The sequence below is a fragment of the Scylla paramamosain genome, chromosome 20, assembly GCF_035594125.1.
Source record: "Scylla paramamosain isolate STU-SP2022 chromosome 20, ASM3559412v1, whole genome shotgun sequence".
In the NCBI taxonomy this organism is placed as follows: Eukaryota; Metazoa; Arthropoda; class Malacostraca; order Decapoda; family Portunidae; genus Scylla; species Scylla paramamosain.
In genome coordinates, this window is record NC_087170.1 from 5,561,284 (window position 1) to 5,633,372 (window position 72,089).

The 72,089-nt window shown below is 40.4% G+C and overlaps 3 protein-coding genes and 1 long non-coding RNA gene across 6 annotated transcripts in view; 2 read left to right on the plus strand and 2 right to left on the minus strand.

Annotated features, from left to right (window-relative positions):
* Window positions 1-5,872: 5,872 nt before the first annotated feature.
* LOC135110192 (keratin-associated protein 19-2-like) lies at window positions 5,873-9,664 on the minus strand. Its single transcript, XM_064022223.1, has 3 exons — window positions 9,425-9,664; window positions 7,578-7,797; window positions 5,873-6,209 (listed from the first exon to the last, which is right to left on the minus strand). The coding sequence occupies exons 1-3, from the start codon at window positions 9,443-9,445 to the stop codon at window positions 6,202-6,204; spliced, it is 249 nt and encodes an 82-aa protein (XP_063878293.1). The 5' UTR covers window positions 9,446-9,664; the 3' UTR covers window positions 5,873-6,201.
* Window positions 9,665-26,251: 16,587 nt separating this feature from the next.
* On the plus strand, window positions 26,252-30,953 carry LOC135110193 (uncharacterized). Of its 2 annotated transcripts, none has more exons than XM_064022226.1 (4): window positions 26,252-26,565; window positions 28,006-28,085; window positions 28,288-28,466; window positions 30,161-30,953. In XM_064022226.1, the coding sequence occupies exons 1-4, from the start codon at window positions 26,549-26,551 to the stop codon at window positions 30,356-30,358; spliced, it is 474 nt and encodes a 157-aa protein (XP_063878296.1). In that variant the 5' UTR covers window positions 26,252-26,548; the 3' UTR covers window positions 30,359-30,953. The 2 variants fall into 2 exon arrangements, with proteins under 2 accessions (XP_063878296.1, XP_063878294.1); XM_064022224.1 differs by having other exon boundaries at window positions 26,254-26,565; window positions 27,985-28,085.
* Window positions 30,954-35,962: 5,009 nt separating this feature from the next.
* LOC135110194 (uncharacterized) lies at window positions 35,963-37,444 on the minus strand. The gene is made up of 2 exons (XR_010273147.1): window positions 36,233-37,444; window positions 35,963-36,064 (listed from the first exon to the last, which is right to left on the minus strand). It is a non-coding gene; the product is annotated as an uncharacterized LOC135110194 (long non-coding RNA).
* Window positions 37,445-48,473: 11,029 nt separating this feature from the next.
* LOC135110195 (regucalcin-like) overlaps window positions 48,474-72,089 on the plus strand; it is a 48,047-nt gene continuing 24,431 nt past the window's right edge. Inside the window, exons 1-3 of one of the 2 annotated variants that reach the window (XM_064022227.1) lie at window positions 48,474-48,606; window positions 50,504-50,688; window positions 51,253-51,468. In XM_064022227.1, the coding sequence (XP_063878297.1) occupies window positions 50,532-50,688; window positions 51,253-51,468 (373 nt within the window). In that variant the 5' untranslated portion in view covers window positions 48,474-48,606; window positions 50,504-50,531. The remainder of the gene's footprint in view (window positions 48,607-50,503; window positions 50,689-51,252; window positions 51,469-72,089) is intronic. The other variant, XM_064022228.1, reaches the window with a different exon arrangement.

Genomic DNA, 72,089 nt, shown 5'->3' on the forward strand with positions numbered 1-72,089 from the left:
TATCTGATCGCCAGTATGGGTTCCGTCTAGGCCGCTCTACTGGTGATGTTCTGGCTTTCCTTACTGAGTCTTAGTCATCCTCTTTTAGAGATTTTGGTGAAACTTTTGCTGTTGCCTTGAACATACCAAAAGCTTTTGATAGAGTCTGGCACAAAGCTTTGATTTCCAAACTACCCTCCTACGGTTTCTATTCTTCTCTCTGTAACTTCATCTCAAGTTTCCTTTCTGACCGTTCTATTGCTGCTGTGGTAGACGGTCACTGTTCTTCTCCTAAATCTATTAACAGTGGTATTCCTCAGGGTTCTATCCTGTCACCCACTCTCTTCTTATTATTCATTAATGATCTTCTAAACCAAACTTCTTGTCCTATCTACTCCTACGCTGATGATACCACCCTGCACTTTTCCACGTCTTTTCATAGACGTCCAACCCTTCAGGAGGTAAACATATCACGCAGGAAAGCCACAGAACGCTTGACTTCTGATCTTTCTAAAATTTCTGATTGGGGCAGAGCAAACTTGGTATTGTTCAATGCCTCAAAAACTCAATTCCTCCATCTTTCAACTCGACACAACCTTCGAGACAACTATCCCCTCTTCTTCAATGACACTCAACTGTCCCCCTCTTCTACACTGAACATCCTCGGTCTGTCCTTTACTTATAATCTGAACTAGAAACTTCACATCTCATCTCTAGCTAAAACAACTTCTATGAAGTTAGGCGTTATGAGACGTCTCCGCCAGTTTTTCTCACCCACCCAGCTGCTAATTCTGTACAAGGGCCTTATCCGTCCATGTATGGAGTATGCTTCACATGTCTGAGGGGTTCCACTCATACTGCTCTTCTAGACAGGGTGGAATCAAAAGCTTTTCGTCTCCTCAACTCCTCTCCTTTAACTCACTGTCTTCAGCCTCTCTCTCACCGCCGCAATGTTGCATATCTAGCTGTCTTCTACCGCTATTTTCATGCTAACTGCTCTTCTGATCTTGCTAACTGCATGCCCCCCTCCTTCCGCGGCCTCGCTGCACAAGACTTTCTTCTTTCTCTCACACTTCTCTAACGTAAGAGTTAACCTGTATTCTCAATCATTCATCCCTTTCACTGGTAAACTCTGGAACTCCCTGCCTGCTTCTGTATTTCCACCTTCCTATGACTTGAATTCCTTCAAGAGGGAGGTTTCAAGACACTTATTCATCAATTTTTGACCACTGCTTTGACCCTTTTATGGGACTGGCATTTCAGTTACTGACTGGCATTTATTAGTTTTTTTGTTGCTCCTGGCCTACATAAAAGAAAAATAGAGAGAGAGAGAGAGAGAGAGAGAGAGAGAGAGAGAGAGAGAGAGAGAGAGAGAGAGAGAGAGAGAGAGAGATTTTCTAGCGAATTTTGTGATGATACTATTTCTTAAATGCGTATATTAAGTATTATGATATTTTAGTGTAATATAGGATAAATGAGCATAGTTATGTAGTATTTTCTCAGCTGGTAACATGCTATTGTAGACAATGCTAGTACAGCACCTCATTACTCAGCGAGCGTGAACATGTTTATTCCTTTCAAGCTAGAATGAAATAAAAGTAGAATTTCCATTTCCTTTTCTATGTCAAATCTCCCTTTTAGCAGTGTACTCAATGTGTGTATGCGAAAACTACTAACTTTCGTGGTTTACGAATCTGTGACAGGAATTTCTTTTATTACATAAATGTGCTTAAGTACAATGCCATGTAATTGGACCTTGACTTAATTACATAGCAAAGTGTCTGTACTTGTACTTGTAAAATATCGAGGTACTTGGACGTAGGTGCAGTCACTTGTACTTGTACCCAACTCTGATTCTAAGAAATATTCGATACTCCATCGACTATTTATGATGCAATTTATGTACATATTATTTCTGCCATATAGAAAAAATTGTTGGTAGTGGACAGAACTATGAAGATTGAGGGAAACTATTGGATGAAAGTACACACTACATGCTTACCTGGCCATAAAGTTGCAGGTGTTATTCTATAAAAAAAAAATTAAGGCAAAAATCTATAAAACATGACATACTTTTCTTTATGGATTTGTGTGTATCTTGGTTAGGTTAGCTAGTGCAGGGTTAGAATTAAAGTCCCCTATGATTAGAATAGTATCTTACAAGGTTGTGGGGCTATCACTGTACGGTTAAATGTTAATTTTGATAATAGATAATTATCAATGCTTGTACATATATATATATATATATATATATATATATATATATATATATATATATATATATATATATATATATATATATATATATATATATATATATATATATATATATATATATATATATATATATATATATATATATATATATATATATATATATATATATATATATATATATATATATATATATTTTTATATCTCACAGTTTAGGCATTCATATCATAGTTTAGGCGTTCAGCACTGCATATCATACGTCACCATCTTCCGTGTGGTTTACACACAAAGAAAAAAAATATTGCAGAAATCATTCCTGAGCCATGCAGCCAACATCACTTTGGCAACAGTCTTTGGAAAAAAAAAAATGATACTTATTATTTCATATTCGGGTGTATTTTGTATAACTACATCTAACAATGCCCTCCCACCCATATATATATATATAGAGAGAGAGAGAGAGAGAGAGAGAGAGAGAGAGAGAGAGAGAGAGAGAGAGAGAGAGAGAGAGAGAGAGAGAGAGAGTTGGCCGTAATAAATAAGTGAATGGCAGCTGGAGTACTTCAAGCAGACCCGGGCAGCTTGTATACATGGGCGATGAGTAATGCAGGAACAGTTAAGTCTTTAGCAAAGTGGGAAAAAAAAAGTTTCCCGCATGGCATGAAATCTAGCATAATGTCTTCATTTTTTTTTTACAATTCTTATGTCCAATTATCAATATATTAACATGAAAATAACTATGTAATGAAGCACAAAATAAACGAAAACGCTGGGGAAGAGGCGGTGCTGGCCCGCTCTTCGTGAAGGAGCGCCATTAGTTCGTTTTTCTGCTGCTCGACCTCTTCAAGCGCTGTTCGATGAGCCTTCTTGTGACTGAATATTATAGCCCGGTCCCACAGAACTATAGATGAAATACGAATGAATCGAGGATGCCAATTTTGCTGGGTTCCAGCCGTCCGCAGGCATCCGGAGCAAAAATTGCAAACTTACATAGACACAACAAAAGCAATCATAGTTGCCGCAACTGTCTTGCACAACAAAGCTATTAATTAAGACTAACTTACACATGCAAGAGGAACTCATTGATATAAATAGAGACATAGGTGATGATTTTTTTTTTTTAATGATAACGGCTTGGTAGGCAGGACAATGCAGCTCTGCAGGGTCGCCTCAAGGCAACCGGCACAGATCATTAGAGAATACTTTAAAAAAAAACTGGCTATGGTAGGAATGACCAATCCTGAAATCTTCTCTTTTCAATTTATATTATGTGTATTATTTGTAGTAAAATAAAGGAAAAGAAAGTAACCTAACTCATTATCCTGTTGCCCACACTCATCAGTTGTAGACAAAAAAAAGAACACCCCGGTGGTAAGCAGTGCCGACCCTACAGCCACTAACAGCACCAGTTACTTGGGGCATATTCCAGATCCTCTATAGAAGGTACACTGTACTAGACAATAACTTGCTGCAACACTTATGTCAAAAAATATGTTGTTTTATTAATAAATTTTTATCATGGTAAGGAAATTTCTTACTCTGAATGTTACTACCCACCTTTGGTTGGTAGGCAAGGAAATTTTACTCGTGCCTACCGGTTTTGCCTTTGTATAGTGGAAATATACATGCTCACTCTAATGGTACCATATTTGTCTGAACACACATTTCACCATATATGACTCACCCCGACTACCTTCAACATAACATGAACATACCTGTTGCTTTTTTTTTCATTTTTCGCCTCCCTTATGGACGCCTGCACCTTCTACTGCATTATACTTATCATTTGACTCCCCTAATATATTTTACCAGGAATGTAATGTCGGATGAGGTTAGAAGAGGAAAGGTGGTGTTCTACATATTGAAAATTAGATCTAATCCTGCAAATGTTGCATAAATTAATGAAGAAAAAGTTGAAGGTGGTGTCAAGACACTTAAGAAGATTAGTCCGACCTGGGGACATTCGTGGTTCCCTCCCCAGATGGAGACTTCGAGGCTGGTGTAGGAGTCGCCATGATAATTTAGAATTTTGATTGAAGGGTGTGTGTGTAATTAGGTGTCTGTAGTTTTGTATGAAGGAAGAGAGTTGTCTTTAGAGGGCAGGCTGTGACTGCCCCTTGTGTTGTGAGACACAAACGGAAACATTCAGTAAGATCACAGTTGGGTTAAATGATAAGTTCACAGCACCCCCTGATCCTCACTGGGAGTAATTATCGTTTCGGCCAAGTGCTTATTTGCCTCCTCCTCCTTCTGTGGGAGTTTACTTTTTTTTTTTTTTTTGGTGGGGTTCATTTTTTTTTTGTTTATTCCTCGTATTTATATGTGAATCAGTTTAAATAAGCAGTTAAAAAATAATCTAGAGTGAAATAAAAGGTTTGAAACAGACAATCGTTTAGGTCATGTTGATATAGACTGGTCCGGTTGGACAAAGCCTGTGTTAACTTGTGCTGTACAGGAAATGAACGGGTCAGGTTTGACTACTTTTACATTTTTTTTTTTTTTTTTTTTATGTTTAGGTAAAGGCTGCTTCCTGCTTGATGAAGCAGCCTTCCTACCCTTATTTTTAGCTAAAGCCACATGTCAACTCAAGGCGTTTTGGTAGGTAAATATCATGGGCGAGAAATCAGTTAAGCAACACCTACTTTCAACCCCACTCCATATCTGCCTCCCCATCCCCACTCCCTCCTAGTTCCTACATTTCTCATACACCCATCCCATTCTCCTCCATCTAAACTGTATGTATGTATGAACGAGGTATGATAAGTATGGGGGTGGAGAGAGGAATGCCCATATATATATATATATATATATATATATATATATATATATATATATATATATATATATATATATATATATATATATATATATATATATATATATATATATATATATTGTTGTTTTTTTACCACAAAAACCCGTTTTTTTTCTTATTGGGTGTTTTTTTTTTTAATGCCATCACTGCGATTAACCGGATTTTATAAAGTATGTGTGTGTGTGTGTGTGTGTGTGTGTGTGTGTGTGTGTGTGTGTGTGTGTGTGTGTGTGTGTGTGTGTGTGTGTGTGTGTGTGTGTGTGTGTGTGTGTATACTGTTGAATATTCAGTTTGCCATTTAGATGTCCGTTAATCCCTCTCCCACAGCCTCTCTCTCTCTCTCTCTCTCTCTCTCTCTCTCTCTCTCTCTCTCTCTCTCTCTCTCTCTCTCTCTCTCAAAGTGCATTTATGTATGTATGCATGAATGTACGTATCTATTTAACTGTCTATTAATCTATCTGTCTATCTATTCAGCGCGCAGGCGCTCGCATACACACACACACACACACACACACACACACACACACACACACACACACACACACACACACACACACACACACATCGTCCTCATGGTGGCCTGTATAACCGTTCTTTTAACCTTTTGTCTCTCCTTCTCCTCCTACTCCTCCTTCTCCTCTTCCTCTTTATCGCTTCCCTTCCGGGCTTATTTTATCACACTCCCCCGCCTCGCCTGCTACTTAGCCAAGCGTAGCGCATACTTTCTACCCCTTTGGCTTCAACTGCCACACACACACACACACACACACACACACACACACACACACACACACACACACACACACACACACACACATACACACACACACACACACACACACTAGGAGTAGTTAAATGATTGAGTTCTATGTGATTTTTTAATAGTGAATACTTAACATTCTTTTGTTTATGTGGAAGCGGAAAGGTGGAACAGGTATATACGTTTACTGCTTTCAAAGTCTTGCTAACGCTTAACTTACCCACTAGATTACAGCAGGAGAAGGAGAAAAAGAAAAACAAAGAAGACTAAATATAGCATAATTCCATTGATGAAATGATAACTGCCAGCTACGGAAGCCATTACTTTAAATGCAAGAATGGTCATGATTTTGCTCGCTGATCACTGCAGGTACATTTCATTCGAGGAGGCGAAGGACACACTGGTTTCTATATTCCCGAAGGGACGCACTCATTCACCAGTCTGAGGAGGCAAAGAAAATAATGTCACTTTAGAAGAGAAAATGTCAATTTTGCAAAACAGACTGATATAGATTTTTTTTCTTTTTGAGACAGAGAGAGAGAGAGAGAGAGAGAGAGAGAGAGAGAGAGAGAGAGAGAGAGAGAGAGAGAGAGAGAGAGAGAGAGAGAGAATCAAATGGAGGCAAACACATGTTACGGGCTAACCTGTTGAAGAAAGAAAGTGAAAAAAAAGTTCTGCTGTTGTTGCCTCCACCAGCAACAACAAACAATTTCATACAATTACAACTTTCTCAGTAGGATGAGATCTATTAACAATTTCGCTGCGGCATGCAACAGTTCACCACACTGAAAGTAATGCATGGAATTTTTTTAAGTATCATAAAAAAATGGTAAAGAGAGTTTTCAATTCCTGGCAAGAACAATGTCTGGAGGTGGTTGTAGAAAAAGGATAAATGTCTCAGAGTGGCTAATAATAAAGGAAAGATGTACCAAATAGTATTGAAAGGAAGCTATTGTAACAGTGATGAAGGCAAGTAACTGACTGTTCTATTTATTCCTCCAATGAAACCTTTTAGCCTGTGAGGACTAATCTTTGTAGCTCCTGCCTCGTTGTGACTGGCTGAACACGAAGATGGAAGTTGAGAGTAACAAAGAGGAAAGGGATTCGACTTATGAGTGAAGAAGTGTAAGTGATGTGTAAGAAACCATCTCACTCTCTGTCTTCCCCTTGATATTCTTTTGTCAACATGTTGTTTATAATGTGTTTTCGTGCTTTCGCACATCTGTTCCATTCATTCATTCTCTTTCAACATTAGACTGCCACGTTTTTACTTTTTTTTTTTTTTCTTGTTAATTTGTGGTAAATAAACCTATCTATTATGAGTATCTAGCAATCTCCCTAGCCGTCTGTCTATCTTTATGTCTATATGTAGCACACACACACACACACACACACACACACACACACACATCTCCAGTCAGACAGACAATTAACTACAAACAACTGAACTTCGAAACCAGTGAATTATGGAAACCGAAGCAACGAAGCGAACCAAAGTCAAGTCTCAGATGATAACAAAATTACCAATAAGTATTATTTTCTAACTTGAATTTGAATCCAAGTTTCGAACTCAATGAAGTACAACCAGTACCACGAGTATCCATCTATATGTCTATCTGTCTATCAGTCTATCTATCTATATATCAGGCAGGCAATCCCACAGGTGGTGGCTCAGACAAAGCACCACACACTCATACGGTGGTCTCGTGGACCACCTTATAAGGAACTTAGGCTTAGCACAGTTGACCACATACATCCACAGAATCTACACATACACTTACAAATAAACAAAGTACACATAATACATACATCCCCTATATCCATAGCCGCGTCCGTATCCATACCCGCCGAAGCCGCCAAATCCGAAACCTCGGCCGAAACCTCGACCATGTCCGAACCCATGTCCGAACCTATGGCCGAAGCCGCGTCCGAATCCACCTCCATATCCTCCGTATCCGTAACCATAAGAAGGATTTGGGGAGGGCGAGGGGACGGCGAGAGCAGAGACCACCACCAGTGCCACCATCAGCTGCGAAAGGGACGAAGGGGTGAAGGTGAGAGAAAGGAGGGGATGATGAGAAAGGGAAGGGATGAGGTGAGGGTGAGAGAAGGGAAGAAAGGAGGAGAAAGGCAACGGATGAATAATGAAAGTAAGTTGAAGGAAGACATTTGGGACGTAATAGTTGGTTCGTGTGTGTGTGTGTGTGTGTGTGTGTGTGTGTGTGTGTGTGTTTGAGAGAGAGAGAGAGAGAGAGAGAGAGAGAGAGAGAGAGAGAGAGAGAGTAATAGTTATAATAATAATAATAATGATAACAATAATAAAAATAAATGAAGGAAAAGTTTTGAGTATAATCTTGAAACACATCCTTGACTGCAATAAAAGTCATCGAGAAGCCAAGACCTCTTAGTGCCTGTAGTTTTATTCTCACTTAGTAACATCAAAGAGGATTACTGGATACATCAACAGTCTTCTGTACAGCCTCTCCCATGTCCATATGTGGTTGCTGTTCCTCACTAGTCTTTTCCATAACGCTCTGTCTTCTGCCCTTTCTCCCTTCCACCCTCTCTCTCTCTCTCTCTCTCTCTCTCTCTCTCTCTCTCTCTCTCTCTCTCTCTCTCTCTCTCTCTCTCTTTAGTAATCTTATGCAATCCTTCTTTCTCTTCTTCTAGCCTATGCCATAGTCTGTCAGAATGCCATCCACCACCTTCCATCCTTCCGTCACTTCCCAGTCACTTCCCAGTCTATTATCCTCAAACAGTCTAGTTCTCATCCAATAGACTAGTGATTGTTGTTGTTTCGTTGACCTCACCAGGGATTAATAAGGCCAAGAAGAAGAGGAAGAAGAGAATTGTTGTTTGAAATGTGCAGTAATGACTTTTAATTTGCATAACCTTAACTACCTCTGCTTTCTTCAGACCCGAGGAAGCCCTCAACAGACTGGCTTAATTTATCTTAGACCCTAGGAAATCCTCAGTAGACTGGCTTAGATTATGTTAGGCCCCAGAAATCCCTATACGTACCCTAGCTTGGATTATACTAGTCCTTTACAGTGAATTGGGTAGAAGAACCTTAAATGTAATCAGTTTGGTAACGCGCTGCCCTCTCTATCACTGAGTTTAGCATTTCCTCTCATTCTTATTCTAGGAACTAATCAAGGAAGTTGTCAGTGTATGGGGAGGATCTACGATTGCAGGGAATGCACAGTGGTAGTGAATGGTGCAGGATGCTTGTGTTCTGACCACAACTGTACTAGGCTTTTAACTACAAGAGGTCATTACCAGACTCTATTTGTAAATACCTTACGTTTCCACAAAATGATGCCTGTTATTCTCTATTTTATTTATTTTTTTCTGGTCTTTCAGTGTTCTGTCTTTATCCTCCTGTTCCTTTCATTCAGTATTCCGAGTGTATTTTTAAAATAGCCTTACGTTTCTACAAAATTATGCCAGTACTCTATTTTTCTTCTCATTGTTTCTGGTATCTTACTGTGTTCTGTCCCTATCCTTCCTTCCCTTTATTCTGTATACCCTCCCTGGCTCCTTGTTAGCGCCATCTGAATTTGCTACTGCAGTGACAAATATTAATCAGTACACCAGACAGTCAGTCAGTTAATCAGCCAACGCCTCCCCGCACAAGACACCGGCACTATACTCACACAAAGAGCCAAGACTTTCATGGTTGCGGCAGGAGTAAAAACAAGAGTGGGCGGCAAAGGCAGGTGCCGGAGTGGGTGAGAACAGCGGAGAGGAAGAGTGAAGCAGGGAGAGGTAAGTCACTTCACTGCATATACCCGGGCAGTTGTGACTTGTATATATACTAGTAAGCAATCACTTCCCTTCACTTGTGCCCGCGGCCAGGGTGAGTGAGCAGGGGATGATGGGAGGGGGGGGGGGGGCAGAACAAGAAAATTTGGGAGGAAGATCTTACTTCACTTCAAGTAGATAATGTTGATGAAAGTACTGTCTGTTTACCATCACACACACACACACACACACACACACACACACACACACACACACTCAAGCACCAACACATATTTGAAAATACACATATATATTTGGGTGTTCTTTGAAGAATCGCGACTGGAACGGTGCCTCCATACGGGAGACTATCATTTGCCATTTGAGATCTTTCACCCTTTCTAACCTCGACCCATACCTTGGATTCGAACCCGTGCACCTAAGGACACTTTGTCTCCCACTGTACCAAGGCACATGAGAGAGAGAGAGAGAGAGAGAGAGAGAGAGAGAGAGAGAGAGAGAGAGAGAGAGAGAGAGAGAGAGAGGAGAGAGAGAGAGAGAGAGAGAGAGAGAGAGAGAGAGAGAGATGCCGGCCACTTGTCCCTCCCCAGGCGCAGGGAAGAGAAAGGGAACGAACGACAGCAGAGAAATGAGAGGCGAGGAGTGGAGGGAGGAAGGGCCGGGAAACGGCGGGGCCAGGTAGGGCGGGGGCAAGAGTGCGGGATGGCAAAAAAAAAAGAAAATAAATAAATAAAAGGCGAACCGAAATGGCACACACACCAATTGGTCGAGAGAGAGAGAGAGAGAGAGAGAGAGAGAGAGAGAGAGAGAGAGAGAGAGAGAGAGAGAGAGAGAGAGAGTTGTCCCTCCGCGGGCTTGTGTTGACCCGACATTATTAGTTTAATCAGTATATCCTGAGGTTAAGAGGTGTATGTCTGCAGTGTATGTGTGTCTGATGTGTGTGTGTGTGTGTGTGTGTGTGTAATGATAATAATAATAATAACAATAATAATAATAATAATAATAATAATAATAATAATAATAATAATAATAATAATAAACGGTTTATTATTTAGGCAGTTAACAAACTGAAAATGTACATAGGGGGTGGGGAAAAACTTAACATTAATCCTAAAGGTAAGTCTAATCTAGGAGGGAAATACTATCGATTGATGGCTCGCACCATGGTGGGAATCAGACTGAGTCTGTACCGGTCCGTGCGCGGCGTCTTTAGGAGCGTTATCTTGTTGTGGTGCCTGGTGGCACGGACAGGGCGAGGCGTGTCAGGCGGCAGCATGTTTCTGAGACGTGGATGATGCAGTAGTCCCCTTCCAAACTTCTCCAGAGCCTCTCGGTGCCTGGTGGATAGTGTGTGTGTGGTGTGTGTGTGTGTGTGTGTGTGTGTGTGTGTGTGTGTGTGTGTGTGTGTGTGTGTGAAAATTAGATGTGGTGTGTGTGTGTGTGTGTGTGAAAATTAGATGTGGTGTGTGTATGTGTGTGTGTGTGTGAAAATTAGAAAAATTTTGTGCAAGTCATGTGGCAATGAAGGTTTGCTTAAGTTACTTTTCTTCTCGAAATAAATATTCTCTCTCTCTCTCTCTCTCTCTCTCTCTCTCTCTCTCTCTCTCTCTCTCTCTCTCTCTCTCTCTCTCTCTCTCTCTCTGGTTCAAGTTACATTTATCTCAACCTTTTTTATTTAGGGCATTTTTTTTTTTCTGCCTGTGTCGCAATTCACTGCAATTCTAACACTTCACATTAGTACTAACTGACCCACTACACACACTCTCTCTCTCTCTCTCACACACACACACACACACACACACACGAGGTGAACTTGCAAGTAGATGACGTTGATTAGCAGAAAGTAAGAGTGTGGGAGCGGGTGAAGTGGATATCGCATGCATGGTGTGTGGAGAGAACTGCAAAGTGGATAAGAATTGAGGCAATAAAAAGTTCCAGTTCAATTATGATGACGCCATTTTCCTTATACCTACTTTTTACCATCATCATCATCAGTTACGAGTCCACTGCATAACATCCAATCCAAATAACAGATGCAGGGTGAGGTCAGGTCCGGGACGGAGTTGAGAGAGATAAAGCAAGATGAGAGAGGTGAGGTGAGGTGTGAGGGTGTAGAACAAGAGGAGGGAAGATGTGTCTGGAAGGGGCGGAGGAGAGAGGGAGGGGGAGATAGGTGTGAGTATGTTGGAATGTCCGGTCATGCTGAAATGAGAGGTGAGGTCGAGTCGAGTAGATGAGGGAGTGGAGAGGATGGTAGGGGCCGAGATGGGGGGATTAGGTGAAGTAAATGTAGATGAACTGTATAAATATTTCGTAGATAAAGTTCATACAGGTCAGTTAGCAAATATCCCGTATAGGGTAATAAGATCACAGAAAAATTACCCTAAATGATGACAGCTACGTTAAAACATTATATAGGGCGTAAGAGAAGTATATATAAAAGATTAAGGGCAGGTGAAGAAGTTTTAAGGTCACAATATAATGAATTAGTTAGAACAGTCAGGAAGTTAACGAGAAAAGCAAAGGGCAATTATGAATTAAAGGTAGCCAGCCAGGCGAAGACGGACCCCAAGGGATTTTATCAGGTATACAGGACGAAGAATAAGGATACTATAGGTCCATTAAAGGCAGCAGATGGGGAGCTGGTTACTTCTGGGGGGGAGAATAGTAAAATTCTGAATGAGTATTTTTTCAACTGTCTTCACCCAGGAAAACATGCAGGATATGCCAGATAGTGAACAGATGTTTAGAGCAGATGAGAATGAGAAACTGACAGATATTTCCATAACTAGGGAGATAGTGGAACAAGAGATAGATAGGATAAAAAAGTTCAAGACACCAGGACCAGATGAAATACATCCCAGAGTACTTAAGGAATGTAAAGAGATCACTAGTGAGCCGTTAGTTTCTGTCTTTAGGAAATCACTTGAGTCAGGTGAGGTACCAGTAATGTGGAGGCAGGCTAATGTAGTACCATCTTTAAGAAAGGAGATAAAACTTTAGCGTCTAACTATAGACCTGTCAGCTTAACTTCAATTGTAGGTAAAATATTAGAGTCAATAATAGCGAGTAACATTAGGGACCATTTAGACAAACCTAACTTGATAAATCAGTCACAGCATGGCTTCACGAAAGGGAAGTCTTGTCTGACAAACTTGTTAAGTTTTTACAGTAAAGTGTACGAGGCAGTATATAATGGAGTTAATTATGATACCTTATATCTGGACTTTGGTAAATCATTTGACAAGGTATCTCATCAAAGGCTCCTGAGAAAGGTTAGGGCACACGGGATAGATGGGAAGGTGTTAGGCTGGATAGAGTCATGGCTTAGCGACAGGCGACAGAGAGCTGTAATAAACAGCTCGAAATCCGAGTGGGGTCATGTAATTAGTGGGGTGCCACAGGGATCAGTATTAGGGCCATTGTTATTTCTAATATATATCAATGACTTGGATAGTGGAATTAGTAGCGATGTTAGTAAATTTGCGGATGACACAAAGATAGGTAGATTAATTAAGTCAGAATCGGATGCCATCGCCGTGCAGGCAGATTTAGATAGGATGAATGAATGGACGGACAGATGGCAAATGCAATTTAATATCAACAAATGCAAAGTACTTAGCGTAGGTAGAGGAAACCCACACAGTAGGTACACATAAAACAACGAAACTCTGGTAGGTACAGGGTACGAGAAAGATTTAGGAGTCATAGCTCTGAACTCCGTCTAGGAAAACAATGCATAGAGGCCAGAAATGGGGCAAATAGAGTACTAGGATTAATTTTTAGGAGTGTTAAAAGTACAAGGCCGGAAGTAATATTAGTACTTGGCGCTGGTCAGACCTCATCTAGACTACGCTGTGCAGTTCTGGTCCCCACATTACAAGAAGGATATAGGTCTACTAGAATCAGTACAGAGGAGAATGACTAAAAGGATACAGGGGATGAGGAGTATTCCTTACGAGGCGAGATTGAAGTTGTTAAATTTACATTCTTTAGAGAGACGTAGGTTAAGAGGGGACCTGATAGAAGTCTTCAAGTGGTATAAGAGTTATAACAAGAGGGATGTAAGCAAAATTCTTAGGATCACCAACCAGGGTAGAACAAGAAATAACGGGTTCAAGCTTGAAAAATTTAAGTTTAGAGTGGTAGATGAGTGGAACGGACTCAGTAATCACGTTGTTAGTGCTAGAACATTAGAGAGCTTTAAGAGAAGATTAGACAGGTTTATGGATGGGGATAATAGATGGAAATAGGTAGGTATATTTCATACAGGGACTGCCACGTGTAGGCCTGGTCGCTTCTTGCAGCTTCCCTTATTTCTTATGTTCTTATGTTCTTATGTTCGTATGTAAATCTTGCTCCAGCCCTCCACTCTTATATACCAGTCTCAGGTGGCGGGGTGGCATTTATGGGCGTTCAAGGATGAGTGTTTGAAGCTAATACTGTGTCACTGTAGCTTAAAGTGTCAGGACAAGGGACACATTAAGATATGTATTCAGAAAGGCTTTGCTCTCTCATCGCGACCATTTCAAAGGCCACAGAGATGATTACTCGGGTTCTTAATGATAATGTAAAAGTTTTGTTAATCTGTCACTAAAACAGTAAAAACACGCTAAGAAAAAAAATGTAGTTTTAATTAGAGCCTTTCGAAAGTAGTGGAGGTGCGGCGCAGAAGTGTTTCAGAATATGGTGGATCTGTCTTGTATCGTTACACCTGTTCAGTTTGGTTTCATCAGTCACTTGAATAATCAGTTATCTTCACCAGCGCAAGCTTGTGGTCTCAGTAACACATGTTTTTAATTTTCCTTCTTTCATACAGGGTAATTAAAAAAAAAAAAATGTGTGGCAAGGAAGGAAATATGATAACAAAACAGAAGTATCTAAATCTGAATCTAAATCAGAATCTGAGTATGAATATTTGATGCGTAGGACAGCAGAAAATAGGTGCATAACACGCATATTTGAGTTGATTGCTGGTGGAGTGGGTGGAGCACCTGAGTGTGCAAGGGAGGTAAATGAATCAAGTGAGTCGGTTTGTACTGAGGTGTTGTTGTGATAAACGAGTGTGTAATTGTTTGGTAGACAAGTCTATTGTGCTACTGTGTAAAATAGAGTTGAGGAAAACTTCTGTCCCAGTCCCGTATGGTGCATAGAAAGTATGAATGTTTGTATGAGTCAGTATTAGTATGGTGTTCGTATGGTATGCCTGGTTGTGTGATACGAGTACATTGATTGTTCTGTGTAATGATTGTTTGTGACTTTTTTACATAAGCGTAAGTCTGTGTGGTTGTCTGCGTATGTGAAGGGGATCCATGTTTATTTCTAATTTGTTTCTTATAATGTCAGGCGTTCGTGTGTAATTGTATTCTAGTGTTGGTATGGCAAATAAATAGAATGGTACGTGTTTTATGTCCCGTGTTCAGCTGTGTAAGTTTCTTCTCAAGAACCCCGGTGTTCGATCGGCTTCTGAACAGATAAAATTTGTGGGTATTGAATTTTTAGATTGGTGGAGAGATGGATGCCAAGATATTTATGTATCTGAACGGAATCTAACCGTGTGTGTGTGTGTGTCTGTGTGATGGATATGATAGCATAACCGTGTGAAGCGTAACATTTTATAATTTGTCAGGTTGGAAATGTGTTAGACAGGTGCGCTCTGACTGCTAGAGGCAGTCCACTTCCTGCTCAAAAACTCTACAGTCATCACTGGTCTTTATTCCTCTAAACAATAAACTATCGTCTGCAAAGTCCAGAAGAAGAATCAGATGTTAATAATGGAAGTAAGAAAAGAAGGGGATCTAAAATAGTGCCTTGAGGAACACCTTATGAAACAGGAACAACGTCAGTCCAGTAGAAGAACCGTCGAGCAGAACACGTTGACACGTCTATCAAAAATGCAGCGATCCAGTGAAATACCAGGGATACCACAGTACGAGACTTTCTCAGAGGCTTTGGCGAAATCAAACACAACAACGACTATTTGTTCAGTGTCTCGTTCGTCAAGAAATCATGAAATGTAGTAATGAGTTTTGATTCACATAAACGTCTGAGCCGAAAATCGAGATGTATGTCAGTAAGGATGTTGTTTGCGTGCTGGTGATTCATAATATGTTTATGTGGTGTGATAGATTAAAAAAATGTGTATGGAATCGATGTTAGTGAGATGGAGAGATAGCCCGGTCAAAAGTCTCCAATAAAGGAAGGAAGTGTGGATGACTTGGAGGATGTGGGTAAGAATAGGGGAACAGGATTTAAAGATGAAAACTCAAGTGTTGTCAGTGAATTTGGTCGTGTCAAGTCCTTCAACTCTTCAAATTCTAATTCTCACAATCCTTTTGCTTCCTTCATTTCAAACCCTCTGTCCTCCTGCAACATTCCATTCCTTACGTTGCCTTAGGCTCAGGACATCTCGGCATCCTATCAGTATCTGTGTTATTCTCATCGGAAGTAAATTTACGTACATTTGTCAGCCTCGAAAAATTAATCACTATCACTGGTTAAGCTTCCATCACAATGCTATAGTTAGGATCGATGTCAAAATTAAGAATACCATCAAAATTAAGAACAACAACAGCAGTTGAGGTTGCAGAGCTTACTGTCATTTTCATACTTTTTGAACAGTGGTTCCCAAACTCCTTCTGATCGTTACCCACTTTTCATACATAATCTTCGTCCATGGCCCACCGCCAAGCTTACAGTGACTGCCTACTGTCCTACACTCATTAGGTCCACATAAAAACCACTAGCAAATCCTGCAATATTATTGTTATTTTCTTTCTTTCGTTAAATATTACTAAAGAAATTTGTAGTTTGCCTTTGCTGAATTTCATATAATTACTGAAATGGTACTAAAGATGTAACAATACACAAAAAAAATATCCCTATTTATTAAAGAAGTAACATAATGCACATAAAAATGTTCCTACTTAGAGTAAATAAAAAAATGGCATTGTTGCGAAAAGCTGTTTTAACAATAAATAAACAAGGAACAAAATAAAACAAACAAAAAAAAAACACTGGTTTAAAAGAGTATTAATCCCATGCCATATGATCTGATCTTTGAATCTGACAAATATCATGACTTTATAATTTTGAAGTGAAATGCTGTTATAGGGAATCATAATTAAGTGCCACAACCATGGCCTTCAGTAGGCACACACCTACCTCCTCCCAGACCATTTGCTTCTGAACATTCATGCCAGGTTCATGTTTCCTTTACTTAAATCCCCATTCCACTCAATTTGATGGGTGATGATGCAGATTATCATCTACAACAAACTTCTTGATTCATGGTTTTGTTTCATTTAAAACATACCGTAGGTCATACTTCACTTCAAGTCTGTTGCAATATTTCGTTTTAATGTGGAGTAGTTTAAAGAATGCAGGCTCAGAGGATTAAGTTAATGAAAATGGTGGGAGGTACCGAAAAACAATTTTTCTCTATAATATAGTCATTTGTACTGAACCTGTAAGTTCCCTCCATTGGCTGCCTACCCGCTAAACACAGACACACATATTATACATATATATATATATATATATATATATATATATATATATATATATATATATATATATATATATATATATATATATATATATATATATATATATATATATATATATATATATATATATATATATATATATATATATATATATATATATATATATATATATATATGGAGACCGCGAAAACTACCTTTCCACATATATTGCTGACGAAGCTTTTCTTCATAGTTACTCATGTGACATCAGCGAGATACCGTGGTCAAAAGTAACGTACAACCTCTACCATGGAGTCTTATGATGCTACCCAGAAAAAAAAAAAAAAAATGCATCACTACACACTCTGATAACGTTCAGTCTTTGAAGGCTGGCCATTCTAGGCGGGCACTTGCTCTGGCGTTAATGCGGGAGTCATACTGAATCCCAAAGCACTTTCTTTTCAGAACTGTATAACTTGTCACCAGACACACAAACGTACTGTAACCACATATCATTTTAATACTGATTTGTGTACCTAATCCTTCAAAGAGGTGTGCATGTTTCTCCTGTGTTGAAAAGTTTGTATCAACACTCCGGCGGTTAGGATCAGGAAAAACGGCACAGTTTTCTGTAAACTCCACAAAAAGCGTTTCTATACACAGAGCGAACATTAATTATCGCCGTTTTGTGTGCATTCCTTGTGTGTGTGTGTGTGTGTGTGTGTGTGTGTGTGTGTGTGTGTGTGTGTGTGTGTGTGTGTGCTCATTCCACAAAATGCAAGGCAACATTACATTTATTAACAGGAGCAGATGTAGCGTCGACAACTGAAGACAGCTTACATATTGATCAAACACACCATATGATCTTATGGTTCATAACACAAACACAATAAAAATGTCAGCGACCCGGTAATCAGCTCTAACTAGGCCACTATGTCGTCATTCTTAATATTAAATGAACAAAAAGACAGGTCACCACTTCGCCTCGGGTCCTGAGTTCGGCTCCAATTTGGTTTCCTTACAAAAACATGATTTTCTTCCTTGTCTAACACGCTTGCTCCTCCTTGCTAACAGGTCACTTACCTGACCTGTTTGATAATTAATTAACCAGACCAATTTCAATTTCAGAAATACCTAACCAGACTTGTAACAACGCCTACAGTCCGCCCGCAGGCAATTTTCGCTCCTTGTCGCCTCCTTTCACTCGCCAGCACAAATGGTGAATGTGTCAGCGGCGAGGAGAGGGAGGGACTACTGAAGTGCGATGCCAGTTCTGCCTTCTACCTTTTAGGAGCCCTACCTTGTGTAAGAGTCATTATTAAGTTCGGAGAATGAAAAGATTAACAAACTGTAGCTATTTCACTGTTTATTTAAATTTTTATTATTAGAACGAACTAAGTAATGGTGAAATTAAGTAAAATATGTTGATACAAATTAAGTATGTTAATATATTCTTCCTCTATCTGTTCAATTGGACTTTAACAGAAATCTACAGTTTTTTTTTTTTTTTTTTAACCATCACACTTACATTAATGGCAATACTTATATCACAAACGGAATAAAAGTTACCCACATGTTCCCATAGCAATTCGACAACATCGATGAAAGGAAGCATAGAGGCGACAAGAGGCACCACACAAAGCTATTGTAGCAGTGTTGAATGCATGTCTTTCTCCCATAAAGAGAATATTTATGGTCTGTTTCTTCACATAAGCTGCATAACTAAGTAAGGATGGTCTGTTTCTTAACATCAGGTCGCTTTTTTTTTTTTTTTCTTTTCTGTTAAGTTGATAAAGTTGGGGCCTTTCTTTGGAGTAGTGTTTTAAGAAGCAAGTGTCACGGTACCATTAATCTGCAGTAACTAGGAATAAAATAGAAGACAAATATCAGCAACGAGGACCACGTCCTTCATTATTGGGAGGTACACTGATGTTGCAATAGTTAATATTTTTTTTTTTTTATGCAGGAAGGATACCGGCCAAGGGCAGCAAAAATCCAATAAAAAAAATGCCCACTGAAATACCACTCCCATAAAAGGGTCAAAGCAGTAGTCAAAAATTGATGAATAAGTATCTTGAAACCTCCCTCTTGAAGGAATTCAAGTCATAGGAAGGTGGAAATACAGAAGCAGGCAGGGAGTTCCAGAGTTTACCAGAGAAAGGGATGAATGATTGAGAATACTGGTTAACTCTTCCATTCGAGAGGTGGACAGAATAGGGGTGAGAGAAAGAAAAAAGTCTTGTGCAGCGAGGCCGCAGGAGGAGGGGAGGCATGCAGTTAGCAAGATCAGAAGAGCAGTTACCATGAAAATAGCGGTAGAAGACAGCTAGATATGCAACATTGCAGCGGTGAGAAAGAGGCTGAAGACAGTCAGTTAGAGAAGAGGAGTTGATGAGACAAAAAGCTTTTGATTCCACCCAGTCTAGAAGAGCAGTATGGAGTATGTGAAGCATACTCCATACATGGACCGATAAGGCCCTTGTACAGAGTAAGTAGCTGGGGGGGGGGGGTGAGAAAAACTGGCGAAGACGTCTCAGAACACCTAACTTCATGGAAGCTGTTTTAGCTAGAGATGAGATATGAAGTTTCCAGTTCAGATTATAAGTAAAGAACAGACCGAGGATGTTCAGTGTAGAAGACGGGGACAGTTGAGTGTCACTGAAGAAGAGGGGATAGTTGTCTGGAAGGTTGTTGTCGAGTTGATAGATAAAGGAATTGAGTTTTTGAGGCATTGAACAATACCAAGTTTGCTCTGCTACAATCAGGAATTTTAGAAAGATCAGAAGTCAAGCATTCTGTGGCTTCCCTGTGTGAAATGTTTACCTGCTGAAGGGTTGGACGCCTATGAAAAAACGTGGAAAAGTGTAGGGTGGTATCATCAGCGTAGGAGTGGATAGGACAAGAAGTTTGGTTTAGAAGATCATTAATGAATAATAAAAAAGAGAGTGGGTGACAGGACAGAACCCTGAGGAACACCACTGTTAATAGATTAAGGAGAAGAACAGTGACCGTCTACCACAGCAGCAATAGAACGGTCAGAAAGGAAACTTGACATGAAGTTACAGAGAGAAGGATAGAAGCCGCAGGAGTGTAGTTTGGAAATCAAAGCTTTGTGCCAGACTCTATCAAAAGCTTTTGATATCTCCAAGGCATCAGCAAAAATTTCACCAAAATCTCTAAAAGAGGATGACCAAGACTCAGTAAGGAAAGCCAGATGATCACCAGTAGAGCGGCCTTGACGGAACCCATACTGGCAATCAGATAGAAGGTTGTGAAGTGATTGATGTTTAAGAATTTTCCTGTTGAGGATAGATTCAAAAACTTTAGATAGGCAGGAAATTAAAGCAATAAGACGGTAGTTTGAGGGATTAGAACGGGCACCCTTTTCAGGTACAGGTTTAATGTAGGCAAACTTCCAGCAAGAAGGAAAGATAGATGTTGACAGTCAGAGCTGAAAGAGTTTGACTAGGCAAGGAGCAAGCACAGAGGCACAGTTTCGGAGAACAATAGGAGGGACCCCATCAGGTCCCTCCTATTGTTTAGGAGGGTTTAGGCCAGCGAGGGCATGGAAAACATCATTGCGAAGAATTTTGATTGGTAGCATGAAGTAGTCAGAAAGTGGAGGAGAAAGGGGAACAAGCCCAGAATCGTCCAAGGTAGGGTTTTTAGCAAAGGTTTGAGCGAAGAGTTCACCTTTAGAAATAGATGTGATAGCAATGGTGCCATCTGGTTGAAATAAAGGAGGGAAAGAAGAAGAAGCAAAGTTATTTGAGATATTTCTGGCTAGATGCCAGAAGTCACCAGGGGAGTTAGATCTTGAAAGGTTTTGACACTTTCTGTTAATGAAGGAGTTTTTGGCTAGTTGGAGAACAGACTTGGCATGGTTCCGGGCAGAAATATAAAGTGCATGATCTTCTGGTGATGGAAGGCTTAAGTACCTTTTGTGGGCCACCTCTCTATCATATATAGTACGAGAACAAGCTGTGTTAAACCAAGGTTTAGAAGGTTTAGGACGAGAAAAAGAGTGAGGAGCATACGCCTCCATGCCAGACAGTATCACCTCTGTCATGCGCTCAGCACACAAAGACGGGTCTCTGACACGAAAGCAGTAGTCATTCCAAGGAAAATCAGCAAAATACCTTCTCAGGTCCCCCAACTAGCAGAGGCAAAACGCCAGAGGCACCTTCGCTTAGGGGGATCCTGAGGAGGGATTGGAGCGACAGGACAAGATACATATATGAGATTGTGATCAGAGGAGCCCAACGGAGAAAAAAGAGTGACAGAAAACAGAAAGGATTAAACAGAAGGATTAGAGGTCAAGAAAAGATCAAGAATGTTGGGCGTATCTCCAAGACGGTCAGGAATATGAGTAGGTTGTTGCACCAATTGCTCGTGAGGATAGCAAAGTTGGAGGCTAGTTCACCAGGATGGTCAGCGAAGGGGGAGGAAAGCCAAAGCTGGTGGTGAACATTGAAGTCTCCAAGAATGGAGATCTCTGCAAAAGGGAAGAGAGTCAGAATGTTCTCCACTTTGGAAGTTAAGTAGTCAAAGAATTTCTTATAGTCAGAGGAGTTAGGTGAGAGGTATACAGCACAGATAAATTTAGTTTGAGAGTGACTCTGTAGTCGTAGCCAGATGGTGAACAACTCGGAAGATTCAAGAGCGTGGGCACGTGCGCACATAAACTCAACATCCAGCTTTAGATCGAAAATGAGGATAGAGAAAGTAGGAGGGAACAGAAAAGGGGCTACTGTCAGACACCTGAGTTTCAGTGAGGAAAAGAAGATGAGGTTTAGAAGAGGAGAGGTGGTGTTCTACAGATTGAAAATTAGATCTTAGACCACGAATGTTGCAGAAGTTAATGAAGAAAAAGTTGAGGTGAGTGCCAAGACACTTAGGGTCGTCGACAGAAAGGCAGTCCGACATGGGGACATTTATGGTCCCCTCCCCAGATGGGGACTCCGAGGCTGGTGTAGGAGTCGCCATGGTGATTTAAAAATTTTTGAGTAAAGGGTGTGTGTGTTATTAGGTGCTTGTAGTTTTGTGTGTAGGAAGAGAGTTGTCTTTAGAGGGCAGGCTGTGACTGCCCTATAGTGTTGTGAGACACAAAGGGAAACGTTCAATGAGGTCACAGCTGGGTTTAATGATAAGTTCACAGCACCCCCTGAACAGTGCTTTAGACCTCACTGAGAGTAATTATCGTTTCGGCAGATGTCTACTGCCTCCTTCATACAATATAATAATATGTTTCGCCATAAAAGTATCTTGGACTTTTTATATACAAACAATTCCAAAGATGAGCTCATATCACTGGTTGGGTCACCATCCAATCATGAGAGGCAGTGCCAGTGTTACCGGTGAGAATGTCAGTAATTTTTTTTTTTTTTTGTTCTCTCTCTCCGACTCAAATAATACTGAAAAAAATCGCTGAAAAAAAAACTGCTACATGAAAATTTAAACCTTCACTATCGTAACAAGAACTGCAGTACTCGAACACCATCAATACCTTTCAGCTTTAGCCATGTTTTATTTTATTTCTTTTTATTGGGGTAATCAAAATTCACCAATTAATTTATGTATATTAACAAAAAATCACCAAATAGAGCTGCTACATGACAAATGGAGACTTCATTGAACTCTTGGAGACTTCAATGTTCACCACCAGCTTTGGCTTTCCTTTCCCTTCACTGACCATCCTGGTGAACTAGCTTTCAACTTTGTCATCCTCCACGCCCTAGAGCAACTGGTGCAACACCCTACTCGTATTCCTGACCGTCTTGAAGATACGCCCAACATTCTTGACCTTTTCCTGACCTCTAATCCTTCTGCTTATGCTGTCACCCTCTCTTCGCCGTTAGGCTACTCTGATCACAGTCTCATATCTGTATCTTGTCCTATTGCTCCAATCCCTCCTCAGGATCCCCTTAAGCGAAGGTGCCTCTGGAGTTTTACCTCTGCTAGTTGGGGGGATCTGAGGAGGTATTTTGCTGATTTTCCTTGGAATGATTATTGCTTCCGTATCAGAGACCAGTCTTTGTGTGCCGAGCGCATAACAGACATAATAGTGTCTGGCATGGAGGCGTACGTTCCTCACTCTTTTTCTCGACCTAAACCTTCCAAACTTTGGTTTAACACATCTTGTTCTCGTGCTATACATGATAGGGAGGTGGCTCACAAAAGGTACTTAAGCCTTCCATCACCAGAATCTCATGCACTTTATATTTCTGCCCGAAACCATGCTAAGTATGTTCTCCAACTAACCAAACACTCCTTCATTAGTAGAAAGTGTCAAAATCTTTCAAGATCTAACTCCCCTCGTGACTTCTGGCATCTTGCCAAAATATCTCCAATAACTTTGCTTCTTCTTCTTTCTCTCCTTTATTTCAACCAGATGGCATCATTACTATCACATCTATTTCTAAAGCTGAACTCTTCGCTCAAACCTTTCCTAAAAACTTAGGGTTCATTCAGGGTTTGTTCCTCCCTCTCCTCCACCATATGACTACTACATGCTACCTATTAAAATCCTTCGCAATGATGTCTTCCATGCCCTCGTCGGCCTAAACCTTCGGAAGGCTTATGGACCTGATGGGGTCCCTCCTATTGTTCTCCGAATCTGTGCCTCCGTGCTTGCACCTTGCCAGGTCAAACTCTTTCAATGTCTGTCAACATCTACCTTTCCTTCTTGCTGGAAGTTTGGCTACATTCAGCCTGTTCCTAAAAACAGTAACCATTCTAATCCCTCAAACTACCGTCCTATTGCTTTTTATTCCCTGCCTATCTAAGGTTTTCGAATCTATCCTCAACAGGAAGATTCTTAAACATCTATCACTTCACAACTTTCTATCTGATTGCCAGTATGGGTTCCGTCAAGGCCGCTCTACTGGTAATCTTCTGGTTTTCCTTACTGAGTCTTGGTCATCCTTTTTTAGAGATTTTGATGAAACTCTTGTTGTTGTCTTGAATATATCAAAAGCTTTTGATAGAGTCTGGCACAAAGCTTTGATTTCCATACTATCCTCCTACGGCTTCTATCCTTCTCTCTGTAACTTAATCTCAAGTTTCCTTTCTGACCGTTCTATTGCTAGTATGGTAGATGGTCAATGCTCTTCTAAATTTTTTAACAGCGGTTAAAAGGGTTCAGGGTTCTGTCCTGTCACCCACTCTCTTATTATTCATTAATGACCTTCAAAACCAAATTTCTTGTCCTATCCACTCCTACGCTGATACCACCTTGCACTTTTCCACGTCTTTTCATAAACGTCCAACCCTTCAGGAGGTAAACATTTCTCGCAGGGAAGCCACAGAACGCCTGACTTCTGATCTTTCTAAAATTTCTGATTGGAGCAGAGCAAATTTGGTATTGTTCAATGGCTCAAAAGCTCAATTCCTCCATCTATCAACTCGACACAACCTTCCAGACAATTATCCCCTCTTCTTCAGTAACACTTAACTGTTCCCCACTTCTACACTGAACATTCTCGGTCTGTCCTTAACTTATAATCTTAACTGGAAACTTCACATGTCATCTCTAGCTAAAACAACTCCTTTAAAGTTAGGCGTTCTGAGACGTCTCCGCCAGTTTTTCTCACCCTCCCGACTGTTAACACTGTACAAGGGCCTTATCCGTCCTTGTATGGAGTATGCTTCACATGTCGGGTTGGGGTTCCGCTCATACCGCTGTTCTAGACAGAGTGGAATCAAAAGCTTTTCGTCTCATCAACTCCTCTCCTCTAACTGACTGTCTTTAGCCTCTCTCTCATCGCCACAATGTTGCATCTCTAGCTGTCTTCTACCGCTATTTTCATGCTAACCGCTCTTCTGATCTTGCTAACTGCATGCCTCCCTTCCTCACGTGGCCTCGCTGCACAAGACTTTTTTTCTTTCTCTCATCCCTATTCTGTCCAACTCTCTAATGCAACAGTTAACTAGTATTGTCAATCATTCATCCCTTTCTCTGGTAAACTCTGGAACTCCCTGCCAGCTGCTGTATTTCCATCTTCCTATGACTTGAATTCCTTGAAGAGGGAGGTTTCAAGACACTTATCCTTCAATTTTTGACTACCGCATTGGACCCTTTTATGGGACTGGCATCTCACTGGGTTTTTTTTTTTTTCTTTTATTGGATTTTTGTTGCTCTTTGCCAATGTCCTTACATTAAAAAAGAGAGAAAAAAAAAAAAAAAAAAAAAAAATATATATATATATATATATATATATATATATATATATATATATATATATATATATATATATATATATATATATATATATATATATATATATATATATATATATATATATATATATATATATATATATATATATATATATATATATATATATATATATATATATATATATATATATATATATATATATATATATATATATATATATATATATATATATATATATATATATATTACCGTTCACAGGCGTCAGAAAAACTTCGCACAAACCTCATCTCGTATTCAGCTTTCAGTTTTATTCATCAATTTATCTTTTTTTTTATCTTATTTATTTATTTTTTATTTTTTTTCGGCAGTCAAGATAAGCCATCGATGTATTAAGAAACTCGCTTCTCATCACTATTCTGAAAGGCCCGTCACTTCAGACTACCTAATCTTTTACGTCTTCTGTTTCGTACGATCTGCTGCGACAGTAATGACGTTCATCAACATCTTGAGTCTCCCTGGACTTCCTGCTTTAGAGCGTTTCACCTTTCTACATTCTCAGTGAGACCTTTGTGATGTGAAAATTGCTCACGGCCACTCTTCATCCATTCCAGTCACTGTTGATAATGTAAAGGATAAAATTGTGGTTTTCATTTTTCATTTTTTTTTTTTTCATGGTTGTTTCAGAACATCGTGTAATGTCAACAGGATGAGTAAAGATTTCAGATGATCTATGTTAGCTTTACGTTGGACACATATCAAGGAGAGGCAATACATTCCAGATAGATTTTGACAATTTTTTGGTTATTATTGACAGTGTCTCCGAAAATGCGGAGCCATTTAATGAAACCATAGCAGAATTACAATGGAAGAACATTTTATTCAATTAAGGTACTGTTATGTTAATAAGTTTCACTATTAACAAGTTTGTTTTATAGTTACAGTTGGAAAATTCATTTGTTATGGGAAATAAAGTAACGTGATGTTTCAGATTTTTTTTTTTTTTTTCTAAGTGAGGCACTCTGGATCTCTGGTTACTGGAGAGATAATGGAAATATCATTGTGTGTCTGCTTCTCTAGTTACTGGAGAGACGTCAGGAACATCCCATTGTATCTTTTTTTTTTCTTATCAATTAAACAGCGACACCACTGTACTTAGGCGAGTTTTTATCTTCCAAGATCGAGCTTGTCTTCGAAGCGTGATCTTCGGTGAAGTCAGGATAGCACGCTTTTGTCGTTAAGATTTCGGCAGTCTTGCTTCGAAGAGGCCGAGTAGAAACCAAAACCGATTTTTGACGAATCAGTAGCAAGCTCCAGGGGTCTTCGGGCGTTCTTGACAGATAAATAGAAGTAATATGGCGGCCCTCGAAGAGTAAGTACTTATGTTATTAATGAAAATAATTATATTTTTTTTGTTTCCTAAAGGCAATAGATTACATATGCTGTCGAGAAGAGAAAGATAGCGTTATATTCATGGCAATATAAATAATAGATAAGTAGTAGGTAGTCTAGTAAAAGGTAAGTGAGAATAGTATAGGAAGCTAATCTGCAGAGCAAATAAGTTAGACATGAATTTATCTTATAAATGTGAGGTATTTCCTTAGCAAAATAAAGAAAATAGATGATATATAATCTCGAGAAGAGAAAGGTAACGTTATATAGTATAGCAAAAGGTAAATGAGAAAATATAGGAAGCTAAGGTTAAATTTGCAGTTTCAACCACAGTACTCCCCCTTGACCCTCCCCTACTCCCATAAGGTAAATTAACTTACCCAAACATTTTGTAACATAACAAAGGGTCTTCGCCCCAAAGTACACCTCCCACCAATGTAAAATAACCTAACCTAACATTTTGTAACCTAACCGGTGGGCCTTCCCCCATGGAGGCCTCCCCTCATAAGGTAAACTAACCTAACCTAACATTTTATGATCTCATAACCAGGGGAGGCACTTCCCCTGGACCCCCTTATAAGATAAACTTATCATTAATTTCTGACAGGGCAAAATGGAGCTAGAAATATAGTTACTTACATTTTTTGTTAAAACAGCAATAATACTATGCTAAGTCAGCAGAGCAGATAAGAAATTAAACATGAATTATGTTATGAATATGAAGCATTTTTTAAGCACACTTTTGTTGTATAAAGATAATTATATAAAAGTGTGACATAGTCTATCTGACTAAACCCCGCTAGCAGGCCAAAGAATTTGTTAAAAGGTTTGAATAAGAAATTGGGTAATTGTCTAGAGCCCTTTCCCAGAATAACTATTGGTCTATTCTCTTCCATTCTTTTGCATATATCTTTAGATCCACCTAAAGCATAATATAAGGCAGGAGAGAAGTGTCCCTGTCCTTAAGTTGGGTCCATGAGGTCAAAGCTTCTCTGATTATGTTAGCTAATGCAAAGTTGTTAGCTAATGCAAAGGAAATTAGTGCCCTTAAGGGGGTCTATTGGGGATGGAGTCCCCCTCTGGTTAGGGTATGTTATGTTATGTTTGATTGTTATGTTATTAAGTTTGGTTAGGTAAGTTTCCAGATACTTTTATAAAAACGTTACCTACTACTAGGATCAGTTTTGTTAGCTATGTTCCATTATGATAGAAAAAAAAATTAATATACTCAGTGAATCAAGTTTGAAGATTAAAATATTTTGTATATATGATTTAGGTTTTTCTGTCATACTTCAGCATCATTCTAGGATTTTCTAAACCTAAATACACATTACTGTTATTATTTATGCATAAAACTTTTAATATGATTGTAGCCTTATATTACACTGTTCCCCTTCAGTATCAAATGCATTGTCTTCAGAAATGCAGGTGAATCTTGCCACTGTATGGAGAATCTTCCCATGCAACCTGCAAAGCAGGAATCATTGGTGTCTGAAGCAGGTAAAGTATTTACTAAAAAAATGTATGAGTATATAATAATGGTCATATTACTTCTTGAAGAAATTGTTAGGTTGCCTGAGAATGTTCTAATCTTCTTCCTTTTTAAAATGTTAAAAGTGTTTTGACAATTGTTTCAAAAGTTGCAATATGAATAATATACAGGACATACATTTTCAGCTTTTTTTTTCTTCTTTTTTTTCAGCCGCACCAGTCCTTCCCCAGGTGTGGCAGAATGTTAGTTTCAGGAACCAGGAATTGTGGAATGATGAAAACACAGAGGCATTCCTGAAGATGGTGAAGGAAAAATTTCCAGACCTAACTGGGAAGGAAATTACCAGGAGGAAAGTTTGGCAGGAGATTCATAGAAGAATGTTGCCTGTGGTAAGTCAGAACCATCACACTGAAATATATATCTATACCAATTTTATCTTTCAGTTTAAAGATACTTCTGTACTGTTGTGCAATGATCAGTGTACTGATGAGCTCCATTATCATATCAATTATGCAAAAATTTTAACCTGTCTCAGTAGTAACATATTAATAACATGTGCATCTTGTTAAAGATAATCATAGTATAATTGTATTGTTAAGGAATTCCAATGATTTTGGTTTTGTTGCAAGGCAACATTTTTTATCCACAGCTTTACAAGTCATAACTAGAACATGTAAGTATTTTTTTATCATTGTTAATTATTATTAGTCTGGATAAAACACATTAAAAATATTTCAAACTTGTTGTATGAGTGGCTTTGGTGCTTGGCTTATGTTCCCATAGTTATGGTGACCATTCCTTATAAGTCACTCAAAAAGTTGACATTAGCAGATAAGTTTCCCTTGAATCCTGCCAATGCATCCACTCCTTGTATAATGTATTCCCTAAATCTCTTCATGAAGCAAACAGTTCATGCAGGGAAGCCACAGAGCACCTGACTTCTGATCTCTCTAAAATTTCTTATTGGGGCAGAGCAAACTTGGTATTATTCAGTGCCTCAAAAGCTCAATTCCTCCATCTATCAACTCAACACAGCCTTCCAGACAACTATCCCCTCTTCTTCAGTGACACTCAACTGTCTCGCTTTTCTATACTGAACATCCTCAGTTTGGCTTTTTCTTATAATCTAAACTGCAAACTTCACTTCTCATCTCTTGCTAAAACAGCTATGAAGTTAGGCATTCTGAGACATCTCTGTCAGTTTTTCTCACCGCCCCCTCAGCTGCTAACTCTGTACAGGGGCTTTATCTGTCCATGTATGGAGTATGCTTCACATGTCCAGGGGGGGTTTCCACTCATACTGCTCTTCTAGACAGAGTGGAATCAAATCAACTCCACTCCTCTAATTGACTGCCTTCAGCCTCTTGCTCATTGCCGAAATGTTGCATCTCTTGCTATCTTCTACTGCTATTTTCATCCTAACTGCTCTCCTGATCTTGCTAACTGCATGCCTCCCCTCTTACAGCCTCACTGCATAAGACTTTCTTCTTCCCTCACCCCTATTCTGTCCACCTTTCTAATGCAAGAGTTAGCCAGTATTCTCGATCATTCATCGCTTTCTGGTAAACTCTGGAACTCCCTTCCTGCTTCTGTATTTCCATCTTCCAATGACTGGAACTCCTTCAAGAGGGAGGTTTCAAGACACTTACCCTTCAATTTTTTACTATTGCTTCAAACCCTATTTGGGGACCAGAATCTCTGTTTTATATATATATATATATATATATATATATATATATATATATATATATATATATATATATATATATATATATATATATATATATATATATATATATATATATATATTTTTTATTGGATTTTTGTCAGCCTTGGCCAGTGCCACTCCTACATAAAAAAAAAAAAAAGATCCACCTGTATGCTTATGTACTTATCCTCTTCATCAAATCAAGGTCCCATTCTTGATAACTGGTTGAGGTGCCTCAAGGTAGTAGCACTTCACATTATTTCCTTCTGAATGAACCTGCCAAATATCTAAAAGATTTTTCTTGTTCCTTGATATGGTTTGTATATGCTTATTTTGTAAATAAAGTAAATTTACAGTATCATCTCTTTTCCGAAGATGCCATCAGTCTCTGAGGTGCAGCTGAAAAACAAGCTGAGTAACCTCAGGCAAAGCTTCAGAGCTTACCGCAATGCCATGGCTGAATCAAGCAATGCCACTGTATATCAAGCTCCATATTTCAAACTCCTCTGCTCCATTTATGGTGAGAGACCACTAGACAGGACACATTCTGTGTCCTGTGGCCTTCCACCTTGAACACGGGAGCAGCAGGCTGATGCTTCTGGAGAGGCAGCACAAGAAACTGAAGACAAGGGAGCACCTGAGAAGCTGGCTTCACAGCCAACCAAGAGGAGGAAACTGAGGCCTCTCTCTTACTCAGAGAGGATGGAGGTCCTACACAGGGATCTGTTGAGCAAGATGGAAACTCATGGAGAGAGAATTATAAGGAATCAGGAAAAGGCCATAGAAATTTACCAATGTGTTGAAACTGAAAGCCTATTTGTGGCTTGAGAACAAAATGAACTCTAAATATTTAAAAAAAAAAAATTTAGTTTTGAGTAGAATTATTTTTGTTTAACTGATTTGTTTCCCTTTCTTCTTAGTTTCTTTCATCAGTATTACTGTCTTCATTCATTAAGTTGACTATTAATATTAATGTGTATATATTTTGTATTTTTATATTATAGACATTAAGAAGCATAGCATTAAGTATAAACACTTTTCCACTCAGTCTCTTTCATTCAATCAGGAAAAGGCCATAGGAGTTTACCAATATGTTGAAATTGAAAGCCTATTTGTTGTGGCTTGAGAACAAAATGAACTAAAAAATATTTAATGTAAAGTAGAATAATTTTTGTTTAACTGATTTGTTCCCCTTTCTTTTTAGTTTCTTTCATCAGTACTACTGTCTTCATTCATTTGGTTAACTAATGATATTAATGTGTATATATTTTGCATTTTTATATTATATATTTTACATACTTATATACTTTATATATATATATATATATATATATATATATATATATATATATATATATATATATATATATATATATATATATATATATATATATATATATATATATATATATATATATATATATATATATATATATATATATATATTATTTTTTTTTTATTTATTTATTTTTTTTTTTAATTTTATTTTATAGATATTAAGAAGCATAGTATTAAGTATAAACACTTTTCCACTCAGTCTCATTCATCAGTATTACTTTCTTCATTATGACATACTGGCAGGAAGGAATTCCCCATCCCAGCTTTGCCTATGGCAGAGGACATCAGTGAACCACACTTCAGACACAGTGGCTAGTATTATACAGTCCATGTAACAGTAAAGAACAACACACCCTTCTAAACAAGAGTAAGAGTGTGATATGAAGTATTTGCTAAATTACAACATGGATGCAATAAAATCCCTTTTCTGCATCTTTAAAGTTATCATGTTGAACTGGTGGAGGTTAAAAATCATCTGTAATAAGGGATTCTTCTTCTAGATATCTTGATGTGATGTTGTGAAGGACACAAGTAAGAATTATATGAGGGATTCTGTCCAACTTAACATCAAGATACATTAGTCTTGTAAACCTACCTTTTTAATAACCAAAATGCATGTTTGCATTTACAAGACATATCTTGTTTATGAAAGCTTTTTGTTGTACTTGCTCTGAACCATAGTCAGATTACTGTAATCTTTGGTACAAGCAAGTATGGTGTTAACTGAAAACCAGAGTCTCCAAAGATATGATTAAAATTTGTTTGTGTTAGTACTCAAATCCTCATAAAGTTGTGTGTGCTTGAATACTGATGTATCATGTGCAGACCCAGGATATCCAGCATCTATGAAAGTGAATTTCTTTTCACTATCACATACTGCCATTAAATTCATGCTATGTGTAGAAGTTTTATATGAGTATGAGTGGAACACCTCCCAGACAATGTGAAGCATACTCCAAACATGGATGGATAAGGCCCCTGTACAGAGTTAGCAGCTTCTTGTTGTTGAAAGACAGTACCCTCAAGCATCCTAAACTTTCCCCTCCTTAATGATTAGGTGGAGTTCCCTCTCCATCCATAGTCATTCTGTTCTTACAAAGTGGGCCCACCAATTTTTTTAATTATATCCAAGCCTGCTGTCCCAGCCACTATGCTTATTTCTTGGGATGTCTTGTGGAAATTTACTACCCTAATGTAATCTAGCCTTCCCTGATTATCCACATAAAGTTTTATGACATTGGCTAAGATTCAAGATTGTCACTGTACATTTCACATACTAAATGAGCTACTCAGTTGGTAGCTTTGGGCACTTTCTTGTAACAAAAAGAATATCTGGTAGACCTTATGTTAACATTCACTCACCTTTCTGCACTTCCTACAAGGGCATAATAGTTGTGTCCAATACTTCACAAAGTCGTCTTAAAGAACAAGTGTGAACATTTGCAAAAGAAGCATATATATATATATATATATATATATATATATATATATATATATATATATATATATATATATATATATATATATATATATATATATATATATATATATATACTAAACATCCAAAGTGGAGCACATTCTGACTCTCTTTCCTTTCGCAGAGATCTCCATTCTTGGGGACATCAATGTTCACCACCAGCTTTGCCTTTCCTCTCCCTTCACTACCATCCTGGTGAACTAGCCTTCAACTTTGCTATCCTCCATGAACTGGAGCAATTGGTGCAACACCCTACTCGTATTCCTGACCGTCTTGGAGATATGCCCAACATTCTTGACCTTTACCTGACCTCTAATCCTTCTGCTTATGCTGTCACCCTCTCTTCTCCGTTGGGCTCCTCCAATCGCAGTCTCATATCTGTATCTTGTCCTATCGCTTCAGTCCCTTCTCAGGATCCCACAAAGCAAAGGTGCCTCTGGCATTTTGCCTCTGCTAGTTGGAGGGACCTAAGGAGGTGTTTTGCTGATTTTCCTTGGAATGACTACTGCTTCCGTGTCAGAGACTCATCTTTGTGTGCCGAGCGCATAACAGAGTTGATAGTGTCTGGCATGGAGGCGTACATTCATCAATTTTCCTTGACCTGAATCTTACAAACCTTGGTCTAACACAGCTTGTTCTTGTGCCATACATGATAGAGAGGTGGCCCAGAAAGGGCACTTAAGCCTTCCATCACCAGAATCTCATGCACTTTATATTTCTGCCCAGAACTATGACAAATATGTTCTCCAACTAGTCAAAAACTCCTTCATTAATAGAAAGTGTCAGAATCTTTCAAGATTTAACTCCCCTCATGACTTCTGGCATCTAGCCAAAAATATCCCCAATAACTTTGCTTCTTCTTTCCTTCCTTTATTTCAACCAGATGGCATCACTGCTATCACATCTATCTGTAAAGCTGAACTCGTTGCTTAAACCTTTGCTAAAAACTATACCTTGGATGATTCAGGGCTTGTTCCTCTCTCTCCTCCACCCTCTGACTACTTCATGCTACCTATTAAAATTCTTCGCAATGATGTTTTCCATGCCCTCGCTGACCTAAACCCTCGAAAGGCTTATGAGCCTGATGGGATCCCTCCTGTTCTTCTCTGAAACTGTGTTTCTGTGCTTGCACCTTGCATAGTCAAACTCTTTCAACTCTGTCTGTCAACATCTACCTTTCCTTCTTGCTAGAAGTTTGCCTACATTCAGCCTGTCCCTAAATAGGGTGACCGTTCTAATCCCTCAAACTACTGTCCTAATGCCTTAGTTTTCTACCTACCTTAAGTTTTTGAATCTATCACTTCACAACCTTCTATCTGATTGCCAGCATGGGTTTTGTCAAGGCTGCTCTGCTGGTGATCTGGCTTTCCTTACCGAGTCTTGGTAATCCTCTTTTAGAGATTTTGGTGAAACTCTTGCTGTTGCCTTGGATATATCAAAAGGTTTTGACAGAGTCAGACACAAAGCTTTGATTTCCAAACTACCGTCTTACAGCTTCTATCCTTCTTTCTGTAACTTCATCTCAAGTTTTCTTTCTGACCGTTCTATTGCTGCTGTGGTAGACGGTCACTGTTCTTCTCCCAAATCTATTAACAGCAGTGTTCCTCAGGGTTCTGTTCTGTCACTCACTCTTTTCTTATTATTCATCAATGACCTTCTAAACCAAACTTCTTGTCCTATCCACTCCTATAATAATGATACCACCCTGCACTTTTCCATGTCATTTCATTGATGTCCACCACTTAAGGGAGTAAACATATCACGCAGGGAAGCCCCAGAACGCATGACTTATCGTTTTTCTAAAATTTCTGATTGGGGCAGAGCAAACTTGGTATTGTTCAGTGCGTCAAAAACTCAATTTCCCCATCTCTCAACGCGACACAACCTTCCAGACAACTATCCCCTCTTCTTTAATGACACTCAACTGTCCCCCTCTTCTACACTGAACATCCTCGGTCTGTCATCTACTTATAATCTGAACTGGAAACTTCACATCTCATCTAGCTAAACTCCTATGAAGCTAGGTGTTCTGAGACGTCTCTGCCAGTTTTTCTCACCCCCCCCCCGGAACTACTAACTCTGTACAAGAGCCTTACCGTCCATGTATGGAGTATGCTTCACATGTCTGGGGTATTCCACTCATACCGCTGTTCTAGAAAGAGTGGAATCAAAAGCTTTTCGTTTCATCAACTTTTCTCCTCTAACTGACTGTCTTCAGCCTCTCTCATCGCCACAACATTGCATCTTTAGCTGTCTTCTACCGTTATTTTCATGCTAACTGCTCTTCTGATCTTGCTAACTGCATGCTTACCTTCCTCCCGTGTCCTTGCTGCACAAGACTTTCTTCTTTCTCTCATCCCTATTCTGTCTACCTCTCTAATGCAAGAGTTAACCAGTATTCTCAGTCATTCGTCCCTTTCTCTGGTAAATTCTGAACTCCCTACTAGCTTCTGTATTTCCACTTCCTATGACTTGAATTCCTTCAAGAGGGAGGTTTCAAGACACTTATCCTTCAGTTTTTGACTACTGCTTTGGACCTTTTTTCGGGACTGGTATCTCAGTGGACTTTTTTCTTATTGGATTTTTGTTGCCCTTGGCCAGTGTCCCACCTACATAAAAAAATAAAAGGAAGTCTTCCTTGAAGATATGCTCCCTGTTGAAAGGGCTCTGGGAGTTCTGTGGGACCTATAAAGGGATGAGCTATGACGGAGTGGTTCGGATAGCAAGGATGAAGACGAAAGACTCCGTATTGGTACGGCCAGTGACTAAATTGTGCTATCTAGGAGTTGCATAGGATCATCTATCATGCTTTGATCGGTAGCATTCGATTTTCTAACGGAGCTCGAAAGGGGAAATGTTATTGCCGCAGTGAGATGCACACGCGTACCCACACATATGCACGCACTTGAACGTTTAGGGGGATGATATTAAGAGTGTGCTTTTCCACACATACGCACGCACTTGAACGTTTAGGGGGATATTAAGAGAGAGAGAGAGAGAGAGAGAGAGAGAGAGAGAGAGACGTTAAGGAAGGTTGTGGAAGGAGCAGAGGGATGTGGCTTAATGCTGACATAGGTCCCCTCATATCGCATCTTGTAAATACCGTGCATCCTTTCTGCTGACCTATCACACAACCCAGAGGGAGTTGAAGCCCCGAAAAGGCAGAACTCTGTCCGTTCCCTTATTGGCAGGACCTTCGTCTCTCCTCTCTGCCTCTTCACGACGGAGAATACATAAGTGTTATATGTTCCTATACGGTAACATGCTGTTTATTGATTATGATATACTTATTACGACGGAGAATACATAAGTGTTATATGTTCCTATACGGTAACATGCTGTTTATTGATTAGGATATACTTATTATATACTTAAGTAACTGCCGTCTACCTATGACGGGAATGTGGGAGAGGAGGAAGGGTCCAATCCGTCGAGGAGCCCAGCGTTCTCCCCTATATCTCCGTCTGGGGAGGTGCGAGAATACTGTATTATGTGAACCATGTAACTGATAGGGGATATATTTCTAGGTTTCACCTAATAAATTGTAATCGAGTCGACATATGGGTCTGAATTAACATTATTTGACAGCTGCCCCTTCAGGCAGTAACAGTGCTGCTATCCAGAGGGGATACCTCATGAGGTTGTCCTGTGTTGGATGGTTGGGTGCCTGGGCTGGGATGCGTTGTGCTAGAAGGTCTTAACTCTGTTGTGGACAAACTTTCGAATCATGAGGGGCCTCTTTTTTAAAACGAGTGGCCCCCATGGCGACGAGGTACCCCGTTCACGGCTGACAGCGCTCAATCCCTTCGTTGTCCCATTAGGCGGTGTCCCTTGGTTCCTGGAACTAATTATTTTTTTTTATAGTATCCATATGGGTAAATGTAAAAACTCCTCTGGTCCTCGAAGAGCGGTCGATCAGACCCTCGAGACGTCACCCTCTGGTCGTGATAGTGTTGTGCAGGCGGGAGTTCGTACTCACCCTGCTGTTGTTTCCTAAGGTGAAAGACACTTGGGTCAGTAGTTCGAGTCCTGTCTAGACACTCATGATCATTAATGTCTATGTGTGAGGAAATGAAGCGCGGAGAGGCAGGTTGTCGTCTCAGCGGGGTCCTTATTTTGACCAGATATTCACTCCTTTATAACCACACAGGAATTCGCTAATAGGAGTCCAGAACAAGGAAGATTTTGGAGGATACATATATAGCACAATGGACGTGGCTTCATACTTTCCTCAGCTACTGCCAATCTTGTACCAAAATACGAGATGACAGTGAAGGGGCGAGAAGGACAGAGACCATACCGGCTGCAGTGTAGATCAGGCGGTGATGGAGGACAGGCAGCGCCAGTGGCCAACGGTAGAAGTGGGCTAACAGCAGCGGCAGACAGGCGGCGTCAGTGGCCAACCGCAGAGGCAGGCCGACAGCAATGGTAGACAGGCCGCGTCAGTGGCCAACCGTAGGGGCGGGCAGACAGCAGTGGTAGACAGACCGCGCCAGTCCAGTCCGACAGCTATGAGTCTCACAATGTGCGTCGATAGGTGCGTTACGAACGTGGCTCAAGGTCCAGTAACAATCAGCGCAGCAGAGGGGATGCAAAAGAGGCCTTTGGAGGACGGCAGGTGGAGTGAGGTGAATTCGCTCTCAAATCCCCGAGTGTTCTGCAACAACACCGCTGCGCACCCACACCATCGACTCGGTCCGGAGTCGAGGCAAGATGGTGAAGCAGGGTGTGAGACCCGAAACGAAACCCCAAGCCACGAAAAGTCATAATGTTAATAATCCCGAAACCCCGAACAAAATAACAAGATCCCAACATAGGGAGGTTAATTAATCTATTCCTTTACACTATGCCTCCATGTCATACCGTGCTATTCACTCAGTTCTCAAGCCTTTTGGAACAGTTCTCCATATCTATCTCAAATATGATGGCGATTGTCTCTCTAATCGGTGTTAAGTGACATTTACACCGGTATTTTCTCTCAGGCGCTTGCCTCGCTGTAGCACGGTACATCTTGCCGTGCGGTCTGTGAGTGGAAAAATAGGAGTTTTTCTATTACATTTCGACCTTGTGGACTTATGTCATGAAAGAGCTTGAGTTGCCTTATCCGATGCATGCGACAACTCAATTTCGACCGGCTGTCGCTTACCTCGCTATAGCAGGGGGCGCCACATATACCTAAATATGCTTATTTTTTATACGTTCACCTTTGCCATTCACCTGAAAACCACAGAAAATCGCTTAGAGTGACTTTACCTACAACATAAAGGTAAGAACCTAATTAATAGTGTCCAGGAGTAATTGATAATTTAACCCCACTGGAACATTTGGTGGCAACTCAATGAGATAAGAATAATTAACTCCTATGCCAAGTGCAATATTAATAAAGAATGATTGAAAGTGAAGTGGTGAACGGACACAGAGACGGAGAAAACAGCAAACAATAGCAGAGTAGTGAGGAAAGCAGCGAGGAGCGAACCGGCGTTGTGTACAGAAGTTATTCTGACAAACCAAAACACTTGCACCCAGCCAGGACCGATTCACCTAACGGTCTCGCCTTACCCAGCCTACCACTGCCAAGATTCACTTCTTGTTATAAAAGAGGAGACTTAAAAGACTCAAGGCGAAACCTAATATAAATATATGGTTTCCCCTCGGTCTTATTGTTCATCGTAGATCCTCGGCGAAGACATCATCGGCGCAGACATTCTCGGCGCAGACCAACACCTCCCCCACCTGCAGGAATGCTGCAGGACACCATCATCCCAATAGTAGCTTCCCATGACGGAAGGAGTCTTCCCAAGAGAAGGATGACATACACTATTTTGACGTGTTATTTATTTATTATTTTTTTTCGGCTACAGTCGTGAGTATAAACATTTAGTGGTACACCACACAAATATTAAATAAAACACTTGTAGTAACGCCAGTACTGTTAGGGTTCATATAAAACTTACCTATTTCGCATTCAAACGACGTTATGGATGTGCAGGTTAAAGAAGTTTAGTTTACCCTAGATATTTCGTTTTCTTTTTCAGCTAGACGGAGCGCTCTTTTTCGTTTTCTCTTGAGTGTTTAGGGATAACTCTTATAATTCCATTTCTGTCCCTCAACTCTGTTAAAATTTTAACACTTTTAACAATACTAACCATTCTTCTTTTAAGGTGGAGCTGCCTTTGGACAATGGAAACGTAATGCAAGTGTATAATTGATTCCTAATTAAGGAAGGGTAATATTACCACATTTATGGCTAAAGATAAGAAGTTAGCTGAAATTTATGAACTGGAGTGTCATTCTAAAGCCGATAGTGATACTAGTTCATCAGAAGAATTACCAACGGAACAAAACCCACTACAGCAAGAAATACCGTGTTTAATGAGGATGAGAACGAGTTGATTACAAGATCAGGGAATAAATACCCATCACCGAAATGATAATTACTCCCAGTTAGGTCTAAAGCACTGGATCAGGGGGTGCTGTGAACTTATCATCAAACCCAGGTGTGACCTCACTGAACGTTTTTCTTTGTGTCTCACAATACAAAGGGACAGTCACAGCCTGCCTTCTAAAGACAACTCTCTTCCTTCACATCAAACTACAAGCACCTAATTATACACACACCCTTCACTAAAAATTCAAAATTATCGTGGCGACTCTTACACCAGCCTCGGGATCCCCATCTGGGGAGGGGACCACAAATGTCCCCAGAATGGACTGCTCTTGAGATATCGATCCTAAGTGTCTTGACACGCCCCTCAACTTTTTCTTCATTAACTTCTGGAACATTCGCGGTCTTAGATCTAATTTTCATTCACCACCTCTCCTCTATTAAACTTCATCTTCTTTTCCTCACTGAAATACAGGTGTCTGAGGAAACTGACAGTAGCACCTTTTCTCTTCTCTCCTACTTTCTCTCCTCATTTTCAACCCAAAGATGGGTGTTGTGTTTATGTGAGCAATGACTTAATCCTCTCACGTGCCCACGCTGTTGAATCTTCCGAGTTTTCCACCATCTGGCTACGATTACAGACTCACTCTCAAACTAAATTTATCTGCCCTGTATACCTCTCACCTATCTCCTCTGACTATAAGAAATTTTTTGACAACCTAACTTTCAAAGTGGAGCACATTCTGACCTTCTTCCCTCTTACGGAGACCTCCATTCTTGGAGACTTCAATGTTCACCACTAGCTTTGGCTTTCCTCTCCCTTTACTGACCATCCTGGTGAACTAGCCTTTAACTTTGTTATCCTCAACGACCTAGAGCAATTGGTGCAACACCCTTCTCGTATTCCTGACCGTCTTGAAGATACGCCCAACATTCTTGACATTTTCCTAAATTCTAATCCATCTGCTTATGCTGTCACCCTCTCTTCTCCGTTGGGTTTTTCTGATCACAATCTCATATCTGTATCGTGTCCTATCGTTCCAATCCCTCCTCAGAATCCTCCTAAGCGAAGGTGGCTCTGGCTTTTTGCCTCAGCTAGTTGGAGGGGCCTAAGGTATTTTGCTGATTTTCCTTGGAATGACTACTACTTCCGTGTCAGAGACCCATCTCTGTGTGCTTAGCGCATAACAGAGGTGATAGAGTTTGGCAAGGAAGCGTACATTCCTCACTCTTTTTTCTCGACCTAAACCTTCCAAATCTTGGTTTAACACTTCCTGTTCTGGTGCTATACATGATAGAGAGGTGGCCTGATAGAGATGATGAACCTGATGGGGTCCCTCCTCTTGTTCTCTGAAACTGCGCCTCCGTGCTTGCATCTTGCCTAGTCAAACTCTTTCAACTTTGTCTAACATCTACCTTTCCTTCTTGTTGGAAGATTGCCTACATTTAGCCTGTTGCTAAAAAGGCTGACCGTTCTGATCCCTCAAACTACCGTCCTATTGCTTTTATTTCATGCCCATCTAAAGTTTTTTTTATTCTATCCTCAATAGGAAGATTCTCAAACATCTATCACTTCACAATCTTCTATCTGATCGCCAGTATGGGTTCCGTCAAGGTGATCCTCTGGCTTTCCTTATTGAGTCTTGGTCACCATTTTTTAGAGATTTTGTTGAAACTTTTTTTTTGTTGCCTTAGACATATCAAAAGCATTTGATAGAGTGTGGCACAAAGCTTTGATTTCCAAACTACCCTCCTACAGCTTCTATCCTTCTCTCTGTAACTTCATCTCAAGTTTCCTTTCTGAGTTTCCCTTTCCTTCCGTTCTATTGCTGCTGTGGTGGACGGTCACTGTTCTTCTAAATCTATTAACAGTGGTGTTCCTCAGAGTTCTTGCCTGTCACCAACTCTTCCAATTATTTCTCAATGATCTAAACCAAACTTCTTGTCCTATTCACTCCTATGCTGATAATACCACTCTGCTTTTTTCCACGTCTTTTCATAGACGTCCAACCCTTCAGGAAGTAAACAGCTCACGCAGGGAAGCCACATAACGCCTGACTTCTGATTTTTCTGAAATTTCTGATTGGGGCAGAGCAAACTTGGCATTGTTCAATGCCTCAAAAACTCAATTCTTCCATCTATCAACTGGATACACCTTCCAGACAACTATCACCTCTTCTTCAACGACACTCAACTGTCCCCCTCTTCTACACTGAACATCCTCGGTCTGTCCTTTTCTTATAATTAAAACTGGAAGCTTCATATCTCGTCTCTAGCTAAAGCAGCTTCTATGAAATTTAGAGTTCTGAGACGCCTTATCCCCCAGCTGCCAAGTGTGTACCTGGGCGTGATCCGTCCATGCATGGAGTATGCTTCATATGTCTGGGGGGGGGGGATTCCACTCATACCACTCTTTTAGACATAATGGAATCAAAAGCTTTTCTTTTCATGAACTCCTCTCCTTAAACTGTCTTCAGTCTCTTTCTTATCACTGCAATGTTGCATCTCTAGCTATCTTCTACCGCTATTTTCATGCTAACTGCTGTTCTGGTGTTGCTAACTGCATGCCTCCCCTTTTCCAACGGCCTTGCTGCACAAGACTTTCTTCTTTCTCTCACCCCTATTGTGTCCACCTCTCTAATGCAAGAGTTAATCAGTATTCTCAGTTATTCATACCTTTCTCTGGTAAACTTCGGAACTTCCTGCCTGCTTTTGTATTTCCATCTTCCTATGACTTGAATTCCTTGAAGAGGCAGGTTTCAAGACACTTCCTTCAATTTTTGACTACTGCTTAGGGCCCTATTCAGGGATTGGCATCTCAGCGGGCTTTTTTTTTATTTATGTATTTTTTTTATTGGATTTATGTAGCCCTTGGCCAGTGTCCCTCCCACATAAAAAAAATAAATAAATAAATAGATAAAAAAATATCAGCAGCAACTATGGCTAACACTAACGTTTCTGCTTCTGCTCCTAGTGGTTCTCCTAATGCCTTGCATGCATCTACTACACTTAAGGTGTAGTAGTAGTAGTATATCTGAATCAATATCAAAACTTCGCAGAGAAAGCCAGCTAGAACGGGCTCATGGCTTCATCGTTTGTGTGAGGATATGAGGAGATCAAATACTATCACAGATGAGGACAGGATCTCCTTTGTTAGACCCAAACTGGCTGGAGAAGCATCACGCATGATGAATACCAGCGCTTTCGGTTACCAGTTATACTAATTTCAAGAAAAATTTCTTGAGCATTTTTGGAGGTAAAAGCCAAACTGATCTCATGGCATTATCATACAAGGTGGGTGTTAGGTTAACAACTCTTATTACGAAATGAAGGCCTTAATCTCGACGCACTAGTTCGTAATAGACTAAAAGAACGTCTTACAGCTTAACAACTGGCTCCAAGGAGGCAACATGACAGAAAGAAATTTCAGAAGACTTCTGAAATTCATCTTTTACATGACATTGGTGAATGGGGAAGTGAGGAAAAACGCAAGTTACTTCATTTTTAAGCCGGGAGACACAGTAGCTGATCTTGCAATGTTAGCTAGAGAAAAAAGGGGTCAACCTGGTACCTACCCGGGAACTCAAACCTCACTGGTAGCTTCATTCACAGATGATGACCAACCCCAACTTTGTGTGGCAGCCATGGCAAAGCCTGGAAATGTCTGGACGTATTGCCATAAAATAGGTCATGTTGAAAAAAAGATGATTTAAGAAACAAAACGACCGTAAAACTGACATCAAATAAATCTGACTCAGAATATGAAATAAAAAAAAAAGAGTAATCTCTCTGCCATACCAAAATCAGGTACATCGCCCCATGTGAACGCAGGTAGGACAAGATCCTACAGGGGTATTACTAGCCAATACTGCCTCATACACAGCCAGTGTAAACACTCGTCAGAGCAGTTAATGATAAGGCTCTTACCGCTCCGTTGAGATGATTGCAGCTACTGAATCAGATGAGGAGGATTCCTGGTATAATTGTGACTGCTCTGGAGGACCTGCCAGTAGCTGGATATTGTTGGTAGCGTGGGGGTCGTGGATAGAAGTTTGATATTGTTGATTGTGTGAGTAAAAGACACAAGTTATGAGACTTCTTGATTTAATGATGGACAGTATGTACACGCGTGATACCAAGACAGTTGATTAAGACGTGTCGATACTGATGTGCTCTCTCTCTGAACTCTTTGTGAACTGATCATGGACTGATCTTGTATTGATCTAGTCTGACTCTCTCTCTCTGAAGACTCTGAAGACTGACTCAAGCTACGCATACAGGCTCTATTTATGTGAAAGAAAGTGGATCAGGTTTGAAAATCTAAGATGAAGGGATGGCCAATCAGGTGCCAGGAAATGGAATAAAGGGACCAATGACAGAGGTCATTATTCTGACCAATGCCCTGTGGAGAAGACAAGGAGGCGATGCAGGTGTTTTCCCTAAGGACCGGCAGGAATGTAAGAAAGGTGTGATATTTGCCCAGGTAGGGCACAACCTAGGTAACAGCATTAAAATAACATTAAAATAAAATAAGAAAAATATAATGAAAATGATAACATTAAAATAAAGTTAATCAACACATTTATTTATCTATATAATAATTGATTAACCTACCCTTTTAAGTTGTTTTAGCCATGTTTTAATGCTTTTGTCGTAAAACGAAAAAGAAATTAAGGAATGGTTTGCGGTTTGCGGATTTGTGGTTGCGGAAAAGTGAATGTCAGGAGGTTTGTGGATTTGTGGTTGTGGAAGGTAGATTGTGGGTTTGCGGATTTGTGGTTTGCAGAAGTAGTTTTTGGCTTGCTGTGCCCAGCACTGCCGTTAACACACACATACTCTCTCTCTCTCTCTCTCTCTCTCTCTCTCTCTCTCTCTCTCTCTCTCTCTCTCTCTCTCTCTCTCTCTCTCTCTCTTTCTCTATCTCTACCTGTCGATGTCTCTTTGCCGATGACACCTTGGTCTCAACAGCAAAGATGAAATTAATCCAGAGAGATAGATAGATAGATAGATAGATAGATAGATAGATAGAGAGAGAGAGAGAGAGAGAGAGAGAGAGAGAGAGAGAGAGAGAGAGAGAGAGAGAGAGAGAGAGAGAGAGAGAGAGAGTTGTTTGTGTTATACCTCCAGTGAGATAACAAGCGACTATGATGCGTTGACACACACACACACACACACACACACACACACACACACAATATATATATATATATATATATATATATATATATATATATATATATATATATATATATATATATATATATATATATATATATATATATATATATATATATATATATATATATATATATAAGACACTTATCCTTCAGTTTTTTAATACCACTTTGGACCCTTTTCTGGGACTGGCATCTCAGTGTTTTTTTTTGTATTGGATATATATATATATATATATATATATATATATATATATATATATATATATATATATATATATATATATATATATATATATATATATATATATATATATATATATATATATATATATATATATATATATATATATATATATATATATATATATATATATATATATATATATATATATATATATATATATATATATATATATATATATATATATATATATATATATATATATATATATATATATATATATATATATATATATATATATATATATATTCTTAAACATCTATCACTTCACAACCTTCTATCTGATCGCCAGTATGGGTTCCGTCAAGGCCGCTCTACTGGTGATCTTCTGGCTTTCCTTACTGAGTCTTGGTCATCCTCTTTTAGAGACTTTGGTGAAACTTTTGCTGTTGCCTTGGACATATCAAAAGCCTTTGATAGAGTCTGGCACAAAGCTTTGATTTCCAAACTACCCTCCTACGGTTTCTATCCTTCTCTCTGTAACTTCATCTCAAGTTTCCTTTCTGACCGTTCTATTGCTGCTGTGGTAGACGGTCACTGTTCTTCTCCTAAATCTATTAACAGTGGTGTTCCTCAGGGTTCTGTCCTGTCACCCACTCTCTTCTTATTATTCATTAATGATCTTCTAAACCAAACTTCTTGTCCTATCCACTCCTATGCTGATGATACCACCCTGCACTTTTCCACGTCTTTTCATAGACGTCCAACCCTTCAGGAGGTAAACATATCACGCAGGGAAGCCACAGAACGCCTGACTTCTGATCTTTCTAAAATTTCTGATTGGGGCAGAGCAAACTTGGTATTGTTCAATGCCTCAAAAACTCAATTCCTCCATCTATCAACTCGACACAATCTTCCAGACAACTATCCCCTCTTCTTCAATGACACTCAACTATCCCCCTCTTCTACACTGAACATCCTCGGTCTGTCCTTTACTTATAATCTGAACTGGAAACTTCACATCTCATCTCTAGCTAAAACAGCTTCTATGAAGTTAGGTGTTCTGAGACGTCTCCGCCAGTTTTTCTCACCCCCCCAGCTGCTAACTCTGTACAAGGGCCTTATCCGTCCATGTATGGAGTATGCTTCACATGTCTGGGGGGGTTCCACTCATACTGCTGTTCTAGACAGGGTGGAATCAAAAGCTTTTCGTCTCATCAACTCCTCTCCTCTAACTGACTGTCTTCAGCCTCTCTCTCACCGCCGCAATGTTGCATCTCTAGCTGTCTTCTACCGCTATTTTCATGCTAACTGCTCTTCTGATCTTGCTAACTGCATGCCTCCCCTCCTTCCGCGGCCTCGCTGCACAAGACTTTCTTCTTTCTCTCACTCCTATTCTGTCTACCTCTCTAACGCAAGAGTTAACCAGTATTCTCAATCATTCATCCCTTTCTCTGGTAAACTCTGGAACTCCTTGCCTGCTTCTGTATTTCCACCTTCCTATGACTTGAATTCCTTCAAGAGGGAGGTTTCAAGACACTTATCCACCAATTTTTGACCACTGCTTTGACCCTTTTAGGGACTGGCATTTCAGTGGGCATTTTTTTTATTAGATTTTTGTTGCCCTTGGCCAGTGTCCTTCCTACATAAAAAAAAAAATATATATATATATATATATATATATATATATATATATATATATATATATATATATATATATATATATATATATATATATATATATATATATATATATATATATATATTAGTAAAATTAGTAGCGGATGAAAAGAAAAAAAGAGTAGAAGATATAAGACAAAGATTATTGAAATTTGTGAGGTGTCCTTTTGCTCCTGTTTTGAGATGGTTTAAGTCAAATGCATGAGGAAATGCAGAACCACATAAAAAATTTCAGTGTTTACGAATAAAAGGGATGTAAGAATAAGATTCACTCCTACATTAGTAGGGTGGACAGAATAGGGATGAGAGTAAAGTGGAAAGTCTTGTACAGCGAGACTGAGAATATTATTTATGAATAATAGGAATAGAGTGGGTGAGAGAATAGAGCCCTGTGGAATACCACTTACAAAAGGTTCAAAAGATGCCAAAAATTTAAATGGAAATGGACAAAACCTTGTGAGAGAAATGAAAAAAAAAACAAAGATTTATGCCAATCTATGAAATTTGTGATTATGTATAAGAGAAGAGCAAAGGCTTCACCAAAATCTCTAAGAGAAGATGACCAAGATTTAGTGAGGAAAGCTAGATCAATAGTGATGGTCGGAAAGAATCTCCCAGTTAAGAATAAAATGAAAGGCTTAGAAAGAGAGGAAAGCAGAACTATAGTTCGGTGGTTTTGAGGGATTGTAGCGGTCCTTCTTCAAGGAAACGGGATGAATATAGGCAAACCTTCAACAAGACAGGAAATGTAAATGTGGCAAGACAATGATGGAAAAGAGTGATAGGTAAGAAGTAAGCACAGAAGTACAATCACAGACAATGATAGAGGGACTCCATCAGGGTCTTTCGAGAATAAAAATCAAAGATGGAAAAAAATAATAAATAAAATAAATAAAATAGATAATTACGAAAAGTTTCTCTAGCAAACAAAGATGGAAATGTAAAGGAAAAACGAGCCTCGAATCCTCCAATGTGTAGTTATCAGCGAAGCTCTGAAAGAAGACTTCATCTTTAGAAATATAAGGTGGGGAAAAGATGAAGATCGATTGTTGTTTTTAACTGAATGTTACTAGTCACGAGAAAAAGACAAACTGACAAGGTTATAACATTTCGTATTAATTAATGAGACGTTGGTAATTAGCAGATTTATATTACGAGAAATACCTCCAATTAGATGGATTCAGAGGCACTAGAGCGATGGGACAGCAAACAAAAAATAAAATTGTGATCGGAGGAGCCAAATGGTGAAAGCTGTTTGAGAAAATATGTTGAAGGGCCAGAGGCTAGGAAAACGTCGAGAACGTTGACAGAATCTCCAAGACAGTTAGGAATGCAGGTAGGACACTGCTCTATGTTATGTAAAACAGGAAACCTGCTTTGTTTGTCAGGTTTGTCAGAAAAATAATATGATAGCCAAAGCTGGTGGTGAACACTGAAATTTTCATGTGCTGAGATTTCAGCAAGGCGGAAATAGGTGAGAATCTTAGAATCCAAATAGTCAGAGATTTTTCTATACTCAGAGGAGTCAAGTGAGAGACAAACATATAGGCTAAGAGAGAGAGTGGCAATAAAATCTTACTTAGTTGATGTAAAATAATGAAGATTTATGTGTGTGGACACGACACCAAGTTAAGTCAATGTGTAATTGCGTATATGCAATGATGTAAAGTATATATATATATATATATATATATATATATATATATATATATATATATATATATATATATATATATATATATATATATATATATATATATATATATATATATATATATATATATATACACTCACACACACACACACACACACACACACACACACACACACACACACACATTTTTTCTTTCTTCCTCAAGATATTTTATTTATTTATTTATTTTTTTTCAAGATAATTTCCTCAAGTAAACAAAACCTCCCTTTTAGCTGTCTGCCAGAAACAACATACACCCGACTTTTATTATCGTGCTGCTGCTGCTGAGTTGGAGAGCCGCCAAGCCAAACCTTACTGTTGTCAGGTGACTGTTGTTTTTCGATCGGTGCAGCAAGATAATGTGCTGAAGTAGAGTGACAGAGAGATCTTGGCGGCGTGATATGGCAAGAGAAGGAGGAGGGTAAGGGTTAAGACTTGAGTAGGAGAAGGAGGAGGAGGAGCAGGAGGAAGAAGACAAAAAAAACAAAAAACAAAGATAAGTCGTAATCATACGTGTATGATTACGAAAGCACCACATACACATACACACACACACACACACACACACACACACACACACACACAGAGAGAGAGAGAGAGAGAGAGAGAGAGAGAGAGAGAGAGAGAGAGAGAGAGAGAGAGAGAGAGAGAGAGAGAGAGAGAGAGAGAGAGAGAGAGAGAGAGAGAGATTGTTTTACCTGTACCTATCTCCAGAGATAAGAAGTGACCATAATGCGTCGACACACACACACACACACACACACACACACACACACACACACACACACACACACACACACACACACAAACACACACACACATTACGTCCCTGCAATCCTCCGCATATGTCATTCTCTCTAAGTTCATAGAAGAGAACACACTTCTTTCCCGTAAGTACACACACACACACACACACACACACACACACACACACACACACACATAAACACACACACAAGGTTCTCAACAACAGTGAATTTGTTCTCTCTCTCTCTCTCTCTCTCTCTCTCTCTCTCTCTCTCTCTCTCTCTCTCTCTCTCTCTCTCTCTCTCTCTCTCTCTCTCTCTCTCTCTCTCTCTCTCGCAATGATTTTAGACACTTACATTAAGTCGCCTCTTAGTCATCTATTCCCACTAACTCAAAGAAGACTTAGAGGCGACTTAAGATAAGTGTTTAAAATCATCAAAGGCATTCATAACATGGACTGCAACAAGTATTTCACGATAGACTCTTACATGCGATTACATGCGAGGAAATGGCTGCAAAATTGTTGGGAAATCCTTCAGTACTCATGAATCAAAAAGTTTAATTTTCCATCGTTCGGTAAATTTATGGAATGGTCTTTCTCAAGATGTGATAAACTGCAACACCGTAGAGACTTTTAAACGCAGTCTTGATAAATATTTTGCCTCAAATCCGAGGTTAATAGCATTTGTTAATGGTTACATCCTTGCCTCCAAGAAATGGAGGCACCTCATTTCATCTATTTTCATTCTTTCCTATAAAATTTCCTTCAGGTTTATAATTATCTAACCCTGTAAGGTATCTTTTTCCAACCTGTTTCCTGTACGGCTTATTCCGGAGGGAGTTAAGTGGGGAGTGAGCTTTTTGCTTTCCTGTCTCTTTTCTTTTATTATCACCTTAATAGACATAGCTCAGGTCGTCTCGTGAAGACCGCAAGGTCTGTTGTGATCCGTGTATCTCTCTCTCTCTCTCTCTCTCTCTCTCTCTCTCTCTCTCTCTCTCTCTCTCTCTCTCTCTCTCTCTCTTAAAACTATCTTCTCTGTTATTTCTTACCTTTCAGTTTATATCAAAACTCGAAAGAACTGTCTTACATGCATAATCTCTATTTTAATGTTCTCTCACAGTTCTTTATTCCTTTTTTTTATTATTTATTTATTTTTTTTTACCATTTTGTTACCCTTGGCCAGTGGCCCTCCTACATATAAAAAATGTTAAAAGTACAGATTAACACAAAAAAAAAAGTTTATTCATAAATTACGTGCCTCATAAATTCTGTCTTAATTCTGCTGCTTTTCTACATTTGTAATTTTCGTACTGTGTTTATGGTCTCACTATATTCTTTCAGTTTCACACCATCATAACCCTTGTTATGATGGTGTGAAACTGAAAGGCTCTAACTGTCTGGATTCACTCTGTCATTCTGTTCTACCTTGGCTTAACTCTGTTACTCTTTACTTTATCTAAGTTATAAATCATCCTACAATCAACTTTATCTGGCTTCACTTCATCTTCCTTCACGTCATTCTAATCCTCATTACACTACAGTGAGGCTTCATATGACTTCACCATATCCTACAGTGAAATTTTAATTGCCTTCACTCCATCATCCTTCACGCTATTCTCTTTTTTTGTTATCCTGTTGTGAAATTGTAACTGGCTTTACTCTAACCTTCACGCTATTTTAACTCTTTATGACCCTGCTCGGACTGCCACATGTAGGCATGACGGCCTCTTACGGCTTGTCTTATTTTCTTCTGTCTGGCTTTCCTATGTTCTAACCTCTGTTACTGCATAGTGACTGAAATTTTGTCTGGGTTTCCAATCTTTAACCATCCAGTGAACGTCTGTAAAGGTCTGTCTTGCTTTCCCGTATTCTAACCCTTACTACCATCCAGTAACTGCGAAATTCTGACTTTAATTTATTCCAACTTTTATTACTATAGGATAACTCTTCTGAAATTCTGTCTGGTCTCTCTCTATTATAATCTTTATTAGTACATGGTAACTGAAATTCTGTCTATTCTAATTTCTATTATTGCCCAGTGATTCGGCTTGGGTGTGCAGGTGAGCTATGAGTGTGCGTGTAGAAGCCGTTACCCCGCCCGTGGCTCTGGGCGAGGGTCCTCACTGGTCCACCAAGGAACAAGCTCTGTATTATGTGGATATTTTCGCCCAAAATGTGCACCGCTTCCACCCCGCCTCTGGGACACACTCCACCCTGCATATAGGTCGGTGACTTTGTTTGTGTGTGTGTGTGTGTGTGTGTGTGTGTGTGTGTGTGTGTGTGTGTGTGTGTGTGTGTGTGTGTGTGTGTGAGTGTGTGTGTGTGTGTGAGTGGGTGGGTGGATGGGTGTGTGATTTTTTATGTAGTTGTATTCCTTCTATATGTTGTACTATTAAAAATTTTAGTCAAGCTCGTTTTCTTCGTTTGCTTTTATCCAATAGTGTGTGTGTATGTGTGTGTGTGTATGTGTGTGTGTGTGTGTGTGTGTGTGTGTGTGTGTGTGTGTGTGTGTGTGTGTGTGTGTGTGTGTGTGTGTGTGTGTGTGTTCTCGCTCGCGCGTAGGTGTGGCTTCTCATAGAGCCCTTTCACTCTACAAAAAGGCGCATTTTAATGGCATAATTTTGATTTACATGAAACAAGATAAAACTTAATTGAAGTATCGGACTCTCTCTCTCTCTCTCTCTCTCTCTCTCTCTCTCTCTCTCTCTCTCTCTCTCTCTCTCTCTCTCTCTCTCTCTCTCTATCTATCTATCTATCTATCTATCTATCTATCTCTGTCCCAGCACAGAGGGCGGGCCAGTAACCTTCGTAGTGCCTCACGTGGACGAGCTCAACACATTCGTGGTCAGCGTGGGACGGGACCTAGCTCTCGTCATCTGGCCGGACACCGCCAAAGACGCCACCATCACTTCCCCCACAGCCATCATCGCCTCCGTGGACCACACACACGAAGACAACCGGTTCAATGACGGAAAATGTGATCCCTTGGGCCGACTGTGGGCGGGTAGGTTACGAGGAGGATTCTCTCTTGTGCATTATATAAAGGGTTGCTATTAGCAGAGATTATTTTTTATCTTTTTTTTTTTTTTTGTATAGTTTCTTTACTCCTTTTATTCACGATTGATATTGATAAAGGGATGATCATAATCTTAATTTTCTTGTATACGTAGTTCTTTTACAGCTCTTATACATGCTTAGTATTAATATTGGAAAGGGCGAAGAGTGATGTATGATTAATTTCTCCTAAACAGTGACTTTCACATTAGCAAATCTTTACATACTAATATACGTTTTTTTTTTTTTTTACCACGCTGTGTGTATAATTTGCTTGCTGGTCTTTAAAAACTTATATATATATATATATATATATATATATATATATATATATATATATATATATATATATATATATATATATATATATATATATATATATATATATATATATATATATATATATATATATATATATATATATATATATATATATATATATATATATATATATATATATATATATATATATATATATATATATATATATATATATATATATATATATATATATATATATATATATATATATATATATATATATATATATATATATATATATATATATATATATATATATATATATATATATATATATATATATATATATATATATATATATATATATATATATATATATATATATATATATATATATATATATATATATATGTGTGTGTGTGTGTGTGTGCACAACGGTCTTTAATCTTCTGAGTTTTCCACCATCTGTCTACGACTACAGAGAATCTCTCAAACTAAATTTATCTGTGCTGTATATCTCTCACCTAACTCCTCTAACTGTAAGATATTCTTTGACTACTTAACTTCCAAAGTGGAACACATTCTGACTGTTCCCTTTTGTAGAGATCTCCATTCATGGAGACTTCAGTGTTCACCACCAGCTTTGGCTTTCCTCTCTCTTCTCTGACCATCCTGGTGAACTAGCCTTCAACTTTGTTATCTTCCATACCCTACTCGTATTCCTGACCGTCTTGGAGATACGTCCAACATTCTTGACCTTCTCCTGACCTCTAATCCTTCTGCTTATACTGTCACCCTTTCTTCTCCGTTGCTTAAAACCTTACCTTGGACGATTCTGGGCTTGTTCATCCCTCTCCTCCACCCTCTGACTACTTCATGCTACCTATTAAAATTCTTCGCAATGATGTTTTCCATTTCCTTGTTGGCCTAAACCCTCGGAAGGCTTATGGACCTGATGCGGTCCCTCCTATTGTTCTCCGAAACTGTGCCTCCGTGCTTGCACCTTGCCTAGTCAAACTCTTTCAGCTCTGTCTGTCAACATCTACCTTTTCTTCTTGCTGGAAGTTTGCCTACATTCAACCTGTTCCTAAAAAGGGTGACCGTTCTAATCCCTCAAACTACTGTCCTATTGTTTTAATTTCCTGCCTATCTAAAGTTTTTGAATCTATCGTCAACAGAAAGATTCTTAAACATCTATCACTTCACAACCTTCTATCTGATCGCTAGTATGGGTTCCGTCAAGGCCACTCTACTGGTGATCTTCTGGCTTACTGAGTCTTGGTCATCCTCTTTTAGAGATTTTGGTGAAACTTTTGTTGTTGCCTTGGACATATCAAAAGCTTTTGATAGAGCACAAAGCTTTGATTTCCAAACTACCCTCCTACGGCTTCTATCCTTTCCTCTGTAACTTCATCTCAAGTTTCCTTTCTGACCGTTCTATTGATGCTGTGGTAGACGGTCATTGTTCTTTTCCTAAATCTATTAACAGTGGTGTTCCTCAGGCTTCTGTCCTGTCACCTACTCTCTTCTTATTATTCGTTAATGATCTTCTAAAGCAAACTTCTTGTCCTATCCACTCCTACGCTGATGATACCACCCTGCAATTTTCCACGTCATTTCATGGACGTCCTACCCTTCAGGAAGTAAACATATCACGCAGGAAAACCACAGAACGCCTGACTTCTGATCTTTCTAAAATTTCTGATTGGGCAGAGCAAACTTGGTATTGTTCAGTGCTTCAAAAACTCAATTCCTCCATCTATCAACTCGACACAACCTTCCAGACAACAATCCCCTCTTCTTCATTGACACTCAACTGTCCCCCTCTTCTACACTGAACATCCTCGATCTGTCCTTTACTTATAATCTGAACTGGAAACGTCACATCTCATCGTTAGATTAAAGAACTTCTATGATGTTGGACGTTTTGAGACGTCCCCGCCAGTTTTTCCCACACCCCCAGCTGCTAACTCTGTACAAGGGCCTTATCCGTCCATAAATGGAGTATGCTTCACATGTCTGGGGGGGTTCCACTCATACCGCCCTTCTAGACAGGGTGGAATCAAAAGCTTTTCGTTTTATCAACTCCTCTCCTCTAAATGACTGTCTTCAGCCTGTCTCTCATCGCCGCAATGTTGCATCTCTAGCTATCTTCTACCGCTATTTTCATGCTAACTGCTCTTCTGATCTTCCTAACTGCATGCCTTCCCTCCTCCCGTGGCCTCGCTGTATGAGACTTTCTTCCTTCTCTTACCCCTATTTTGTCCATCTCTCTGATGCAAGAGTTAACCAGTATTCTCAGTCATTCATCCCTTTCTCTGGTAAACTCTGGAACTCCCTGTCTGCTTCTGTATTTCCACCTTGGTTTGACTTGAATTCCTTCAAGAGGGAGGTTTCAAGACACTTATCCTTCAATTTTTTATTACTGCTTTGAACCCTTTTCTAGGACTGGCATCTCAGTGGGCTTTTTTTTTTTTTTTTTTTTTTTTTTTGCCCTTGGCCAGTGTTCATCTTACATAAAAAAAAAAAAAAGAGTGGATAAGACAAGTTGTTTTTTTTAGAAGATCATTGATGAATAAAAGAGAGTGGGTGACTGGACAGAACCCTAAGGAACACCACTGTTAATAGATTTGGGAGAGGAAGCGACTGTCTACCACAGCAGCTATAGAAAGGTCAAAAGGAAAACCTGGAGATGAAGTTACAGAGAGGACAGAAGCTGTAGGAAGGTAGTCTGGAAATCAAAGCTTTGTGCCATAATCTATCAAAAGCTTTTGATATGTCTAACGCAACAGCAAAATCTCTAAACGAGGATGACCAAGACTCTGTAAGAAAAACCAGATCACCAGGAGAGCAGCCTTCAGCTTTCTATTACATCAGAACTTTTTGTCTGATCGCCAGTGTGGTTTTTTTTTTTTTAGTAGGAAGGACACTGGCCAAGGGCAACAAAAATCTAATAAAAAAAAAGTGCCCACTGAAATGCCAGTCACATAAAAGGGTCAAAGCAGTGGTCAAAAATTGATGAATAAGTGTCTTGAAACCTCCCTCTTGAAGGAATTAAAATCTTAGGAAGGTGGAAATACAGAAGCAGGCAGGGAGTTCCAGAGTTTACCAGAGAGAGGGATGAATGACTGAGAATACTGGTTAACTCTTGCGTTAGAGAGGTGGACAGAATAGGGGTGAGAGAAAGAAGAAAGTCTTGTGCAGCGAGGCCGCGGAAGGAGGGGAGGCATGCAGTTAGCAAGATCAGAAAAGCAGTTGGCATGAAAATAGCGGTAGAAGACAGCTAGATATGCAACATTGCGGCGGTGAGAGAGAGGCTGAAGACAGTCAGTTAGAGGACAGGAGTTGATGAGACGAAAAGCTTTTGATTCCACCCTGTCTAGAAGAGCAGTATGAGTGGAACCCCCCCAGACATGTGAAGCATACTCCATACATGGACGGATAAGGCCCTTTTACAGAGTTAGCAGCTGGGGGTGGTGGTGAGAAAAACTGGCGGAGACATCTCAGAATACCTAACTTCATAGAAGCTGTTTTAGCTAGAGATGAGATGTGAAGTTTCCAGTTCAGATTATAAGTAAAGGACAGACCGAGGATGTTCAGTGTAGAAGAGGGGGACAGTTGAGTGTCATTGAAGAAGGGATAGTTGTCTGGAAGGTTGTGTCGAGTTGATAGATGGAGAAATTGAGTTTTTGAGGCATTGAACAATACCAAGTTTGCTCTGCCCCAATCAGAAATTTTAGAAAGATCAGAAGTCAGGCGTTCTGTGGCTTCCCTGCGTGATATATTTACCTCCTGAAGGGTTGGACGTCTATGAAAAGACGTGGAAAAGTGCAGGGTGGTATCATCAGCGTAGGAGTGGATAGGACAAGAGGTTTGGTTTAGAAGATCATTAATGAATAATAAGAAGAGGGTGGGTGACAGGACAGAACCCTGAGGAACACCACTGTTAATAGATTTAGGAGACGAACAGTGACCGTCTACCACAGCAGCAATAGAACGGTCAGAAAGGAAACTTGAAATGAAGTTACAGAGAGAAGGATAGAAACCGTAGGAGGGTAGTTTGGAAATCAAAGCTTTGTGCCAGACTCTATCAAAAGCTTTTGATATGTCCAAGGCAACAGCAAAAGTTTCACCAAAATCTCTAAAAGAGGATGACCAAGACTCAGTAAGGAAAGCCAGAAGATCACCAGTAGAGCGACCTTGACGGAACCCATACTGGCGATCAGATAGAAGGTTGTGAAGTGATAGATGTTTAAGAATCTTCCTGTTGAGGATAGATTCAAAAACTTTAGATAGGCAGGAAATTAAAGCAATAGGATGGTAGTTTGAGGGATTAGAAGGGTCACCCTTTTTAGGAACAGGTTGAATGTAGGCAAACTTCCAGCAAGAAGGAAAGGTAGATGTTGACAGACAGAGCTGAAAGAGTTTGACTAGGCAAGGTGCAAGCACGGAGGCACAGTTTCGGAGAACAATAGGAGGGACTCCATCAGGTCCATAAGCCTTCCGAGGGTTTAGGCCAGCGAGAGCATGGAAAACATCATTGCGAAGAATTTTAATAGGTGGCATGAAGTAGTCAGAGGGTGGAGGAGAGGAAGGAACAAGCCCAGAATCGTCCAAGGTAGAGTTTTTAGCAAAGGTTTGAGCAAAGAGTTCAGCTTTAGAAATAGATGTGATAGCAGTGGTGTCATCTGGTTGAAATAGAGGAGGGAAAGAAGAAGAAGCAAAGTTATTGGAGATATTTTTGGCTAGATGCCAGAAATCACGAGGGGAGTTAGATCTTGAAAGGTTTTGACATTTTCTGTCAATGAAGGAGTATTTGGCTAGTTGGAGAACAGACTTGGCATGGTTCCAGGCAGAAATATAAAGTGCATGAGATTCTGGTGATGGAAGGCTTAAGTACCTTTTGTGGGCTACCTCTCTATCATGTATAGCACGAGAACAAGCTGTGTTAAACCAAGGTTTAGAAGGTTTAGGACGAGAAAAAGAGTGAGGAATGTATGACTCCATGCCAGACACTATCACCTTTGTTATGTGCTCAGCACACAAAGACGGGTCTCTGACACGGAAGTAGTAGTCATTCCAAGGAAAATCAGCAAAATACCTCCTCAGGTCCCCCCAACTAGCAGAGGCAAAACGCCAGAGGCACCTTCGCTTAGGGGGATCCTGAGGAGGGATTGGAGTGATAGGACAAGATAAAGATATGAGATTGTGATCGGAGGAGCCCAATGGAGAAGAAAGGGTGACAGCATAAGCAGAAGGATTAGAGGTCAGGAAAAGGTCAAGAATGTTGGGCGTATCTCCAAGACGGTCAGGAATTCGAGTAGGGTGTTGCACCAATTGCTCTAGGTCATGGAGGATAGCAAAGTTGTAGGCTAGTTCACCAGGATGGTCAGTGAAGGGAGAGGAAAGCCAAAGCTGGTGGTGAACATTGAAGTCTCCAAGAATGGAGATCTCTGCAAAAGGGAAGAGGGTCAGAATGTGCTCCACTTTGGAAGTTAAGTAGTCAAAGAATTTCTTATAGTCAGAGGAGTTAGATTAGAGGTATACAGCACAGATAAATTTAGTATGAGAGTGACTCTATAGTCGTAGCCAGATGGTGGAAAACTCGGAAGATTCAAGAGCGTGGGCACGCGAGCAGATTAAGTCATTGCGTACATAAACGCAGCATCCAGCTTTGGATCGAAAATGAGGATAGAGAAAGTAGGAGGGAACAGAAAAGGGGCTACTGTCAGTTGCCTCAGACACCTGAGTTTCAGTGAGGAAAAGAAGATGAGGTTTAGAAGAGGAGAGGTGGTGTTCTACAGATTGCAAATTAGATCTTAGACCGCGAATGTTGCATAAGTTAATGAAGAAAAAGTTGAGGGGGGTGTCAAGACACTTAGAGTCGTCGACAGAAAGGCAGTCCGACCTGGGGACATTTATGGTCCCCTCCCCAAATGGGGACTCCGAGGCTGGTGTAGGAGTCGCCATGACTAGTATTCGCCAGTATGGGTTCCATACTGGCAATCAGATAGAACATTGTAGAATCTTCATGTTGAAGATTGACTGAAAAACTTCAGATTGCCTGGAAATTAAAGCAATAGGGCAGCAGTTTGAGAAATTAGAATGGTCGTTCTTTTAAGAAACAGGCTGAATGTAGGCAAGCTTCCAGCAAGAAGAAAATGTAGACAGAGTTAAAAGAGTTTGACTAGGTCCGAGTATTTAATTCCCTTGTCTGTGGGTAAGTAAAAGAGACTGGTGACCTCAAATTAGTGTGACCAGGAGTTAAACTGTTGTGAAAAGGGTGCAGGAGTTACAAAGGATCCTGTACACCCGTACTTGAGCCCTGCACTGAGTCCACATAGAAGGTGGCTCAGGGAAGCTAGTCCAGGTGTGGCAGCCTGTTGAAGGGGTTGGTAATTGTGGCTGTAACAGAAACTGGCGACCCCGCCAGGATTGCTGGGAACTTCGTTGCCATGTGGGGAAGACAGTTTGTTGTTTGTTGTTTGTTTCATTGTCTTGTGTGTGCTCACATTTAGTATAAACCATGGAGGGCAGGGCTGGTAGCGGGGTTGACTCGTGAATCGGAATCGGCAGTGTAGATTTGGCCCAATTTGGTGTAAGGACACCTAGTCCCACACACACAGCGTCCACGGACGTGTTAAGCCTACCGGAAGCGTTGGTGGCTTCCCCCAGACCGAAAGCATGTCCGAGGAGATGAGATTTAAATTGAAAATGAGGAGAATGGAACTTGAGGCCGAGAGGGAGAAAGAATTAAGAAGGCTTGAATTGGAAGCTGAGGAAAGGAGATTGAAGACCGAGGAGGCTAGAGAAGCCACGAGGCTTGAAGCCGAGAAGGAGAAAGGGATGTGGTTACTTGAGGCCGAGAAGGAGAAGGAAATGAGATTACTTGAGGCGGAGAAAGAGGCGAAAATGTATGAGAGGTAGGAGGCTGAGGAGAATAGGATGTGTGTGTTGGAAAAGACTCGGATTGAAGTCAATTCACCTCATGGCTTGAGGAGAGGAGAAGTGGTTAAGGAGGATACAGTAGAAAGCAAGATGGTGAGGAGTTTGAAGTTTATTTCTGAGTTTGGTGAAAAGAAGTTGAGAGGGTGGTTTAGGAGTTTTGAGAAGAAAGCCTCAGAATCTGATTGGCCTCAGGAGATATGGGTTGGCCTTGTTGCCAATATGTTGAAGGGTAAGGCCTTGCAGGTGTATGATAGGATGTCAGTTGAGGATTTAGAGGATTATGAGGAGTTTAAGGCTGACATCCAGAGAATGTATGAGCTGAGGCCGGAGGTATATAGGCTGCAGTTTCGCGGAGGGAAGAAAAGGACCAGTGACTCATATCTTGAGTGTGCTTGCTATCTGGAGGAGACATTTGAAAAGTGGATTGCTAGCGAGCAGGCCATCTCCTACCATGAGTTAATGGAACTCATAGTAACGGAGCAGTTTATTAATGTGGCCGAGAAGGAGTTAATACCGCTGCTCCGTGAGAAAAAGTTCAAAAGACTTAAAGAGCCAGCTACATGGGCGGATGATCATGTGTTGGCCCACCGCTATGCATCTCACCACGGAGGTATGGGAGTTAAATTGGCTGTGGAGAAACGGCCCCCACAGCAGTGAGTTTGGAAATAAGTCCGTGCCCGGGAATTCATACAACACCAGGCCTCCTTTTGATCCAAAGAGGAGAGCAACAGGGAGTATGATGCATAGCGCCCCTAAATTTAATAACCAGCCTACCTGTTACCACTGCAAGGCTATAAGGCACTTCCGGTCCAATTGACCCAAGTTGATCAAGCCTTCTGCCCCAAAGCCTTCCCAAAAGCCAGTAGGTTTGCTTGTCTGACCAGACCAGGTATTTGACTCCGCATACAATCTGGCTGGAGAGAAGACATGGGGTGTTGCTTCCATGTCATCAGTTAGTACTTCAACTGAGAGAGTGAGGTCGGGGTTAGATTGGTGCTGCCATTTCTTGTGCCAGGGAACTGTCGAGATCGCTGGGGTGGCATATCCTGTCACAGTGTTGCGTGACACGGCAGCCCAGCAATCTTTGTGCCCGAACATTACAGAGAGGAAGGTAACCTCCGGGAAGGCAGTACTGTGTCAGGGCATCATTGCTGTTGAGAGGCTTGCCACTACCAACGTGAGGCTGATGCATTCGCTGGTGACCACAGAGACGCAAGTGGCCATGATGGAGGACCTGCCGGTGCCTGAGGTTGATTTCCTTTTGGGAAATGATCTGACAGGAGGGAGACTTTGGGTACAGCCCCCATTCGCGGACCACGTCCCGGATGAGAAGGCTGCTGAGGTACCCGACTCTGTTAATGTTATCACCCACTCCATGGCAAGGATGGTGAGTTCCTCTTCAGCTCCTGGGGTCGACTGCAATGAACCAGGCCACCGAAAGAGGAGTGCAGGGGTGATGTAAGTGCCACAGTAGGGGCAGAGTGCCAAGAGGCCTGTCCCACAGCTGGCGAAAGAGTGGACGATTTAGAGTTGGATGCTGGGGATGACTGCAATACCATCAAATCTTTGAAAACCATGCTGAGAACTTTTTGCCTGGACCATGACAAAGGATTGGGATGAGGCTGCCCTTTATGTAATGTTTGCTGTGCAAGAAGCACCCACTGAGTCGTTGGGGTTTTCGCCGAACAAGCCGGTGTTCGGGCACCAAATGCATGGCCCGTTGGATGTGGTTCGAGATGCTTGGTGCTGCCCTCTTGTCTGGTCCTCCGGAATTTTTATTAAACATGGTGATATGCACATGAGGGAGGTTAATGAAAGCCCTCAAGTTGTACCTGGGCCAGGTTGAAAAGTATATGAAGATGTACTATGACCGGAAGGCCAAGTATTGATGTTTAGACTTCTGGGGATGAGGTGCTGGTGTTACTTCCAACTCAGGGACAGCCCCTGGTTGCATGCTACAGTGGTCCCTATGTAATAGAGAGGTGTGTGGGTGAATTAGATTATCTGGTTTCCACTCCAGACCGGCGAAAGCAGGCTCAGCTTTGCGATGTTAATATGTTGAGACCTTATTATCGTAAGAATAGCCAGCAAGGGTTTTTAGTTTCTGCCGTGAAAGAGGCACCTTTAGTTTCGTTTTTGGGTGTTTCAGAGTGGTTTTGAATGATCAATTACCGCTGGACACTGTTCATTAGTTTCTTACCTTTGTATAATAGGTAAAGTCACTCTCGGTGAGTTTCTGTGGTTTTCAGGTGAATGTCAAAGGTGAACGTATAAAAATAGGTATATTTAGATATATGTACAGAGTTCTGGAGAAGGGTGTGGCGCGTACGGGACAACGGATGTCCTCTGCGTGGTACAGCGTTACACCCTGGCAAGAGACTGCCGGAGCCGGCACAAGGAACGCTTAGCGCCTTCAAAAAGTGCTGGCAGTAGAAATAGGAGCAGGTTGACCGCACTCACAGTACATGAATATATTCATAATTATAACTCTCTAATGATATAAATAAGGCAAGGGAAAAGCTACTTATAGCTAAGAGTAATACATGCCAAAATACATTAGGGAGAGATTGACTATGGAGAATACTTAGATACTATAATGTAGGTGCTACCGATTACTTATCGATGGCAATAAAAGGAGTATGGAAAGTTCCATGGTGTGTGTGTGACGTAGGGTGGGGTGATTATATCCGCCCCACCCTTATGCGCCAACACCCACTATCTACACTTATGCATATATGTATACATACACTTATATTGCTAATCAGGCAAGGCATTATAAATACAATACATATTATTATTAATTATGTGACACCGTTACATCGCTCGGTCACCTACTTGACGCGTCCTCGCGAATACAGTGTACCTAACCATGTTATGTGTATGGAACTCCTTCATTAAGACGTGTACGTCTACCATCAAGATATATATACAAATTTAAGGCTTTCCTAACACACACATATAAGAATATTAACAAAAACATTAAAATAAGGCAAGGTGTCAGGACACTTGGATAGAGAATCCCAGGTTTCAGATATACTGGTAAAGATGTCTCTAGAGCCTCTGAAAACTCTTCTGTGTTTGAGAAGGAAAGAGTGGATAAGGAGTTTGTTATAAAAGAAATCCTTGACTTTGTCAAATTCTCCAGGGGAGTGACAGGGAAAACCCTATATGAAAGGTCTGTCGTAAAAGCTAAATGAATCCTAGAAGGGTAAGTGGTTAGTTTATTAGAACGTGCGTGACAAGCATCTTGTACCGCATAATTACCTATAACCTCCTCATAGGTGGTCCCTTCTGGGCAAGTCACTGAGACATAAAAGTTTTCTGTGAAATAAAAGTAATGATATCCATGAAAATTGCAATGAAAAATAGGTTTTGAAACCACATGCTTGTATGGACAGTGTTAGAGCTGCAGATGCCTCTGAACGTGTCAAGACGACTTCACAAATACCTTTTACTACAGGTAAGAAGCCAAATTGGATACTTGAACAATGGTACAAATGTAAGTATGAAGATTTACAACGATTTAATTCAATTAAATCTCCAATTGTATATAATGAAAAATCCTTGGGTATTAGCACTAAGGAGGGATTCATGTCCAATGTCATAACAGAATTATTAACGGAAAATGGAAAAGGTTTAATCTCATAGGCCTCAAAATGATCCTGAGATTTAAAAGGTATGTTTACAATTATTGCATCTGTGGTCAAGGTAACTTCTAGCAATGGGTAGTAATATTGGATCATGTCCGCTGCATACACTGGTGTCAATTTGTAGGTTGACTGACCAATTTCTATTGTGTGAAGCAAATCCTCTGCAGGAAATAGTGAAGTTGTTACCGTGCCATTGACAGCATCCACCATGTTGCGAATTATCGCTTCATTAATGGAGAGAACTGAATCCAAGGGAGCTTCAAATACATGCAAAGCTTGATCTATAACCACAACGTGATTTATCACATCTAAACTATGTAAGACATTATCAAGCACAGTTGTTAAATCATTCGAGTACTGTAATAACTCATTGAGGTTAGATTCTAATTTAACCATTTTGTTATGATGTAGGTTCAGGACCTTCTTATTAGTAGCTGCAACTGTTATTAGTTGATCATAATGTTTCCTTAAATCCTGTACATCCTCGTCCAAGGCGGTGCCAAAAAGATATTGAGACAGTTGTCCCAACCCATTTATGAGTCCTCTTTTGGTACGAGCGTGCACTGGATGAAGGTTGTAGTCATGCTGAGATTGGTTCAATTTCCCATGCAAGAATTCTACCCTTGCTTTTAAAGCTTTGATTATGGTTTGAGAGAAAACTTGTGTCTGTCTATGCGTTTCATCAGCAAGTAAGGATTCCAGTTCCTGCAAGGAGTTATCCAAAGTTTTTGAGACTGTGTCGAGGTCCGAAGGTACGGAAAATAAGGTAGAAAAAAGATATCGAACCAGAAGAACATCTTCTATTAAGGTTACTTCCCCAAGATGTGCGGTGAGAGCCCCCGGTTTGACATGCAACGCAATGGACGCTTGTAGCACTTGCAGCATGCTCAAGTAGGTAACCAGGAGGCCCAGTGCCATCTGTAAATAATGCAGGCAATTAGCTGCGTGAGCGCAGGTTATACCTATGCGTCTTTATAGTATTAGTAGAATTATTGTTTGTAACTTGATCAGTAGTACTCTCTGTTGATGATTCGATCTGAGCATCAGTCTTCACAAGCCGATCACTATGTACTATCTCAACAGTGTTAAGAAGAGGGTCATGCACCTCAAATTTGTTACCATGTAACTGGCGGACAACCAAGCATGGACCACTAAATTTTGGGGAGAGTTTGGAGGTCCTGTCTGGATGACGAACTTTAACTGTGTCTCCAACCTGTATCGTGACAGGGGTCGCACGCTTTTGTTGTCTAGCCATCATTTCTGCACTAGAAGCTTGTAGCCTACTTCGGACTTTAGCATGAATGTCCTTGAAAACATGCATATGTTGTTTAACATAGTCATCTGCGTTGTATACTGGAGTTTGTGGACTTGCCAACAAATCATAAGGAAGATTTTTATCTTCACCATACAATATATAATGTGGGGATTTCCCAGTACTTTCACACATTGAACTGTTAATGCAGGCACCAACGTGTGGTAACCAGTCCTTCCAGTCATCATGTAGACTGTTTACAACTGGACGAAGAACCTCCAGGATTTTCCTGTTTGCTCTTTCTACCAGTCCGTTTGAAGAAGGATGGTAAGCCACAGTGTAGGTGTGTTTGATGTTGTACTGTGTACATATACCTTGTAGGATTTCATTGCGAAATTCAGATCCATTATCACTTAACAACACTCGTGGTGCTGAGTATGGACAAAACAATTTAGTTACTAGCGCATGCGCTACATATTTAGCAGGTTTTTCCTTTAAAGGTGAGAGAACCACGAACCTTGAAAAATGGTCTACACACACAAGTAGGTACACTACTTGACTTTTGGGTAATTGAAGAAGATCAATGGAGACAATGTCCCAAGGTCGCTCAGGTAGTGGATATTCCAGTATTGGGGCTGGTCCTTTTACCGCACCCTTGTGCTTTGCACATGATATACACTTGGCAACATAATTTTCTGTCAGTGCGCATGGTAGGCCAATAATAGCTTTTACGCGTTGCTTGTAGAGTTCGCTCTCTTCCTGGATGTCCCGCACTTGGCATGTCGTACACTAAGATAAGTATGACAGGGACTAAACTCTCAGGAATGATGTGCTGTTTACTAGAATCTCCCATTTGGGGATTATGTCGACATAGAACATTGTCTGGTGACATGAAAAATTGAGAGAATGGTATATTTAGACGTGGAAGATTATCTTCTTCGCCTGACTCCAGAGCATGTATGACCTTAGACCATATTTCATGTTCTCGCTGTGCTTTACTTAATTCCTTCAAGGTGAAGTTATTTACAGGGATCGAGTCACTGACAGCTCCCACAGGCACATTTCGTAAAAGTGCGTCGGCTACTGCATTAGCACGACCTGGCAAGTACTTGACTACTGGAGCAAATTCCTGCATGGTACAGTACCATCTTGCCACTCGTCCAGTTAAATTTTTCCCTTTGGAAAGTTCAATTACGTGTGCATGGTCCGTGTAGACTGTAATTGGATATCCAAGGATAATGTCCTTAAAATGTTTTAAAGCCCAAACTACAGCAAGTGTTTCTTGATGAGTGACAGAGTAATTAGACTCTGCTGGATTAAGCACACGACTTTCATATGCTATTACATAGTTTTTGCCTCTGGCATCTGTCTGCATCAGTACTGCTCCCAGTCCTAGAGAAGAAGCATCCGTGCAAATAATGAACGGCTCTGAATGCTCTGGGAAAGCAAGTACAGGTGCATTTGTTAATAGTGATTTTAATTCAATGAAACTTTGTTCATGAGCAGCCTCTCAATGGAAAGCAACATCCTTTTTAAGGAGTTTAGGAAATGGGGATGTAATTGCCGCAAAATTCTTGATGAAAGGACGGTAATATTCCGCAAGGCCTAGGAAAGATCTGACATTCTCCACTGATTTAGGTTGAGGAAACTTCTGTACAGCCATGACCTTTTCATCCACCGTGTGGATTCTTTCACCATCGACTACATGGCCAAGAAATTTGATTTTGGCTTTTAGAAATTCACATTTAGAAAGCTTTGCTTTAAGTCCAGCTTCTTCAAGCTTCTGGAGGACTAATTTTAAACTCTCCAGATGGGACTCTTGATCCTTACTAGCGATGATTATATCATCCAGGTATGCAAACACAGTTATGCCAAGTAAACCCGTGAAAATACTGTTAATCATTCTCTGGAATGTTAACGGAGCGGATTTTAATCCAAAAGGCATGCGTAACTATTCGTAATGGCCACTAGGCGTACTGAACGCCGTTGTTTCCCGTGAAGTGGGGGCTAAGGGAACCTGCCAGTATCCTGACAACAGGTCTAAACCAGAGAAAATTTTGTTTCCACGACCTAAAGACATTAGAAGGTCACTTACGACAGGTAAAGGATAATGATCATCCACTGTGACATCATTAACCCGCCGGAAGTCGATTACCGGCCTGGAAGATTTATCTTTCTTGGTAACCAAAAAGATTGGTGAATTCCAAGGAGAGCACGATTCTTAAATCACTCCCTTGTCAATCATGTCATGAATCATGTCATCTACAGTCGCCCTCTGACTATGAGGAAGACGATAAGCTGGTATATATATTGGCTTAGTGTTTGGTTTTAACCTAATGTGGTGTTCCGCTCGATCGGTCACACCTAAGGATTCTCCAGGTAGTGCCAGGACATTGCGATACTTCCAAGAGCGCGGGCCTCATTTCGGGGTAGTCCACAACATTGACAAACGAACATAGGGTTGGCGCCTGCCCCAGCTCGGTGTCAACAGCGGACTGACTCACCGAAGAGACGCAGGCTCCAGGCAGAATACTGGGTTCTGGTACCACTTTCTTGTCATAAACCAGGCACTTTCCAAGGAAAAGACCTTGTTTGGTCCTTACAGAACTTCCAGTAGTGTTCACCACCAAGGCATCAGTGACATGACCCTTTCTAATTGTGGAAAGAGTCGATTCAACAGCCAATCGCCTGACATTTCCTATACCTTCAAGACAGATGTCACTGCCTACAGGAGCTTCTGGAACACGAATTGTAATCCGTTTTGCCACACGAGCAGGAATGTCATAACTGGCATTGACAATTTCTTTTGCTTCCCTCCATGCTTCTGTTATATCCTTATCTCTCATAGGAGACCGGACAGATGGAATCGTTTGAGGCTCCCCATTGGATCTTTGTCACTTCCGTGATAAAGAACCGTTTCTGGGTTGCCTGGAAACCAAAGGTGCAGGATGTTTCATCCCTTCCAGATGTCGTCCGCAGTACATGACTGTATTTTGCTTTGGATAGATTACTATCTGGTGAGACTTCATGGCTCTTAGCCCTGATAAGCCGTCAGAAGGAAGTTTAAAGTTACTGACTACATAGAAATCAGTTTGAATAAGCTGAGTATTCTTAGATAGACTTATTGGTAAGGAAATTTTTCCTAAGATTATCAGGGCTGAACCTGTGACACCAGAAAGATTCAAGTCACTTGGACGGAGCATCCATTTACCACCGCGTGAATTCCGTTTCAGAATCTTGTAAGATTCTTCAGAGATCACGTTTACTGTGGCTCCAGTGTCTACAGCCAAAGATAAGCGATGCTTACCTACCCTAGTTGGTAATGCCATTATGTCTGTTTAGTTGTTGGCAGCATTTATGGTTGAATGCACTGACATGTCAGAAGAATTTGCTGCCTCAGCGTCTTGCGCATTTAGATGTTTTAGTCGGGTTTGTTTACTACTGTGTGCTGGTCTTCCCCCTACTGCCTTGTACCGTTCAGGTTAGCTTTGGCCTGTTTTTCAATTCTCATATTGATTATATCTTTACATTGCTCTGATGAGTGTTTACACTGGCCATGTATGAGGCAGTACTCGTATTGGGTAGCGACGTCCCTGTAGGATCTTGTCCTACCAGTTTTCACGTGGGGCGATGCACCTGGTTTTGGTCTAACAGAGAGATTACCCCCTTTGTTTTGTTCTCCAAGTGGGATTTATTCCCTGCCAATTTCTGGTCCTTTTGTTTCTTATAACATCATTTTTCTCCATGACCTATTTTATCACAGTGCGAACAGACATTTCCAGGCTTTGCCATGGCTGCCGCACAAGGTTGAGATTGGTCGTCATCCATGAGTGGAGCAGCCAGTGAGGTTTGAGTTTCCGGAGAGGTACCAGGTAGCCCTCTTTTCTCTCGAATCACGACTGCAAGGTCAGCTACTGTGTCTCCCGGTTTAAAACTGAAATGACTTGCGGTTTTCTTCACTTCCCCATTCACCAATGATATGTAAAAGATGAATTCCAGAAGTCTTCTGAAATCTGCTTCTGTCATACTGTTTCCTTGGAACCAGTTGTTAAGTCGTAAGACATCCATGAAGTCCGTTACGAACTGGTGTGTAGGGATTAAGGCTTTCATTTCATGAAGAGAGTTAATTTCAGCTGCAAATCTAAGACCCACCTTGGAGGCTAGTACCATGAGGTCAGTTTGACTCTTACCCCCAAAAATGTTCAAGAAATTTTTCTTGAAACTTGCATAACTAGTCCCTATTTCAAGCGGACTGAAAGCGCTGGTATTCATCATGTGTGCTGCTTCTCCAGCCAATTTAGATCTGACGAAAGAGATCTTGTCTTCATCGGTGATAGTATTTGATCTTGTCATAACATCCTCACACAAACGAATGAAATCATGAGCCCTTTCTTGCGGGTTTTCTCCGCGAAATGCTGATATTGTTTCAGGAATAGGAAGTACCTTAAGTGTAGTAGATGCATGCAAGGCATGAGGAGAGCCAGTAGAGGCTGAAGCAGAAGCATTAGGATTAGACATGGTTGCTGCTGATAATGATGGGTATTTGTTCCCTGATCTTGTAATCAACACGTTTCCGTCCTCATGAGGCACGGTATTTTCCACTGTAGTGGGTTTTGGTTCCGTTGATAATGCTTCTGATGATCTAGTATCTCTATTTTCCGCTTGGAAATGACACTCCAGTTCATAAATTTCAGCTATCTTCTCAGCTTTAGCCATAAATGTGGTATTATTACTATCTTAATTAGGTATTGATTACACACTTACATTACGTTTCCATCGTCCAAAGGCGTTTCCACTCTTAAAGGATGAATGGTTAGTATTGTGAGAAGTGTGAAAATTTTAACAGAATTGAAGGTTTAGGGACAGAAATGGAATTATCCTACTTATCCCTGAACACTTAAAAGAAAACGGGAGCGAGCGCTCCATCCAGCAGACAAACGAAAACGGTGTTCAAAGGGCAAACTATATTATTTTAATTTCCACATAAGTAACATCACTGTGAAATAGGTAAGTTATACATGAACCCTAACAGTGTTTGCGTTACCACAAGTGTTTTATTTAATATTGGTGTGGTGTACCACTAAGTGTCTGTACTCACGACTGTAGCCGGAGAAATTCACACTTAAAAAAAAAAATATATACATATATATATATATATATATATATATATATATATATATATATATATATATATATATATATATATATATATATATATATATATATATATATCCTCTTCTTAGGAAGACTCCTTCCATCTTGGGAAGCTCCTCTTAGGATAGTAGTGTCCTTGTAGAATCCTGCAGGATTCCTGCAGGTGGGAGATGTGTTGGTCTGCCCCGGGAATGTCTTCGCCGAGAATCTACGACGAGTAATTAGACCGAGGGGAAACCAAAGAACTGTTAGGTTTCTCCCTGAGTCTTTTAAGTCTCCTCCTTTAATAACAAGGAGAAGTGAATCTTGGGAGTGGCAGGCTGGGTGAGTAAGACGAGACTGTTAGGTGCGTCGCTCTTGGCTGGGTCCGAGTGTTTTGGTGTGTCAGCGTAAGTTCTGTAAACAACGCCGGCTCGCTCCTCTGCTCTCCTCACTATCCTGCCACTGTTTGCCGTTTTCTCCGTTCACTGTGTCCGTTCACCACTTCACTTTCAACTACTGTTTATTGTTGTTGCACTTGGCACTGGAGTTAGTTATTCGTATCCCACCGCTGCCACCAAATGTTCCAGAGTGGTTTTGAATTATCAATTACCGCTGGACACTGTTCATTAGTTTCTTACCTTTGTATAATAGGTAAAGTCACTCTTGGTGAGTTTCTGTGGCTTTCAGGTGAATGTCAAAGGTGAACGTATAAAAATAGGTATATTTAGATATATGTACAGAATTCTGGAGAAGGGTGTGACGAATACGGGACAACGGATGTCCTCTGCGTGGTACAGCGTTACACCCTGGCAAGAGACTGCCGGAGGCGGCACAAGGGACGCTTAGCGCCTCCAAAAAGTGCTGACAGTAGAAATAAGAGCGGGTTGACCGCACTCACAGTACATGAATATATTCATAATTATAACTTTCTAATGACATAAATAAGGCAAGGGAAAAGCTACTTATAACTAAGAGTAATACATGCCAAAATACATTAGGGAGAGATTAACTATGGAGAATACTTAGATACTATAATGTAGGTGCTACCGATTACTTATCGATGGCAATAAAAGGAGTATGGAAAGTTCCATGTTGTGTGTGTGACGTAGGGTGGCGTGATCATATCCGCCTCACCCTTATGCCCCAACACCCACTATCTACACTTATGCATATATGTATACATACACTTATATTGCTAATCAGGCAAGGCATTATAAATACAATACATATTATTATTAATTATGTGACACCGTTACATGGGAAGTGAAGGAGAGGAACCTGATAATCTTGGCCCTGAGCCAACTGTTCCCACAGAGTATTTGGAACAGAACAGTGCACAGCTTTTAAAGGAGAAACTGACCCATTTGTATTGGGTGTGCCAGCAGGAAATGTTAGATCGTTTAGGAAAATATCCATCGGTCTTTTGCAGTACTCCAGGAAGGATGGCTGTAGTAGAGCACGACATTGAAGCAGGGCATGCTGTTCCCGTGAAACTACCACACTACCGTGTAAATCCCCACAAGCAGCAGTTGTTGGGAGAGGAATTAGACTACATGCTAGAGCAGTGGTTCCCAAACTTTTTCTGGTCGTTACCCACTTTTCATACATGATCCTTGTCCATCCTCCCCCCCCACAACCATAACCTGTGACTACCGTGACTGTCTACAGTCCTACTCTCATTATAGGTCCATATAAAAACCACTCTAGCAAATCCTGTAATTTTATTGATTCCATTTGTTATTTTTCTTTTGTTAATTATTAATAAAGAAATTTGGGACGTATTACTCATGTGTCTGGCAGCAAGGCATTGCACAAACCTGTACTGAACCTGTAAGTTCCCTCCACTGGCTACCTACCCGCTAAACTCCTTTGGTTTTATTTATGCATAGCCTCAGATTATGGCCCCCTACATTCTGCTATATGGCCCCCCAGGGGGCCATGGCTCCCAGTTTGGGAACCACTGTGCTAGAGCATGGGCTTATTAAGAGGGCTTATAGTGAATGGAGTTCACATAACACCCTCCAGCCAAAACCTGATGGCCGGGTCAGGTTCTGTATCGAATTTCGAAAAGTGAATTCCCTATCGAAAGCTGACACTTACCCACTGCCCAGAGTAGACAATTCTGTGGACCGCATTGGGGAGGCCACGTTTATTACAAAAACTGATCTTGTCAAAGGGTACTGGCCGGTCCCTTTGACGGACCAGGCCAAGGAGATCGCCAGCTTTGTGGCCACCAGTGTTGTCTATCAGTGCCAAGTCATGCCCTGGCCATCTTCCAGCGGTTGATGAACTGGGGTGTAGAGGGCTTGCCCCACTACTATTGACGATGTAGTTATTTATGACTGGACATGGCAAGATCACCTCACCAACGTGGACGCATTGTTTGCACGACTCCATGAGGCGGGATTAGTTGTCAATCTCGATAAGTGTGAGTTTGTAAAAGCCCATGTCCAATATCTGGGATAAGTAGTGGGCCATGGCTGTGTGACCCTTCCTGAAGCCACAGTAAAGTTGATTAGCCGGCTCCCCGCCCCGTCCCGTCGCCGTGCTCTCCAGAGGTTCCTCAGGGTAGTAAGACACTACCGTTGATTTGTACCAGCTCTAACTGACCTCTCCACAGAAAGGGCATCGTTGAGAGTGTACTGGAGAGTGTGAAGAGGCTTTTGTGAAGTTGAGAGCTGTACTCTGTAGCCTACCAGTATTGAGAGCATCTGATTTCTCTCAGCCCTTTGCTTTAGCTGTTGATGCCAGCCAGGTTGTGGATAGGAGCTGTATTAATGCAGCCGGATGATAACCAAGTTAATCAAGCAGTTTGTTATTTTTCTGAGAAGTTCATCCTGCCCAGAAAAACAATACTGTAATTCAACAAAAACTCTTAGCTATAATTAGCCATAATTAGCTATAATTTTAGCCTTGCAGCACCTCGAAGTTTATGTGGCTGCTTATGGCACTAAAGTGACTATTTTATCGGATCATAGTCCACTGCAGTTTTCAGGCCAGTTTAAACTAAAGAATGTAAGGCTTACTGGATAGAGGCTATTGCTGCAAGAATACAACCTTGACGTCCAGCACATTAATGGCAATCTGTAATGGCAGATTTTTTGTCTCGGGCCAGGACCTAAACCAGTCAGTAGTATATTCCCAAAATTTTCGTAAGCTTTCGTATATCTTCCGAAAATTTTTGTTTATAATGGGATGTGTAATGTGCAGCGAGATAAAACAAAATTAAATGAAGAAAATAGTAAGAAGAAAGTAGTAAGAATTATGAGAGAGCTAGAGCATGAACGCCAGATGTACGATTATGAGTGGCCACTCACCGCCATA

What these genes read in the sequence shown, in the direction of transcription:
- LOC135110192 (XM_064022223.1), bottom strand. Translation starts at nt 9,445, where the DNA reads ATGAAAGTCTTGGCTCTTTGT. An exon ending in TGAAAGTCTTGGCTCTTTGT is followed by an intron (nt 7,798 to 9,424) that starts GTGAGTATAGTG and finishes TCCCTTTCGCAG; the next exon opens with CTGATGGTGGCACTGGTGGT.
- LOC135110193 (XM_064022224.1), top strand. An exon ending in ATCATTGGTGTCTGAAGCAG is followed by an intron (nt 28,086 to 28,287) that starts GTAAAGTATTTA and finishes CTTTTTTTTCAG; the next exon opens with CCGCACCAGTCCTTCCCCAG. An exon ending in ATAGAAGAATGTTGCCTGTG is followed by an intron (nt 28,467 to 30,160) that starts GTAAGTCAGAAC and finishes TCTTTTCCGAAG; the next exon opens with ATGCCATCAGTCTCTGAGGT.